The following is a 54,482-nucleotide window of genomic DNA, read 5'->3' as shown; positions in this document are numbered from 1 at the left end:
ATCTGCAACCCAGTACCGGGAAACACCCATACATACTCTCATTCACACACACACTCATACTCTATGACCTATTCACTTATACTGCATGTATTTGGACTGTGGGGGAAACCGAAGCACCCAGGGGAAACCCACAAACTCATGCAAACTCCACATAGAAATGCCAGCTGTCCCAACCGGGACTCAAACCAACGATCCTCTTGCTGTAAGGCAACAGTGCTAACCACTGAGCCACCATGCCACCCCAGGACAAAAGTGAAATGTTAATAATTAAACAGTATTAAAGACAGCAAAATATCAGAGTTGTTCATTCTTAAGTGATCACTTTGCCTGACATCTGTGTAGAGTTGATTTTAAACAAAACATCAGAGTATATAAGCATAATAACTAGAAATTTTTGGCTATTTATTTGAGTCATTAGAGAATGAAGAAAAATACTGTCATTTAGAGCATTTTTGTTTTGTTTTGTTCTTCAGAAAACGATGGTCAGAATAGTAATTTTTCAGTTGTTGTGATTAAGTATCTGGGTTATAGTGGCAATTCATACAAATTGGAGTTCAGTCGTACAAAAAATATACGATTTTAAAAGGAGGCACCAAACCCTACCCCTAAATAAAACCGTGATTGGGGGTTATAAATCGCAATAAAATGAACGAATCGGTAACACTTTACAATAACAGTACATAAATATGGATGTATTAATATGTAAACTAATCATTACTTCCTTATGAATTAATGATGAGCTAATGCCTGCGCTAATCATAACTTTAACTAGTCACTTGAGTTCATGTGTGAATAATGACTACCTTAATTACTTGTTAGTAATGTTGTTTGTTAATGAATGTATAACTTTTTGATTAATTTAACCATCATACCCACATGATGTGAATTAGCATGACTTTACTTGTAGAAGCATATCACCATTAACCCATTCTTAACTACTCATGAAGTCCTTATGCACAGTACGTTTACACTGAATAACAATGGAAATGTGTTCTGTCAACATCAACAGTTTAAACACAGGAGTTCATGAGTAGCTAAGGATGAGTTGACAGTGATGTGTCCCTCCAAGTAAAGTCATGACATAATTATACATTAACAGCTTACATTTAGCTTAAACTTAAATGTTAATACAAAAATTAACAAACAATCATAACAAGTAATTAGGCTGTTATTCACACATTACCTCATGTGACTCATGTTGTAGTTATAATAAGTTCATGATTAGCGCACACCTTAACTAATCATTAATTCATAATAAAGTAATGTTTAGTTTACATATTAATACATCATTATTCATGTACAGTTATTGTAAAGTGTTACCAATGAATCAGATCGTACAAATTCAAACGGATAAGCCACATAATCAAAAAGTTAGCATTAGGCTATACCATTAAATATTGGTTTATTTATTAAACGCTACTGAAGTAAGACAAAAACCAACAAACAAAAATTATTGCTGTTGTGTTGTGTAAAAATGAAGTAGGTTACAGAATGAAACTTTAAAATCTGAACATTTTAAATTGGCCTTTTTAGGGCTATATATAAATATGATTAAATTATATAATTGACTTTGTGATTAAAAAAGGTCCATATAATAAAAACCTTGCTCAACCTCCAGTTTATTGCATAATCAACATGTCTAGAGTGGCATTAGTTTGGCAGTAGAAGGCTTTAATCCTGCTTAATATTAGTAAATCTTTACAAATACGCAACATTCCTCTTTTTAAGTCTTTGTAACTTTGAATTGCATTATAATACCTTCCACTTATCCTCAGTATTTGCCCTAAAATTACAACTGATAATACAAATGAATCAGTGATTTATTTAGCATAAATTTACCATTTCTGTTTTGCTCCATGATTGTTTATATGCCAGCCAGACAAACATGATTGTGAAATAAATGGCCATTTTAATGTCTGGCCCATATTAACCCTAGAGAAATGGTTTTAGTCTGCGTGGAAGGCTCATTCGTTTAATTCTCTTTAATACCCCACAGTCTGAGGTCGGCAGGTCAACCTGTAATAGTGTTTGTTTACCACACTTTAGCTCTTTATTGTATTATGGCAGGATTAAAATGAAATGAGAATTCAGAACTGCTCACATGACTCTCTATAACGATGGGTTTAGAGGTCAAAAGAAGAGATTTCCAACTCCCTGCACACTATTTAAGCATGACGTTGTGATCTGGACTAGAGAACCATGAAAATAAAGAAAAAAGCACTATGTTTATATATATGTATATATATATATATATATATATAAATATATATATATATATATATATATATATATATATATATATATATATATATATATATATATATACATACATACATACATACATACATACACACACACACACAAAAAAACACTTTTTTTCAAACATTCTGTGAGTCATTTGGCTGTGTGCACACACTCCTCTCATGTGACTGGCAGCTGGTTTGATTAATAAGATAAAGAATTACTCATGAATGTGCTAGATATGTGATTTCTGAGCTTACGTAACTCACATCACACCAGGAGGCTCGGATTATGTTTCAGTGAATGTGTGGGTTGAGAGGTTGATGTTAGATCTTCTTGCACAGCTTTGCATGTACACAACATAAAAGCAACAAATCTGTCATTTTGATATATGAAGAAACCTACAGTACATGACCTACGTGACAGAGGAGAATTTTGGTTAAATACTATATGTGTTTTTATAAGTTAGAGCTGAACAATTCATTTATTTAACAAGTGTCATGTGTAATTAGCAATCAAATACATATTAAGATTATTTCTGTTCAAATATCTTTAAAAAAATCATGAACAGTTATTTATTTGTGAGTGTAAGGTGGCAATTATACATATAAATTTGCTGTCCATATATCAAAGCTTTGTTGAGATACAGCCTCAGATGCAGTTTGGCATCATGCCATAAATTTTGTTGGCATCGAGTAAAAAATAATTTCGGCAAAAAAATGGCCAGTCTAGTGGCAATAGAGCAAAAGCAAAGCAATCATTATAATTTTTGACCACAAGGTTCAATACAAGGATGCAAAACCTTTTTGAGTTAATATGATTGTATCAAAGATGTGTTTTGCAAAAATCGTTCAGAAGATATAGCATTGTAAGACAAAGTTCAATTTACGCAATGTCCAATATGTTAAAATTTGATATAATTCAATTTTCTGCCCTAAATCTAAATAGATCAGCCTTGTACAGCATGGGGGAGATAAATGAAAATAAATGCCAGAGGGCTTTATTTTAATGATCTACGTAGGTGCAAAGTCTAAGGCGCATGGCACAAAAGCATTAAGGCTGTGTCCGAATCCACTTTTGCTATTTTAGGATGGAAAAATAAGTTTTGCACCCTGGCGCATGGTCTAACAGGGTTGTCCTTATTTTCTTAATGAGTTATGGGTGTAATTTGAGCATAATGTGCATTTAACCAAGCAGAGTTTTGTCTGCCATTACCTTTAAGGGTCAGTTTTTATCACGCCATGGTGCATTTGCTATTTACATTACGGGCTTCTTAATTGGATAAACTGAATGCTTCTAGAAAACAGTTAAACAGACCATCTGCAGCGCGAGGACATTCAGCCTCTTTACTTCACACCTTTACTTTCGTGGAGTAAGGAAACGATATACACACTCCACTAAAGACATCCATTAGCCTACAAAATTAATTTAGTTTGTTAAGCACAAAGATATGTTTTAAAACTATTTCAAAATATAATTCTAATTTCCAGCAAACAGATAAATAAACAATAATCACAAACTACGGTCAAAAAACTAAGTTATATCTAAAAACAAAGTCTTATTCTTATGCCCCATATGGTGATTCATACATCTCCAAAACAAGCAAGCAAGAAAAGTTAATTAAACTGGGTGGTAAAACTGCTGTTTTGACTATGACACCAAAATGTAATTTTAGAGGAAACTTCCTGAAGCACACACTGATACTCAATTAACCAAATCAAATTAAACCCTTGTGCACTCAGCGGAGTGTCATCTCCATTTCGTGATTCCTGTTTATTTTACTAGACACAAATCTTTCAGGGGTGTAATTTTCCTCCCACTAAATTCTCAATTGATTCTGTTCGGTGGCTGTGAAGCATCAGATATACTTCAAACAACAGAATTTGTGAAAAACACAAATTGTGGACATGGCTAATGAAGCTGAACAAATGAATCCAGAAGTCTTTCCTCAATGATCAATTAGAAGATTATACTTTTTATCGGTTATTGCTCTGGGCAAGCATGATGGCCAAAGCGGCGCCACTTACAGACACCCCAAAACACAAGGGTTTGAGTGTGATTGAGAACAGAACTTACAGTGCATCCTGTGTTAAAGGATGCAGACTTTTAGTTACTGGTAATTCTAAATAATTGGTTGACATTTGCAAATAACATGATGTGACGCTGCATGTCATAAGCATTAAAAATCACATTTTTGATTAAAGGAAATGTAGTTACTGGTAATGTCCGGGATGCATTAAAGCTGTAGAAGGAAAATGAATCATAATTATATTTATATAAATAGAACGTATGACTCACAGCTAAAGCAAAAATTTTATTTTTAGACATTTACTAAATCTGACATTTTTAGCACACTCAGCTAAACGTGTATTATAACATAAAATACATTGTAAAATGAACAAATTTGATTATTTTTAAAAACTTTATTTACTGTTTCTGTTTTAATGTCAACTTTAAGCAACTGTAACCATTTACTTCAGTCAATCAGATGTCACATCCCCGGCTCATTCCTGCTCACTCAATAAACATTCTCTCTCATACCACCTCCATCCAACCCCGTGAACCTTAACCAGACTACTAATCATTTGCACCTGTTTCCCATTACCCTACACAGCAAATTCATCTGAGTTAAATTCTCGGTGTTGAAGCATTTCAGAGTAAAGTGTTGACGTTAAAGAGTTAGATTTTGATAAATGAATATAATAAGAGTTAGAATTGATTTTATTCAGTGCGAAATAAAGGAGTTAAGTTTTCAACACTTGGTGGTGTTATTTCCAACATCCGGGAATTCATGCAGCCCCAGTCACTGAAGAATTTTCCAGACGCCATTTTCCATCTGAGGTTTAGAACAGCAACTGGTGAGTCAAACTACCTAAATGTTGGTATTTTACTGACTTTCTTTAAGGAAATACAGTTGTAAACATATTGTTAAGTTAATAACTTTACAATGGAGTGACAATTTTAAACTTCTGCGGTTCATTCATGGTCGTTTGTGTATCTAGCTTAACTGCATTACTATTCACTTCTTTTCAAGAATGTTTTTATATATGCTCACGCATACATAGTGCATAAAAACATCAAATGTACATGTTCAATACATTTCTTTTACGCTTAATGCCATTTTGTGCGTTGTTACCCATTTGTAAAATAAAATCGACACTTCTCCTTTAATTCGAAGCAAACTAGCGAGGGAATCCCCGGAGCAGCCTAGCCTACTCTGCCCGGATGCTAACGGCAACACAGGACGGTTTCCATTCGCTCTGGAGAGTTTCTAAAACATATCTGGTGAGTAAATGAACATATGCTTACTTGTAAAAGGCTTCCTGACTAAAACATATGATTGTTTGTTATTCGTGTACGTTAATTTGGTTATTTTAAACACCGCGGCCCTTTTAAACTGGTTCATTCGTGGCCGTCCATATAACTTACCGTTGGTCCATATACTCGCGTGATAACGTACGCTTGAATTATATTAAGCGTTGACAACCATTAAAGTCGGAATGTTAACATTAATGTCTTTAAATGACCGCGTTTGCACTTTCTCAGACATTTAAGGTTACAGAAGTCTCCCGGAAGTTGCGGGACTAACGTTAACGTTATCCCGCAAATGCACAGAGACTCCCAGATGCCCAAGTAGATGCCCGCAAATGAATGATAATCTCCCGGAAATCGCGCGTCTCCCGGCCGGTCATTAAACACTTTGCACACCCCTCTCCACCGCATCCCTCCCAGTTCTTCAGGTACGTCGCGCGCAAGTCACCCCCACCGCTCTTTAGGTACGTCGCGCGCAACTCATCCCATTGCTCTTCAGGTTCTCATCTCTCCCGCTACCTCCCGCAAATCAACTCTGTATCCCCCGAAAATTACTTTTCCCAACTCGGGATGTCTGACGTTAGTAAGTTAGGCTATTTATGTAGTCAGGAACATCTTAGTCAAGCTTTTTCTCCCGCATGATATTGTGCTTAAAACTATAGGCTAAACTTAGCATGTACTGTACACAACATTTCCGTTTTATTAAAGACAATTTAGTGCGTTGTAAACAGCCACCTGTCTGTAAAATTAATCAACTGATTCATATTTGAGCAGCCTAATGATGATACAGGTTTGATTTGTAGATTTATTATCAATAATCAACATCTGAATCAAAAGATATCTGGAAAAGTGTGAGGCATACTTTGTGATGTTCATCTCTCTTTTTTATCTGAAGGTTATGCATATGTGTTAGATACTAATTTTTTGTTGTTTTTTTAACAGCCACAGTTCTCTATACAATAACACAAGACCCTGTGACGGTGGCTGATTAGAGACGGATGGTGTATTTCCAGAGTTGGTGAAATGACCAAGCACACCTTCTTGGTCATATGTGGTGATAATAATGAAGGTATGTTTGATAAAGTTCTGTATTTGTTTCACAATAAGCTGAGAGGGTATTAGAGCGTTAGAGAATAACAAATGACATGAAGGTGATAAGTTTTGTATTGTGGGTGAACTGTTACTTAAATAATCTTTTGCTCTTTACTTTGCACTTTTCCTCTTCTGCTTATCCTAATATTTTAGATTATATTTGGACCTGAAACATCTGCTAGACTCCAGTAAAGGTGGCTTCAATACTGGACCTGAAAGGGCCTAACAAGTTAAATCTGGTAAAGAAACATGCACGCGCGCACACATGCACGCACACGCTTACAGAAAACTGTTTATGAAGTTTATAAATATTTTTTACACTGTGGCCAATATTTTGGGGAAGTCAGCATCACTAAATGATATAAAAGATTTTAAGCTCCTCTAAAATTTGCTCCAAGTGTTGTGTTAAATTCAGGATTCTGGACAGACAGCTGCCTGTTTTTTTCAGTTCTAGTCATAGTGGTTAACCTAATTGTTTTTGGAGATCCAACAGTGATGTATGTGTTTTTTCTACTTTTCCATATCCTGTCACCTCAACCAGCTGGGAGAGTCAAGTTGTGGATCATCATGAAGATTTTCAAAAAGTGAGTTTAGATTTCTTGAATGTTTTATTTACTTTAAATGTTCTTTTAAATATATCATAGAATTTGATTGCAATTTGTTTTTAAACATTTTTCTTAGCCATGCTGGAGTCTTGAAGAGTTCTTAGAAGAGCATCACCCTATATCCGTGCATCAGGAACCACCAGACGAGTGATCAGCAGCTACTACTGTACATCGTCATGGATAAAAAGGTCATCCTGTGGCTGGGAAGCACTTCATTCACAGGACATGCTTTATGAGATTTCCTAGCTCCAGTTTGTTTTCACACAAGTTTACAGCATTTATACCTTCATCTAAACTGCTGTGTTTGATATGGAGGACCAAGGAAACACCCGAAGTGAAAGATTTGCACGCCAAGTTGTTTAAAATGTAATTTCACAAGAAAACTATGAGTTCAGAAGTAAACTATGAGTGACGCTATATTGAACTTTCAAATTGCTCAGATAACACATCAAGTTTGGACCAAGGGACTGAAAGCCTTTTTGAGCACTGGTCATACATATTTTGTTGATACTGTCTGTACTAATAAAACATTTAAAGCATATTTGACATTGTTGCATTTTAAAAACTGAATGAATTGTTGAAGTGGTGAATGTTTTCAAATAAAATGTTTTTTCGTTTGTAATTTACAGTCTATTTGACCTTTTTACCATATTTACACTCAAAAGAGTTGAATAAAATAACAATATATTACACCAGGCGGTGTTAAATATAGTTGCATTTTTTAACTCTGCCCAGAGTTAAAATTAACCCTTACTTCGGTGTCAATGTGCCAACCCTTTTGAAAGTGTTGATTTAACTCTGCTTTGAGTGGACCCCATGAGACACTTTCAAAGTGTTGAAATTAACACCCATAGAGTTGTTTTGGGTCCCCATATTTTGCTGTGTAGACACTATATATACCTTCTTAATTCGCTCATCGGCTTTTATTGAAGTCAGATGATTGTCTTCACCTTTGTGCAGGCGTCTTCTCACCTTCTTCCATGGATGTCCCTTATGAGTCTTCCAGTCCTTCATACTAATCAAGGGAAGTGATTACTCTTATTTGATGTTTACTAGAGGATCTACTATCACTCTGATGAACTGTGTGCTTGTACTCACCTACGGATTAATTATCTGCTCTCTGACACTTCTCTCCAATCTAGTGGAAGGCTTACACATGTGCAGAGTTCACTAGAGATCCACTGTCACCTTGATGAACTGTATCTAAGTATCCTCCTGTAGAGAGTAAGGAGAGCGAACAGTCTAAGATCGAATGCTTACACTGGAGTAGTGTTTGTCCGACTATTCACTGCCCATCTTGATTAACTGTGTATGTGAGTATCACCTGTAGTGAGTGATGAGAGCAAACACTTTGTGAGATAAATGCTTACACGAGTTGTTTGTCTATCCACTACCAATCTTGATGAACTATATCAGAGTATTCACCTGCAATGAGATTTAACACCCTGTGAGATCGAATTCTACATCACTGAGACTCCCATTGCTGTGTTTGAAGATCATAAAAGCAAATACACAACCCTTTAAAATCCCTTTGTAATTAGTGACCTCGTTTTGAATAAAACTTGTGAAAAGATAACCACTGTCTTGTCTATACCAGCTTGGCATCAGAATAGTTTAAACTTATAAAAATAAAATGTTAAACAAACTGTTAAATGTAAGCCTCTTTGTGTTTAGCAAAACGGCACATCATATTCCAGCAAACAGCAAAACAATTTTTTTGTATTTTCACATCATACTTTAATTGCAGCAGCCATAATACATATTATTATATAATACTTATTTTAATTGTGCAGTGGCATTATTTGTCCCTTATCCTGAATGTGTTTTGTTCCTGTTAATCATCGGCATCAGAAGATCTGGAACACTCTCAATGGTAAATTTAACTGAAGTGTACTGTTCCTCTTAAATCACATAATGAGAGTGAATGGCAACAGGAACAATTACTTGTGCCAACCATCAAAAATGAATTCTGCACTCAATTAAACCAAAGCCCCAAAATCTTCCAGGAACATGTCAGTGAACTGATCTGACAAGTCTAGTTTGCCAGCAGAGATTTGCTTTTTTTTTCCCATTACTTCAGTATCTGGCACCATTATACTTAAAACCCACACTAATCGCTAAAACTGACAGAAATGGGCTTACATTTTAATAACTTGCATATAAAATGAAATTAAAATGTCATTTCAGTCAAAGTTGTTTAAAACATTCTTTCTAATGGTCATGGCAACTGCTTTCACACTCTTTAACTCAAAACCTTTGTTTTGTTTTGTTGTAATCAGCTTTTTTTGACTCCCACACATGCCTGTTACCATCTGTTGGGAAATATCAGCATGGAAAGTGAGCAATTCTCAATTGTTTATTGTAGATTTGGCTGAGCAACCGCATGCATGTAATCCACATTTTGACCCTGTTTATACCATGCATATTACAGTAAGATGTTTTGTTAATCTGAACACAAGTAATGCAAAATACGAGTGTAATGACAATGATAAAGAAACCATGTGATTGGACGATGGTTCCCAGTGATTTGGTTTAAAAGGGTAATAGAAGGGGACCAAGAACAGATCCCTGAGGTTCCTCAGTGACCATCTGATGAGCTTTGGATGAGTATCATTCATTTATTTATTTTCTTTTAGTCCCTTTATTAATTAGGGGTTACCACAGCAGAATGAACTGCCTACTTATCCAGCATATGTTTTACACAGCAGATGCCCTTCTAGTTGCAACCCAACACAGGAAAACACCCATAAACTCTTGTATTCACACTCATACACTATGGCTGATTTAGCTTATTCAATTTACCTATAGCGCATGTATTGGACTGTGGGGGAAACCAGAGCACCCGGAGGAAACCCACGCCAACAGGGGAGAACATGCAAAATCCACACAGAAATGCCAGCTGACCCAGACAAGGTTCTAACCAGCAACCTTCTTGCTGTGAGGCGATCGTGCTACCTACTGTGCCACCATGAATCTTACTATAAATTATTTTCTGCTGTAAAAATCCTCTAAAAAATGCTCTAATTTTAATTAAGATTTTAAGAAGTTAATTTGGTGCAGGAAATAAAAAGGAACATTAATCAATAACAGTTGCAGGTTATTAATTCCACTATGATTGTTCTTTTAAAAATTAGTAGAGGAGAAAAATCTAAAAGACACAACAATGGGCAATCATTATATCTCCTTTGTGCCAGAGTGCAAAATAGAAACCCTTTGCAGACAAAGAATCTAGCCTTTCAGTATCCGCCATGCACTGGAGTGAGTTTTGTGAAGACTGAAAACCAACAAGTTATAGCATCACTGCTACTGTATACCTGATTGTCAATGCACACTCTTCAATAGGTGCAGGGTATTTTCTTGGTTGAGGAATCAATTTCAGATGCTCTTTCTGCTTGAAAAAGTGCAGCCATTCTCACAGTCTTTTTTCCTTTGTAATAATCATATTCTTGACAGGCCTTTCTAAGAAATTCAAGCAAAAGTCTCTTGCTGAACATTAAAAAGGTATTTTGAGAAATGTAGCAGTGCAATTTTTGCCCATACAATGGAGTATAGTGGACTTCATTGTGCGTGTATCTTCAATGTTGAAAAGAGTCACAAAATTGAGGCACAAAATAATTTTCCAGAAATGTCTCATCCCTGAAACTTGCTGGTGCAATGGTCTTTCTAACCTGATCCAGTATGCTGGGTCCCTAAAATATTATAGTATTTATAATATAATATTATATATAATATAATATTATAGTATTTTTTTTACTAGCACTTCTCATAACATGAAAGGATATGGAAAAATTAATTAATTCATTTTCTTGTTGGCTTAGTCCATTTATTAATCTTATTCATCTCTGGGAAACATCCACACACACATTCACACACTACAGACAATTTAGCCTATACCCAAATCACCTGTACCACGTCTTTGGAATTTGGGGGAAACTGGAGCACTCGGAGGAAACCCACGCGAATGTAGGGAGAACATGCAAACTCCACACAGAAACACCAACTGGGCCGAGGCTCGAACCAGCGACCTTCTTGCTGCGAGGAGGCAGCACTACCTACTGCTCCACTGCTTCACCCTATATGGAAAAATATGTAATATAATCTTATGACAGGACAGTGTTTGGAAATAAATAGCAAAAAAAGTCTCTGTCTGTTTAAATAAATCCCTCTGCTAAATGCATTTCGTTTCACAGTGTTTTTTTAATTAAAGCCCACAAAAGTCTGTGGATTATAGTGAATTAAGAGGCATTGTTAGACACGCCACGACAGTATATGGAAATGATTTATAACAAAAAATTGTCTTAGTCAGTTTGGATAAATGTTTCTGCTAAATGCATAAATGTAAATTTGTTTCCCAGTGTTTTTTTCATTAAAGCAATAACCCACAAAGTTGGTTAAGAAGCTGTGCATTATAGTGAATTATTAACAGATTAAGAGCAATGTTATGGTGACACAACAGTATATATATATATATATATATATATATATATATATATATATATATATATATATATATATATATATATATATATATATTTTTTTTTTTTTTTTTTTTTTTTAAAGCAACAAAAAAGGCTCTGGATTGTTGTGAATGTAACAGCTACAGTAAGGGTCGTTGCTATACATGACATGGTAGCCTTTGGATCATATCATTATCCAGGCCCATTGCCAACCTATTAAAATGGGGTGGTTCTTTTATCTCAAAAAGTGGACCTATTTGCAGTTATTCGCGGTTTGAATACTGCATTTTATTGACTAATTTGTGCTGAATTAGCTTGTCGGAGGGTTATCATTACCACACTTTTTTATTTGTCAGAGCTATCATGCTATTTTTTTATTTACAAAAATATATGTTTGTTTACAAATGTGCATTTAAACTATATGTTATTACAGTTTTATATATAATGTAATGAGATTAGAAATATGAAAAAGTTTTTTATTTAGTTATTTATTTTTAAATGCTAATTTATTATCATCCATCATAAAATACAAACAAACAACAACAAAAAATTTAGATTTGTTTTTTTTTTTAAATCTAGCCTATAGTGAAATAACAAACTGGCCAGCTCACTTCCTCAGTCAGAATTTGTCCTTTTAAATAATAAAAGCCTTCTTTTATTAGTTATTTTATTGGTTATTCTTCTTAAAGACTTCTTCCATTGGTTATTTTCACAATTTATGATGGCATACTGTCAAAAATGGGACAAATGAGCTCATATAGGGGCTAAAAAAAACATAAAAAAACATATCTTTTTCACTCTTTGATTGGAGAAATGCCTCTACTAAATGCGTAACTTTGTTTCCCAGTGTTATTTTTGAAAATTAAAGCAACACTCCACAGGAAGCTGTGGATTACAGTGAATTAATAACAGTCAAGGGGCATTGTTGGATATGACACAGATCTTTTGAAACAGTTATTCACAAATTGACCCAAATATAATGTAATGATTTAATGATAATAAAAGTTGTGGCATCAACAAAGAGTATTTCTGAGCAACACAGACTCAGGTCACAGGTGTATTTTGTAGAGCAACTTTGAATGCAGCTCAACCAATCAGAATTAAGGACTAGAATCCAATTTCAAGATTTTCTTTTACGTTCACAGAAGAACTAAATGCATGCACGTTTAGAATGTAAGTTTAAGATTACATCATACAGACCACTTTTGCTTTTGTTCAGCGGTAATCATTGCATAAATAAAATGTGCGTTGCACAATTGGATGCCAATCAAAAATTGGCTTGCTATTGCAAGTAAGTATTGCACAGATTGAGTTAAGGAAGGGTCAAACCTTCACATTCAATTGGTAGTCATTTTCTGCAAACTGCTGTGGTAGAGCTGCTCCAGGCGGAAACAGCTGTGTGATTATATCACACTAACTGAACCATGCTAGTCTTAAAAAAAGACATTGGCAAACAAAGACAAAAATTAATTTAGCATTCTTGAGTGTGGGGCAGATGATCCCAGGTTTGAGCTCTACTCTTGGTAGATCAGGAGCCTTTTTTAGTAACAAAATATGACACTGCCAGGAGGGCAAAAAAGTTGTGTTAGTATTGGGAATTAAGATATAAAGGTGTTTGGAAAGTCTTTTTATATATAATTATAATGGTAACAGGGTCATGAACACAAAATACTTGCCCTCACAGGTGCGTAGAGACGGAAATTCTGATGTAAAAATAAATCCATATTTAACTCTAGTTCCTCATCAGCATTACTCATTCATGCATGAGTGAAATATATATATTATATATGTGTGTGTAGGGGTCATTACACGTCTGGGCTTTGTACTTCTTTGACATGAAGATGGTCAATAAGCACTTTGAAATACTGTCTATTCCAGTACTGTAGAGGTATTCTAGATAACCGAAATCCAGTAATTATACAGTTGTCATTCATTTATTCATTTTCCTTCGGCTTAATCTCTTATTTATTAGCCACAGCGGAATGAACAGCCAACTATTCCAGCATATGTTTTAAGCAGCGGATGCCCTTCCAGCCACAACCCAGTACTGCGAAACACCAATACACTGGAGCACCCAGAAGAAACCCACACAAACACAGGGAGAACATGCAAACTCCACACAGAAAATGGCAACTAGCCAAGCCAAGACTCAAACCGCTGACCTCCTTGCTTCGAGGCGGCAATGCTAACCACTGAGCCACCGTGCCACCTATTATACAGTTGTCATAATTAAAAAAAATATTCTGTTTATACAGCATTATATTTATCCTCTAAGTCATATATTCAAACACAATCACTAAAAAAATACTGTTTGGTTTGTCATTTCAGCCTATTCTGAGGGATTCTATGAAGGCCATCCGAGATTTCCTTTCGTTTTCCAAAACTGCATTTGCTATCTAACACAGCAAGCGAAAGTTTAGGCAACTTGCCAGAAATTCTCACACACTGACCCCGGGCTGTAACACATGGACAGTGATTCCAGTTTGAACCCAAAAAAAAAAAAGCGTTCACCCACTCATAATTAGAAGCGGTGTGAGCGTTGCTACGTCAGAAACAAAGCAGTGTTGTCTTACAAAACACTCAGCTCGAACCACTGACTCACGGACACACCTTTTAATAGGCAGTAATTTCTGGATAATACACAGCAAAATAACCCAACCAAACTCAACAACCAACCCAACCCAAACCTAACCCAACCAAACACTTCTACTGAAAGTGATCAATTCATTAGGATGTCTTAATGAATCCAAATTCATTGTGCATCCATGCATACTGTACAACAATTGCACTTCTGAATATTCTCTACTCTAAAACTGTCTGTTCCCCACAGCTCCTCAAAATGCTTGAGAAGATATGTGCTCCTTTAGGGCCAATACATTTGCATATTCAATTTGCATTTTAAAGCTGCACTTGGTAAGTGTATTACAAACTAAACTAACTTTCACTAATTTATGAGAACATACAGTTTCAGCGGGAGAACTTTTAGAGGAGAAGTTCATTCAGGAGCTAATTTCACAAAACAACAACATAGTTTGTCATATATGGTCACAAGTTGTTAAACAATTGTGTTTTCAGAATCCATAATTTCAACAAACATTAACAAACAGAATTTATGCTAGCTGACAAAACTATAGCGTCAATCCCAGTTTTAAGAGAAACAAATAATATCTTAGTTGATCATTTGAAAAAGTGGCAGACGGTAGACTTTTCCTATGAATCATCAGTTGAATTGCATCCCAATCATCACAAATACTGCAGAAGATCCATTGGAACCCGCATGGACCCAAGATTCTCACAGAAATCAGTCAAGTTTGGTGAAGAAAAAATCATGGTTTGGGGTTACATTCAGTATGGGGTATTTCTGTAAAGTGACAAGACTTCTGTCTAAGCAAAGTCAGATCTGACTGTCCTAATTAAATGATTAAAAATCAATGCATGACCATATTTTATTTTGATAAAATAAGCATAATCTAGAGGCCTTTGCCTTTCACATATGCCACTTCTGAAACCAAACGATGAACTAGAAGTCAAGTTATTATTTGTTGTTCCTAAAACTTGTATAGGTGACGAGACTTAAGTGTAAAATACTGTATATTGCAAACTGTACTTCTTGCATCAAATAAGCAACTTCCATTAAGTTAAATTGGAATGTATTCAGAAAGAATATTTTGGAAAATCCTCTGGGATATGCTGAGATCTTAGAAAATTACAGCACTCACTTTAGTGCAGTGCATCACTTTAACAAAAACAGTCCTTTTAAAATGTTCTCCAAGCCTTTGAAGAGCACTTCAGAGCACTTGCATGATAAGCACTATTTCGATTTACTCTGCATCTATATGAAGAAATGTTGCACTCATTAATTAGTATTTACAAGATTTAAGGTCTATTTAAAAAAAAAAAAAAAAACTTAGGGTTATATCTTTTAAATGCTGAGATGTGCAGAATGGAGCCTTTTAGTAGAGTGATGGAAAAATCCATATATAAATCACAGTCTTTCTCATTCTCTTTTTGTTCACAACCCAATTAAAACTCTTTCTGCTCCATTCAACCATCCAAATGAGCATGGCCAAGAAAAAAAGAAAAAGAAAACGCTGACCTTACAGGGTGTCAAACAAAGGGCATTTGCCATCTGACATCCATACGAGAGCTCTGTTCTCTATCTTCGCCAGCCCTGAAGGATAAGACAGAAGTGAATGGAGCATAAACAAAACCTAAACATGAAGTAAACACCAGATACCAATATGCTTGAACTGGAAACCATTATGATCTTGCATAACCGCATGACCATTAAACAATCTGATTCATAAATGAGGGGTGTGATAGAGTTGCCCAAAAATGTTTTGAGAATGGGTTGGCTTAAGTCATTTCCTGATTAAATGGCAAGATGAACCAGTGAGCCTCGCTCTATGAAGAGACACTTCTGTTTCGGCCTAATGAATGGGAAAATTATAAACAAACACAAAGACTCCTGTTGAGGCCTCAATGTCAACTGAATTCACATCTCACTGATGGAATAATAAATAGATGTTCAGTGATCAGGCAAAACACAGCAGGTCAACAGGAATGAAAACCAAACGAAAGATAAGTGCAGATACAAATTGAGCTTAATATTATTTGGCAGTTATGTAGGATTGTTTACTCTTTACAAATGAATAAAAAGAGGATTGTTGTAGCTCCCCAGTTCATGCATAAATACAATTATTATAGGTCATGAACCAGATGTACCTGCATACTTTTATTTTAGTAATATGCTTATGCGGGGTAATGTAGTTTCTGGGTTGCATGTGAAAAAGGTTAATGAGCAATTCCAGCATTATGGATGTGACATTTACAGTAAAAACTCAAAACATCAATTCAAATAGAAAGTATACGTTAACATTATATTAAAACATCTCTTTATATTTTCCAAAATAACTAACTACAGAGTTATGGGATCAGAAAAATGTCAATCTGTAAACATTTTGATATTTTAAACGAGGAAAACAAACATGCTTTATGGATGTGACCAAAAAAGATAGCAAGTTTAAAGTAAACAGCATACTTTGTAGAAATGATGTTAATTAAACTGCTCAACCCAAAAGAAATAATGCTTGTCAAAAGGATAAGGTTGGCTCTCCATAAAACAAAAATGATTGATTTTATTTTATTTAACATTTTTTGCACTTATGCGGAAAAAGCTTAGATATGGATGTGATAAATGTGAAATTGGCACTTTTGGTGTGAATTTGGTGGAAATTTTGTAAATCAAATATAATTGTCTGAATACATTGTTTGAGTATTTTTTACAGTTCTGTAAAATTCAAGCTGCGATTGACACAGTGGCTTAGCACAGTTACCTAACAGCAAGAAGGTCACTGGTTTGATTCCTGGCTGGGTCAGTTGGCATTTCTGCATGGAGTTTGCGAGTTCTTCTCGTGTTCGCATAGTTTTCCTCCAGGTGCTTCGGTGTTCTGTTTATTTGTCCTACCTCTCATTCAAAAAGTAGGTATAGCACATTTTGATGATGCAATATGCAACCCATCAGATTTTGCTACCAGTGAAAATTTGAATGTGGAGTAGAGTGATATGAAGCTGTAATATCACATTAACCTAACTAATCCCTAACCCCAACCTCAGAACCATTCAAATAGAGTTGGTAGCATAATCTGATGGGTAGGATAAAATGTCAGGACACCAGTTTCCCCACACTAAGCATTTTCGTCCAAACCATCAAACAGACATCATCGAAGCACTGCCATTTTAGAGTGGAAGCAAACGGTCAGATTTTAATTAAAGATTATCAATACAAACTGTTTTTTTTTTTTTTAGTGGACTAACTTGTACAGATTACTCGTCCATTTTAAGACTAACAATGTTCACTGGCAAAATAAACATGGTAAACTAAGATTTCATGCTGGTTTGAAAGATTATGTATGACAGATACTTGCTAGATGAAGTTCATAGACATTTATTTTGTCTACACATGAAGTGTTTGAAGTTATTTTTGCTGCAGCAGTTTACATGAGACTAAAGCGAAATGGAAATCATATTTACACTGTCTGAATAATTCATCCTCATAGTGCACAATATGCCATTCAACATATAGAAAACAGTAATTGTGTGAACAGCTGACTGATTTCTGTCACAGCTATATACTACAGGGGTCTGGACACTTCAGAATCTAGAAAGCATTAGACTAGACAGAAAATCTGGTGAGAAGCTGAAGTGCAGAGGGATTTTGACATCTAAATTGATTATGTAATCAAAAAACCATATTACGGTTCACATAAATTTATTTTTTTTATTACTAAAGTGAACTTTAGACCGCTCCTCTGTCAACACAACATGCAAAGGTTAGTAGCCTTCGAATTTGTTTCTGCAATCTCAGCTTGCATCATAAAGGCTGCAACCATATGTCTTTTAGTGCAAATGCTCTTGAATGTGGAGAGACTGCATGGTGAGATCTGATAGGATGTCGTACCATCTTGTAAACGCCAACCTGATTTCCCCAAGTAGGACATGTTCTCAGATTATCATCTATGTTGATCCTGGAACAACATTACAATTAGCCAGTCTTTAATTAAGCGATACGATTTCAGTTTATGTTAAATTTAGGTTTACGGTTAGGTTTATAAACTTCTACATAATTTTGGGAATACCCCAATATTTTAGGGATTTTGGGAATTTACAGTTGTGGTTGGGTTTAGGGGTAGACAATAGGTATGGGTTAGATTTTCCAACAAAAATGATGTTCCAAATTAACATAGATGTTAATCCAGGATCCCATACTTGGCAAAACATGATGTGCATCTTGCAAGACGTGCTTTTAATAGGGTTTAAAAGATAACTAAGAAAAGTAATACCAAGTCCATCCATATTACCAGGAATCTAAAATAGTTCTCGGAAAGATATTTTTTTTATACAATAAGCAAATACACATTATATAATTACATTTTAGTTATTTTAAATGCCGAACTAGTAAAGATCATGTTCAAAGCTAATAGTTTATATGTTTCCTACAATGATAAATATATTAAAACTTTAGATATAGAAATAATAATTATTTAATATCTTAATATAATATTAATTTTTTAATATCTAATTGCCTATGGATTGCTAAGAGATTAATTCTGACAACTTTAATAGCAATTTTATCAGCATTTAGATTATTTTGAAAACAGACATTCCTGATTTTCAAATAGTTGTATCTTATAATACAACTATAACAATCCATAGTACAACCATGATACAATCCAAAAATTATCATATGTCAACAGAAACTTATTTATTCAGATGTAGGCTATAAATCTTAATAAAAAAAGACAGTTTTTTATCCCAGGGTTACATATAGCTCATGAAATATTCTTTAAAAACTAACCTTAATACAACTAACAGTGACCTCGACTTTAAGAAAATTGTTGGTTGATCTCTAATTGTAGAAACATTTAAAGCTTGATGTCGCTTTAATCAGACCTACACTGCCATCTACTGTTAAATAGCAGAACTAACAGAATCTTGACTGTCAACATTATGACAGCAGGAAATTTCCGAGATAAATATCTCTACACCTGTTACACCAGGCAACAATAATCTGTTAAGCTCCTATATGCCCGTGCAAAATACTCACATATCTTGATGTGGCCTTTGTCCTAAGGACTTGATAATTTGCCTAAGCAGTGTGTCATATCTGAATAAATATGCACATTGTGCTCATAGTAAAAGTAGCGGCGCCTCTTATTTTATTATGGGACTCAGAGAGTAACGTAAACATGCTGTCTTGTTCCCTCTGGGTAGCAGATGAGCGGTGAGGCTGTTGCTATAGAAACGCAGGCAGTACAGGTTGTCGTCGGCGGAAAGGTGTAGAAGGTTCACTCGTACTGTATGTCAGAAAAGTGGGAAGACGGATTTGAGGACAGGCGTTTTAAAATAGGGAGAAATAATAAAGGATTTGCTCAGAAGAAGGACATGTCGGAGCGAGTAGCCTCATGTGGGAACCTGTACGACACGAACACCCTTCTGCTTCGGTACTGCAACGGTAAGTTAGACAGCACATTTATATTGAATGCCGCGACATGGTTTGTTTTCGTCACGTATTACAAACGTGTACGCTATTTTTGTCTTTCATATCAGTTTTCCAGAAATTCCCTAACGTTATTTTGACGTGTCAGTGTGCGTCACTGCCTGCCAGGGCACAATAACAAAAGAAACTACTGTCTGTTGTGTTTTCTGTGAGGAAGATATTTAAATTACTCATCAGTTTTATATAGCCTGCATGCAAATTTAATTCGTCCCTGAAACATTTTCTTATCGCTAATTATATGCTGTGCGTCTGCGATCTCTGTGTTGGTGTGAGAACATACAGTAGTCTCTGGAAAGGTGTTAAAGACAATTATGTTGTTACATTTCTATTCATTTTCTTATTCATCTGTTAATATGAGCCTCTCATAAAACTGATTCAGTTTGCTTCATTGGGCCTTTGTTGTTTGATTTTCAGCCGTGCAGGTTTTAAATGGAAATAATGCACTGAGTTACTTATTTATTGTGACCTAGTAATCCAATGTATAACATTACCAAGCTATTTAGATGGGTTTATCTGGCCAACAGTGTCTCCCTAAAGTAAAAACACAACAAAAAAAACATAATATTGTCAGCAGCATTATGACAAATATTACACATCTGTATTCAAAAATGTATATATTAAATAAAAATTAAAATCTAATCAACAGAACTTAGGCAAAAAGGTAAAAAGATGTCAAAAATGTCTGCATTAAAGTTGGGGATTTTTATATATTCTACCGTGTGTCATATATATATATATATATATATGACACACGGTAGAAAATATAAAAATCCCCAACTTTAATGCAGACATTTTTGACATCTTTTTACCTTTTTGCCTAAGTTCTGTTGATTAGATCTGAAGTGAAGTTTGGAGGCAGCTGGCCTTCAGAAATTAGCATTAACCTTAATTAAACACACCTGATCAATCTAACCAAACCCTTCAGGCTTGTTTGAAATCAACAGGTAAGTGTTTGGGAGCAGGGTTGGAAGTAAACTCTGCTGGTCTTTCACCCTCCAGCAACTAAATTTTACACCCTTTTTAAAGTGTAAACAACAGCAGAAATTTAATTTAGCAGTAATAATTAGTTGGTTTGTCAAAAGACTAATGTGCATCAAATATCATTACGTGTGTTTGTTTAAACACACAGCCTTTGACCTCAACAACATTTATAAGATAAGACTCTCCCTGCTAGACATGATAAGCCTATTGATTTTGCTTTTTCTAGCTGCATGATTATATGCTTGATTGTATTTTATTATTTCTATTTATCATTTTGTTATTTTCATGGCTAGTTAAATTAATTTTATTTATTTTCACTAGTATTGCAGAACCGAATTTGTGTCAGAACCAGTGTGGTATATGTATTCAGCTCTTCCGGTGAACTGTCTTTTCATTATAAAATTGCCACGTTTAAGGTCTAATTTCTTTAAAAAACAGCTATCTTCACTGCCTGTTAGATATACAATATAAGGTGGGTCTCAGACCAAACAAGAAGCACTGCATTAAATAATATTCTTATTTAAGCACTGCATTAAATAAGAAGCACTGCATTAAAATATGTCTTTAAAATATGATAGTTTTTTTTATCTTGCGTTGTCAAAGAAGTTTCTCTGTTAACCTGCTGATCCTGATGATGCTTGTGGTTACATGATCTATCATCTTGTTTTATGGTTGAACAACTAAATGAATGCTTAAGTTTATTTAACTGAGTGTATTGTAATTACATTACAACATTGATGCTGTAAAAGGAACCTTATGAAATTGAAAATAGTCACATTAAGCTTTCACAAGAAATTTATCATTGGCTGAAAAACACTAGCTGTGCATAAAGCCTGTTGAGGCGATCATTATGAAGTATAATTTTTTTTAAAGAACAGAAAGCGCCTGCAAATGTTTAATAGAAATTTATAAATAAATGATTCTAATATACTTAATATTATTAAAATGTTCTATATTATTATACAGTATTTTTATTGCAATAAAATCAAATGTATTGATATATGATTTAATAAAATGAATGAATGAATGAATAAAATAAAATAAAACAAAACAAGCACAATTAAAATGCCTCATTAACATTATACTATTATAATGATGTGTATAACTATTATACACAATATTTCATATTATTTATTTATACTTTAGTGTAATAACAGAAATTTACATGCAGATAGAATAGCAAAGTACTTTATAGCATATATTTTAAAGTATAAGAAATGTATTATATTTAAAATCATTAAATACATATTTATTTTTTATACCATATTTATTTATAAATATTAAATATGAATTTATTTTATTATACCACATTTAATTATATTTTATTTTATATGAATGAAGAAAGAGAGAAAGAAAGAAAGAAAGAAAAAGAGAAAGCACAATAAAAAAAATTATTCAAAAACATCTACCATGTTATATCATTTATTTTCTTAAATCACTGAAAGTGTTTTGTTAGGTTACTTGATATTATAATTATATGCCATCTTCCTACAAGCAACGTCTTGTTGCTGTTGTCATTTAGAAGCAATTGTTTGACCAGTTCCTGTAAATAACAGGTTCTCTCAGTGACAGGTATCGGTGTACATCGTGACCATTGTTTGGGTTTTCCAGCAGGTCAGTTTCTGCGACAGATGGTTTGGCTGAACGACAGATGGATGGGTAGACAGTATAGGATGAGACCGGGTCAGACAGGGTGTCTTTCCACATTACAGTAACATTGAGCTGCTTTAAATACTCAATGTAAATATCTGAGGTCAAAGCACTTCAAAACCCCCCAAAGTGCCATTTATTGATAATAAAATGAGTATGCATCCTAGAGGTATAAAACAACAAGTCGTAAAAATGTCAAATGCACATACACACTTCAGTGTCCCATTGGTCAGTGCACTTCCTGGTAGTGCCTGGCCGATGCGTCTGACAGGTCTGGAATCAAGCCAAAGCTCTCTTTACAACAGCAGCACCACCAGCAGTTTTCTACCGCATAGAAACGGAGAACAGCGTCCTGTTACAAACATCACCCTTCTCCTCTTTAGCACTGAGGGTGGGGGAGGGGGAGGAAGAACGTCCAGACACGGGATCATCCGTCCAGCAAAGCCAAGAGGAAAAATCTTTGGCCAGGGAGGCGTTTGGCACCTTTAGGGAAGCCCTTAGAGACCTGTAAAGGATCAGGCTGTTCGGGCGGCTGACTGACAGGCGGACATACACAGTAGTTCTGACTGGAATGGCAGGTAGGAGGAGAATGCAAGCAGAACGGGATGATGAATATTTCAGCATGTTAGGTTAACTGCTAGCATCCGGTTTCCTCCACACTGCTTTTGTCTTCCAGCATCACTAGTAGCTTCATCCGGCGTTCTTCTCACCTTGCAAATTTTTTTTTTCACTTTTATTGTTTGATGCTTGCCACCTGCTGATGCTGCTTTTATCTGCTTGTGTATTAAATGAGGGTTTATTGAATATGCACATTTACTGATGCATTGCCCTTGAGACTGAGATAAAGTCAAGGAGCAATGTGTTTTAATGTGCAGTGTGATTTAATTGTACTTTTTTTTTTTGACCAGCTATAGTTGGAACAATGTAAATTTGTTTGAGATTTTCAATGTGGTTTTGTTTGCCGGATATATTTATAGGACGTAAATTTGAATGAAGTCATCTGATGGCCGCCACAGTGAATCAGCATTGTTAGCTTCTGAATACTGCTCATTTATTCAGTCCGGCTTTCCAATTAGTTTTGTTTTTAAGTGGTTTGAAGTTTTGTGTCAGTATATTGTTGTTGTCGTTGTTTTTGTTGTTGTTGTTTTTTTTAATGCCTTTGTAATCTCTCGATTTAATCACAGATTTTTCCACATGTTGATTCTAAGATATCCAAAATAGAAAAAAAAAGCATGAGAAGAGTTGTGGTCATCTTTCTGAATTTTATTTTTAATTGTTGGATCCAGTGCTATTTTAGTCGATGGATAAAGGGGATTATTGAGTCTGACAGAATTTTTTAAAATGTAATTGAAAACGTTTTTTGCCAAATAAATATTTTAGATTTTCTTGAATAGATACATACTGTAAATAAAATACCAAAAAAAGAGAAGATTTTATTCATAACAAAAAGTGTTCTAAAAGTGTAACCCCAGATTATCTTCATTTAGAATGATATTTCCATTGTTTCCTAATTATTTATGCTCTAATTCATCCACTGGTTTTGATATTTTATTAGGAAAAGAAATTTTAAAATGTGACTTAAGTTTTCAAATGTAAATAAAAAAAAAGAAAAAAATTAAATGTATTTTCAATTTTACGATAACAGGAGTTACTTTTTTTGTATTAATTCCTTTCCACTGTAAGCTATTATTTACAAATATTGTATCATATCTCTGAGGACCAAACCAGTGAGCAGTAAAAGGGATACAAAAAGAATGAATATTAAAATAATTATTTTTAATAAAGTCAAAAATTTTACACAAAAATCAACAAGTAATTAAATTAACCCAATTGAAAGATCAATAAAATAAAAATAAATAAATAAATAAAAAAAGTTCAACTGTGTGCAAACAAAATTCCGAATTACTGTATACTGTATGTTTATGTATCAGTCTATTAATAAAAAGTTGCATTGTCGTTACAGCTGGATTACTGATTTACTGTAGCTGTTAATGTGTGTTGTTGATCAATTTTAGATGATAACGTATCAGCCGGCAGTGGGATGGAGATGGACGACCGTCTCTCTCACCTGGAGCAGAGGGTGCAGCTGCAGGAGGATGAGATTCAGCTGCTAAAGGCGGCGCTGGCCGATGCTTTGAGACGACTGGGCTGCTGTGAGGAGATCACACAAGCCAGCAACAAGAAAAGTGGACCTACTAAAGGTCAGAGCTTCATCATGACATTATGTTGCTTTCATTACATCATTAGAGCTTATAAAAATAGTAACTGCCACTGGAATATGTTTCTATCAATAAATACTTGAACTCTAATAAAAAAAAAGAGAGTAAATATTCTTCAAGATTTCTTTGCTGAGGGTGTTATGTTGGCACAGTGGGTAGCATGATCGCCTCACAGCAAAAAGGTCTCTGGTTCGAGCCTCGACTGGGTCAGTTGTCATTTCTGTGTAATAAGTTGGCGGTTCATTCCGCTGTGGCAACCGCAGATTAAGTTTGATTTAGATTGAAATTATTTCTTTACTGATTGAAAATTGTAAATTACAGTATGTTAGCAGAGGGGTTTTCTTTTTCGTGTGAGCTAGATAAACTGATATGTCAACCAACAATGTATTTTAATACACATGTAGGGGTTGTATAAAAATTTCCATGTGGGAGGTAAAAAAACATTTGCATGTTACAGTATCTCACTGTTTTTTCCTTCCTGATTTAGTTCGGCAGATACTGCAAGCTCTGCCATCCAAGCCTCTGACAAATGGCTATGTGCAAACAAAACGCTTGAGCGGCTTTCCTTCCTCTCCCTCATCTCCAAAAAAGGAAGTGCTGATGTCTATCAAGAGGTGAGAGCTATTAACAAGATATATAATTTTTATAGGCAAAAAGTGATTATATGAAAAGAAAATTTCCAAGCCTTCTTGAAACAGATTTCACACATGTTGAAGTGCAAGGGTATTTCTTTACCTCAAGATGGCAGCATTGAGTAATAAACTATTATATGAGATATAAAGGATCTGCATAATCAAGGAGCTGTAGACATTTATGCCTGTAATGACTCACATGACCTGTACGTTCTTGTACATTGTAATAATAATCATAATATTTGATAATTAATATTAACAGCCTGTTGTTTTTTCATACTTCCAGAGTGACATAATCTGAGATAGTCTATAAAATGTGAAAATATGTCAATTCACCCAATATTTGATGTTCATGCTGTTCTTTTTGTTTGTTAGAAAGTTAAAAGTGATCTAGCAGCACTTATCAGTCTCAAAATGACTGGCCAATCTGAACTGAAAATGCAAAACAGTGTAATAAGTTCAATAATTATTATTTGATAAACATGTTTCAAATAGAAATATAATACAAGTGACAGTAATATCCTGTAATGCTAACTACTTTGCTAAAGATTAAAGGTGATTAATATAATTCTTAAACATGATAAAACTAGGCATATTGTTCTGCTTGCAATTCCAAAATATTAGTATTACAATATCAGTATACACAGTACTGCATAGTATTTGCACACCACTATATAATAGTGTAAAACAGTACTCAGTATTCAGATAAGCATACCATTAGTATGATAATCTTTTCAATAATGTAAACTACTGTTTAAATGTTTTTTTCAGCAATATTTGTTTGTTTTTGAAATGCGTTTCTCTTTTTCAGTTCTCTTAATCAGTTTATTGATATACATCATTTTACCAATAATCTAGTTAAAACCGTAAAAACTACAACTAAAATTGAATTTTTGTTATTATTAAAGGAATATTTCCCCCCCAAAAATTAAATTGCCTCATAATATACTCACCCTGAAGTCGTCCATGGTGTATAAGATGACTTTGTTCTGTCAGATGAACACAATCAGGGTAGTTTTAAATGTTATCCCGGCACTTCCACACTGTATGGTGGTTTTGGATAGTGTAAATTTGTCATAAAACTAACCCAAATGTCTCGAGGGGGTAATGTAATTTTTACTTATGTAATTCTTAAATTATGAACCCCAATCCCTAACTTCTGGTGGTGGGTGATTGCACATAATACGCGACTGATGTATGACTCATGAACATGGAAAGACACATTATGTGAGTAAACTACTGTATAACATTATACAATAACACCAAGCTAAATAGTTTTCTTGTGTGATGTTGTCTTTTGTGGTAAATATACAGTGTGATAAGTGGTTCCAGTGAGATGCATTTGTTCCCAGAGCTTCTGCAATGAGTCATGCGTCATACTGTACGTCATATTGATCAGTCACGCATAACATGAATTGCTTCTTTTATTTCATCCGAAGTCAGTTTTAAAATGTGAAATATTTTTGTTACAAAAACACATCAGTCAAATCCACTTCATAAGACATACGTTAACCCTCTGCATATGGGTTAGTTTGAAAAGCCACTATCCTTCAACATTATACATAGAGCCAGGATAAAATTTAAAACTACTCCAACTGTGTGACAGAAAAAAGTCATGGCTTATCATCATGAGTATGAGTAAATTATGGGACAATTTCTATTTTAGGGTGAACTATTGCTTTAATGTTGAAATCCGCTTGTTAGATTTTTTGTAGAGACTGTGCTACATTTCTTTTAGAATTATTTGATGAATAGAAAGTATAAAAGAACGGTATTTATTCATTTATTAAAGATGCTGTATGTAAGTTTTTGACTCTACTAAAGCATAAATTACCACAATATGTCTGCAAATATTTAAGTAACATGCTAAGTGAACAAACTTGTTTATCTGAAAAACAGTGTTGAAGTCAGATATTCTGCTTTGAAAATGCGTTTTCCGTCTTTGTTTTGGTCTGCCCAGTCCCAGTTTAGCCAATTATATTTCGGCACTCCAGGCTGCCTTGGTGGAAAACCTTGTGTTTAATTCATTCATCCATTCATTCATTCATTCACAAAGGCTCTGAAAGCATGCATCCGTGACCGAAATGTGACCTCTGGTGGACAGTAGCAGACTCCGAAATGTCAATAATATAAATTATTGACATTGATATCAATAATCTCAATAATAAGACAATAATATCCAGCTGCAGACCCGCAGATTCAGTTCCACATGAGGTTATTAATTAGCAAATTATATTAATATTACAAATGTAAACATTTGGTGAGCAGGTTACATTGTAACCGTGTGTCCGAACAACACGTTTTGTGATGAGTTACGCAACAATTTGGCTGTTTGCATCAGACGAAACATGACCAAAATTTAAATACAACCATTCAGAAGCACAGAATATGCACTCACTCACAAAATGGTAAGGTTTATAAACTAAATAATACTTATTAACCCTCTTTAACATTATTAAATATACATGTTGAATCACTCACTCTTTAGTTATTAAGTTCAGTTTCAAACGGTTTATTTTATCTTCAAGATCTGAGGTGTCAAAATTTCATACTGCACCTTTATTTTCCTTCAGCTTAGTTTCTGATTTATCTGGGGTCGCCACAGTGGAATGAACTGTGAACTACTCTGGCATATATTTTACGCAGTGGACAACCCAGTACTGGGGGAAAACAGTATTTATTTAGAATAGAAATCTTATCAATTGATCAATGTATGGATTCTTGGAAAAAACATTCATTAAAAATTAATAAAAAAAAACACATGTATGAAGTTCATAAGTTAATTGAGATTAAACATGCATTTTAAGGTGGTGTGATGTCATATTTTCTGCCTAGCCCAAGACCTGTTTTGTCCTCCTGTTTCTTTGATGTCTTTCTCACCTGCCCTCTGCATTGTGCCTCAGTCATTGTCTTCCTCAAGCTTTGGTTTCTGTGTGTCAGGAAGAGCATGTCCACTGAACGCCTGTCCACAGTGAAGAAGGAGATGGCCGATTCCCGCAGCAGAACCACCTCATCCAGCAGTTCAACATGCGGAAAGAGAGACAGGTACCTTTTTTATGAATAAAGTGCAGTTAGATTTTTCTTGTACTCTACATAGAATTGAAGTTCAGTCATTTTCCTTCGCTCTAAACCGTTAGGCTAGTACAAGACGTCAACACAGCTAAAAATAGATGCTACCTCAGTGTCTAATTAGATAACAAGTCCAGACCTTTGGTTAGCAAGCACCAGAAACAGTATAATGGGAATGAGGTGGAGTATCCATAAAACATTTTCTTCTATAATTTAAGCAAAATCAAAATGAAAGGCTGACATTTTTATTCTCATGGTATTGATATTTTAAAATATGCTATTAAGTGTACAGTTTTGACTGTTTAGTTCTAACTTACAAATAGAATGATGTTATACTTGCATGCTGATTCTGTGCAGAATGCCTGTTTTCTAGATATAAAAATACACGACTACAGAAATAGTTAAAAAGCTTTCTTAAACACATCAACATGACCAAAAGGGAGTTTTATGTTACAAACAAACTATTTTAAGTAATTGTTATTGATGTTTTCGTATATTTTTTAAGTTTAAAAAAGCACAACAACATTTTTGAAATTAGGGCTGAACAATATATCATTTGAGCATCAATATCACAATAGTTACATCGCAGGGTTAGATTATTTATTAAAGATTAAAAGATTTAAATATATTTATTTTTAGATTATTTATACAATGACCATGTTATTTTATGTTTGATTGATATGTTAGACTTTCCAGAAAACCAGAAAACACTTTTTATTTAACTTTTTGCTCATTGTATTTATATATGCTAGTAATTTATTTGAATTGATGTATATGCAATGCATAGAAAAAGACTGATCAACATCAACAAGCAAGTGTTAGTGTTATATCTGAAGGACCGTGTGGTATTCAAGATGAAATAATGATACTAAAAATTACTCTTTGCCATCACAGGAATAAATTACCCTAAATAAATTAAATTAAAACTTGAAAGAAAAGTACATTTTATTTCAAATAAAATTGAACAATGTTTATGCTTTACAACTTTAAATCAACTAAATGTAGCATTGATAAATGTTGTGATAAAATCTTATCAACTCCAACTATTTGAATGTTATTGTACTCTTTTTCATAGTAAGAAAGGTATTTCACTAGTAAATGTGTTTGTGCTCACACCAAGAAGGCTTGTGAACAATGGGATCAGATAATCAATCATTTATGATGTGCATGCATGCAGTTCCAGGAAGGGATGTAAACACTGATGCTCATGCTGGACATCTGTCAATAGAAGTATTAGTGCTATCAGTCAGAAGTGTGCTGCTATCAGATCTGTATAACAAACATTGGGAAACTCTCATTAAACTTTCATGAACAGAAATCCATTAAGCACTTTATCACTTAATGTAGTGTTCAATTAAAACTATTTTTTTATTTTCACTGAGGAAATGAGGATAACAAGTACATTCGAGAGGAAATTAGACATTAAAGAAGATTTTCTTTTCCGCTGAAACTGTGGTTCTTAGTGATTCATCAATAGCAAGTCAATGGATATTAGTTTTTTTTTTATTTTTTTTTTGCTACATTAGACATTAATTATTTTGTTGTGTATGTTTTGGTGTATGTTGTGTAGTGCCAGTAGCAATTGACTTGCATTTTATAAATCACCAAGGGTCAGAGTTTCAGCTAAAAATCCTTTTTAATGCTCTACTGAAGAAAAACAACAAAAATAAATATGGTGATGGCCTGAGGGGGACAGTCACAAACTACTACACAATGAAAACTTCATTCAGCTAAAAGATTAATGAACTGTTCTAAGAAGTTCCCCACCAAGTTCCCTCAGGATGTTTCTACATCAGATAATCCTCCACCTTATAGGATTATATTTATGGCGTTATGATTGTTTAAGACTTGACTTTGTGAGGCGCATGGCAACTCCACACAGTCACTTAGTTCACCACTGAAACAGCCTGCTGACCACACAGACTGTTTCATATTACTGCAATGAAGCACCAGGAGGTGTGGTCACCCAAAAGGGGCTGTCATGCACGTTGAGGAAGTGTCCTGCCATTGGTTAGCGAGGTCCATGTTCCTGCAGAGCTGAAGTTTACTCAAACAAGGAACTCAGTCTTCTGCTTGACGCCTCTGCAAATTCCAGCTAGTAGTTAAAGGAAATAACAGGAAAAGCAACATGAAGAAGTCAACCAGGTAACGTTCACGCTCTTGTTAGGCTCTTCAAATCACAAACTGTGGGTTGGGTGAGGCTGAGAATGGAACTAGTTTCAACTTCCAATAACAAAGCAAACATAGGTAGACAAGCAGCATCATGGCTTCTATAGATAAGCAAAGCGAACACACCTGGGTTGAGTTAGTGATGTAATTTTACAAATGGGAATAAAAGAAAAAGAAGCAAACTTTACAAGTAGAGATGAATCAGATGACTGTTTAAGGATGATTTTTAATTTGAGGTGAAAGCCTTTGGTTTTGTTTGTTTGTTTGTAGGGGCAGTTTATGCAACGTCATTTAGCAAAAATGTGCATGTTTCCAACTGCCTTGGAGCCGTTATTTCTTTTAAACTCATTAGCATGACAGATGATTATCTTTTCAACTTCCATTCAAGTTGAAGGCATGCTGTATATAATGCATGTTTTACTAATTGCTTTAGTGCATTACTAAATGCTTATCTAGCAATCTGAGTCAGATATTGATTTTTGTTGCTTTTCAGCTGTATGTATTAAACATGGAACACACACACATACGCACAAACAATGCAGTCAAATTAGAGTAATTTCTACAATAGGAAATAAAATGCTATGAAGGACATCACATACGACTTTAACGGTAGCTTTTAGAGATTCAGTTTATTTTGTATTGAATTGCATGTATTTATGGCATCTTTTTATGAATCCATGAATTGTCAAATTGTAGCTTGTCAACTGTACCAAGTGTTCTAAGGATGGGTGTGTACTGTACATAGTCGGTGCATTAGTATAGAGCTTCTTTTAGGTCAAGCACATTAGTGCTTCATACTCACAGCAGTATATTGAGTTTGGATGCTACACAGCCTAAAGTCTTAAGCTTGTTAAATGGATTTTTCCAGGATGTGCTTATGAAAAAATGTTTGCATGGACAGCTGCCATATTGTGTGCCATTAGATAAAACTAATTATTGTAAATGAAAGATGTTGTCTTGGTTTACATTTAACAGTATGCCTGTGTATAGAAATCCATGTAAATATCACACTACAAGTTATAAAACAAATACCAAAATATAATTTGTGGTGTACACTGTATACATAAAGAACATATATATTTTATATATACTGCCTTTATAATACATTGCATGCTTTTGATCACTCTGTAAAACGGTTATTAGATGTGATGCTTGTTTTGGTGTGGCCCACTTTCAAGCTTTAATGACTGTGTGTACAGTACGCAAACAGAAAAGTGTAGATCGTTTCTGTTCAGTATCACCCAATTTTTTCCCCTTTACACATCAACTGTTTATTATGCCCTCTAACTACTGTACAGAAATGTCCAGTTTTCCAGCCAGAAACAGTGTGCCGTCCATCCTGATTCCCATGTGGATAACTGGAGTGACACAAACCTATTCCAGCAAATACTGCTGGATTGATGGGTCTAATTTACCACGTTTAGCTTGTCTGAGACAGCCTGTCAGCCATGACAGTCATGCATCAGCATATGGGAAGTGGGAAACTGTGTGGTTTGGTAAAGCAATTGCTTAAACGCGCGCACAAACAGACATTATTTTCAATGCCTGCATGTTTAAAGCTATTTTGTGGAAATGTTTTCAAAGCAAAATCCACGCCAATTCTGGCTCCCCACCAAATGTTTGCTCATGTAAACAGACTCTGTAACTAAAGTTGAAAGCAGTTTTGGCCTCCTGTCGCTTTAGCTCAGTGTTCTCTTCATTGCACACAGTGCTATCAAAGGCCACATGAAAGCTGGGTCAGAATCAATGGATGAGCTCAATGAATTAGTCATCCTCTCACAAAAACACTAGTCCAAGACGGCAAACAAACTTTTTACAAATGTTTTCTAAAAATTTTTGTTTACTATTGGTGCGGTTTCTGACTGTTTTTTTTTTTTTTTTTTTTTTGTGATGATAAAAATAAATGATGTGTTTCTCTCTCTTTTGTTTTGTTTTTCAGCAAAACCAAAGAGTGCTCCTTCAATGCTGGTAAGTTTAAATTTTTTGATTGATTAGTTTATTCTTAAAACAAAAAGACATAGTAGGGCTCTGTGGGTGATTTTTAAAATTTTATTTTATTTTTTGCATGTTTTTTATCTAAATGCATGTGATATTTGACTACAGCAGAAGCTGGTTTTATGGTAAGAAACTGAGCCGTGTGTTATGGGAAATTACTGTTATATATGAGCCTTTACCGATCCCATTATCTTCTGCATTAAACATAGAAACCATTATGGATTGGCGTAATGCCTCCATTCAGTCTCATTCTGTAATGGGCAAGACAGTTGGTTTCTAGGCTCTGTCAGTAGGGTCAGGATAATTTGACAAATCATCCTTAACAAAGCATGTTTTTCTGTGGCCGCTCATGTTTGTCTTGAACAGATGAGGGTTACGTTCGGATGTTTTTACGTGGACGTCCGATCACCATGCATATTCCAGACCAGCTGAGGTACAGCTACAGTCTTGAAAGCAAGGTGGCGCTGCCGGAGCGCAAGCTGAAACTTCAATGGGTGTATCCTTGCCATTTACATAGCAATATTTATAAAAATAAATGTGTATATATTAAAAAAAATATATATATATATATATATATATATATATATATATATATATATATATATATATATATATATATATATATATATATATATATATATATATATATTTTTTTTTTTTTTTTTTTTTTTAATTAAATAAGTCAAATAAGTCAAAAAGAAAAAGGAGATTATTTGCCTACCTTATTGGCAGATGATTTTGCTTGTTTTAAGTAAAAACTCACTTAATATTGGCATACTATTTCTTAAAACAAGATACTTTTTTTTTTTGCTTGTTTAGACAATGCTTCTTGATTTTAAAAGTTTTTAAATATTTGAACTATAAATAAGACAAAAAAATACATGTAAGAAAAGCATTTTTTACAGTGTTTGGTCTGCAGTTCAACCTTTTTGTTTCTTAACACACTCCATTAGTTATGGCTATAGGGGAAGAGACTGTCGCTCTAACCTCTACCTGCTGCCGACTGGAGAGATTGTGTACTTTAATGCTTCCGTAGTGGTGCTTTACAACGTTGAAGAGCAGCAACAAAGGCACTATCTGGGCCACAACGATGATGTCAAGTGGTAAATATATTGTTTTCATTAAGTTCATGCAATACTCATTTAAGAGAGCCCTTTGTGTTTTTGACCAAATAGTTAAACAACAGCAGAAGAGAAATCAATCCAATGTTGAAGCACAAAAAAACACTTCCGATTTCATATGCAGATTATTCTCAAACTAGGTCATTGTTCAGGAGATGTTATCAATGTGATCATCTACATGAACAAATATATTGTGCCAGTCTTTAAGCAAAAAGAGGCATTGTATTGGGGAAGTGTTGCTGGTTTCTGAGCAAATTTGCATTGTTAGGGACAGCTCTAACCCCCCTTAACAGGCTCTTATCTGCAAGATAAGCGAATCCTGCAGTTTATTCAAATAAACATGCAATCAAACTAGATCTCGTCTGCCTTGTTTTTTCTTTGCTTTATAGCCTGATATCAAATGCTTGTACTATTAACAGTTGCTAGGTTATTTGTTGTAGTTCTCTGAGAGGTGAGTGGGCTTGACAAAACACCTGTAGGGTACTTGTAAGATCTAATTCGTACAATTTAGTCAATTTGCTCATCACCCACTGACAGTTGTGGTTAGGGATGGGGTTGGGTGCCACGCCTCCTCGTACATTTTTGTGCGACTGAACTCGTACGAATTCTTACGCATTAGCCACTAATCTGACAAAACGTAAAATAGTTATGTTTCCTCGTGAGATCAGGCTAGACCCACTGGCTAGCCAGATACCAGGTTTTATCTTCTTTCCCCTTCTTCAAGGCCCACTTCGTCACAGTTGACAATCAGTTCTCTTTAGAGCATTAGATTTTAGAGCCAGGATTTACACTTTTTGAATGCATAAACATAAGCAGATGACCACCTTCTGATTGACCCTTCTAGTAATATATATATTTTTTATATATAATCTTTAGGAAGGCATATGTTTCTTAATAAATGAGAAGCTATTCTTTATGTTTTTTAGTAAGAAAGAGAAGTTTTATAGAAATCAAAGTCTTCGTATTAATTAAATGAATTTGTCCACCACATTATCTAAAGTATATAGTTTAAATGTTATATTTGTTTTTATTTTTTATTGCTATAACTATCTATTTCTATATCTAAAATTGTCTGTTTTTAAACTACTTATTAAAGTCCAGAATTTAGATTTTTTATTGCTATTATGTTCGTTGGCGATGTGGTGGCGCAGTAGGTAGTGCTGTCGCCTCACAGCAAGTTAGTCGCTGGTTTGAGCCTCGGCTGGGTCAGTTGGCGTTTCTATGTGTAGTTTGCATGTTCTCCCTGTGATCGTGTGGGTTTCCCCCACGATCCAAAGACGTGCGTTAAAGGTGAATTGTGTAGGCTAAATTGTCCCTGTATGAGTGTGTATGGATGTTTCCCAGAGATGGGTTGCGGCTGGAAGGTAAGGCCGCTGCGTAAAACCATTTGCTGAATAAGTTGGTGGATCATTTCGTTGTGGCAACCCCAGAATAATAAAAGGACTAAGCCGAAAAGTGAATGAATGAATGAATGAATTATATTCTTTTTATAAGGTCACAGGCAGTTGTACAGTATAAGCATTTCATTGCACATTTTACAGTGTATGGCTGTGTATTTGAGAAATAAATTTTTATTTTAAATAAAATTCTGCTGCAACAGAATGTGAACATGGTATTTGTATATATAAAATATTAGCTAATTATCATTTGTTGCTAATTAAAATAACACTGGAATGCTCTTTCTCCCTTTGACTGTAAGAGTCCGTGCTGGTTTGCAAAACTGTCTGTTTACTGCTTTTTTTGGGGGACTGAACTGCATTCATTTGCTGTTCCCTGAGAGCGAGAGAGTGGAATGGGAAATCTTTTCTGACAAGCTCTGATCCTGTCAATGTTCTCTTTGCAGTTTGGCCATCCATCCAGACATGGTCACTATAGCAACAGGACAAGTTGCCGGAACATCCAAAGATGGCAAAGTTTGTTCACATTTGCATTCTGTGGCATGTGTGCTGAATTTTTTATTTTTTTGGATGCATTGAATTGATCAAAAGTGACAGAAATATGATGATAATGTTATTAAACACTAAATTTTATTATTTGGGCTTTCTGTTTTTCATCAAAGGCTCTTAAACTGATAATAATACAGGAATATTAAATTTCATTAAACAATTATGCTTTTAATTTATTAAACATTCAATAAATAAAATATTTGTTAAAATGTTTATAAAATAATTATTAATAAATATAATATAATTTCTTAAATCTTTATATATATAAGTATATTAATCATATTTAGTTTTATTAAATTAATTAAATTTATTTTTTTCAATTAATAAAATGAAATGTGCACAAAACAAAGTATATTAGAATGATTTTTGAAGGATAAGGTGACAATGAAATATTGGCTGTTAATAATTCTGCTTTACCACATAAGTAAAGTACATATTACAATACATTTAATTATATAAAACATCAACATTTTACATGGTAAATTAATATTACTTTCATAATATTACTAATCATTTGGTTTAATAAGATATAGTAAATAACTCAAATAAAAAAACTTCTAGCTATTAATAAAATCCAAAATTCCATCCCAGATATAAAACAATATTTGTACACATACACACACATACAGTTGAAGTCAGAATTATTAGCCATCCTTTAATAATTTTGACCCTAAAATGGCTGTTAGATGAAATAAAACAAATAAGACTTTCTCTAGAAGAAAAAATATTTTCATGACATAAAAAAACGTGAAAATTTTCTTGCTCTGTTAAACATTATTTGAGAAATAGTTTAAAAAGAAATTGGGATGGGGGGTAGGGGTCTTCAATTCTGTCTTCAATTGTATATACATATATATTTTTAAACATTTACAAAATCATTAGTCGCATAAACATTAGTCTATTCTGGCAAAAAAATGCAAGACTATAACCATTCACACATGGTGTAAATATGAATTTACTACTTTCTTTTGTGGAATTACATAAATGATTCATTCAGTGTTTCAATTCCATTTTAAAAATACATAAATCCTTAACAGTACACACAACTCAATCGTTGTTTTCCCATCAGGCTCTGCCACCTCATGTCCGTGTCTGGGACTCTGTCAGTCTGAACACTCTTCATGTGATTGGAGCAGGTGTGTTCGACCGAGCTGTCACCTGTGTTGCCTTCTCAAAGTCGGTAAGCTAACTTTTATATAGTGGTTTTTTAATAAATCATCCGTGTGGTTTGCTGCCATGCTGCATATGGGGAATAGTGCACAATGGGTATAACATAATGAACATGTGATGAATGGCTGAATTAACAATGGTGTTTTACATGGAAATAATACCACTCCTCTTCACAGAATGGTGGAGCTCATTTGTGTGCGGTTGACGATGCAAATGATCACATTTTGTCAGTTTGGGACTGGCAGAAAGAAAAGCAGCTTGCCGAGGTTAAGGTGAGGTGACATATAGTTGAAGAACAAATTATTAGCCTTCCTTTAAAATTGATTCTTTTTCAAATATTTACAAAGTGATGTTTAACAGGCCCAGGAAGGAAATCTATATTTTTTCCACAGTATTTAGTTTCTTTTAATTTGGTGTGTGTGTGTGTGTGTGTGTGTGTGTGTGTGTGTGTGTGTGTGTGTGTGTGTGTGTGTGTGTGTGTGTGTGCGTGTGTGCGTGTGTGCGTGTGTGCGTGTGTGCGTGTGTGTGTGTGTAATATAATTTATTATTTTATTAGATTTAAAAAATATATTATTAGCTTAAATACTGTCACTTAAATTACTGTAGTTTTGCTGAAATAAAAACAATTATTAAAAATTGTTTTAAATAATGTTAAGGTTAATTTGACAACACTACCATAATATACAGTACACTTCTAAAAAAATTAAGGGTACACTTTATTATTTTGTTACAACAAAACAATGTAATTTTAAGTGTTCCCTTTATATTTTTTAACAGTATATATATTATTTGTTTGGCTACAGATCAAACCACTGTCTAATTTACCTATCTTGCCTAGTTAATCTAATTGGCCTAATTAAGCCTTTAAATTGCACTTGAAGCTGAAAACTAGTATTTTGTAAAATAACTCGTACAATATTATGCACCGTCATCATGGCAAAACAACAGAAATTGATTATTAGAAATAAGTTATGCAAACTATTACATTTAAAATGTGTTGGGGAAAAATCTCTTCTAAACATTACTTGGGAAATATTAAAATAAAACAAAGTAAATTTCACAGGACTAATAATTCTATCTTTAACAGTAATAGTTTGAAAGCAGTTAACACAAAACATTAGGCTTACTTTGCAATTTTGCAATATGTTTTGCAATTTCTTTGCACAGTGTGGTTATGGCTTTATATGTAGTCAGTCTAGGGCCATATACAGTATACTTGCAAAATAAAAGTTTTGCAAATATAAAATAAAGTATTGAGCAAAAATAAATAAATAAATAAATAAATGCAAATCTCCAAAAATATATTTGAGAAAAATATATTTTCCTAAAAAAAAAAAAAAAAAAAGAACTGCAAAAGGAAAATTAAGTTAAAAAATAAAAAATGATATTTACAAACAAAAGCAGTGCCAAAAAAAACTAAAATATTTGCAATAACAAAACTATATAAATTTGCAAAACATTTTTATAGCATTGCCTTTACAAAACCTCTCCAGTCGATTTCAATGCTCATTTTAATTGGCTTTTTAGTCAACTGTGTGTGTGTGTGTGTGTGTGTGTGTGTGTGTGTGTGTGTGTGTGTGTGTGTGTGTGTGTGTGTGTGTGTGTGTGTGTGTGTGTGTGTGTGTGTGTGTGTGTGTGTGTGTGTGTGTGTGTGTGTATATACATACATGCATACATACACACACACATACATACATACATATATTATTTTATTTTATTTTTTGTGCACTGCTTGATTTTTATTTGCAGTTCTTTTTTTTTTCTTTTTTTTTTTTTTTGCTAATTTCACTTTCATTACTTAAAACTTAATTCTTCCTTTGCAGTTTTGTTTTTGTTAGCAAAATTTTATTTTTATTCCTCAAAAAATAGTTTTTGCTTTTGCATTTTTGGAGATTTGCATTTTATTTATCTTTACTCAGTACTTTATTTTTTGTTTGCAAAACTTTTTTTTTATTTTGCAAGTATATACCTGTATGGTCCTAGATTGACTCCATACTTTAATAACAGAGACCTGTACAGTATGTAAAACCCTGGCCACTAGTGTACACCACCATGATGCTTTTTGGTCATTTTCATTGGGAAGATGCCGTGTTTGTCTACTTAATCTTGAAATGACTTGTTATTGAGATTATGAAATTACATTCCTAATGTCACTAATAGCCATGGGAAGATAACCGGTTTCAAGATTTACTGTGGTTTGTAAAAGTCAAGGATTAAGAACTGCTAAAATGTTCTTTTATCCCATTACTAAAGTTTTTTATTATTTAAAATTTTTTTTTTTTTTTTTTTTTTTTTTTTAAGGTAAACAGTATCTCCAGCAGAAAGGGACATCAAAAGTTACTGGTCAGCTCTTGATTCAGCAAACATCTTAAAAACAAATCGCTTCTAATATAACATCCAAGCATGCTATAGAGCTGCTTTGTATCCATAGAAAAGAAAGATCTCAAAGATTCCTTATCAAGTTGTAAAGAAGTGTGTTTTTGAAACTAATGAAGACAGCAGAAGTCAATGATTTATTTTTATATTTTACCCTGACATGTTTACTGCTTTAAAATATTATAAATGTTTCTTAAACTAAAACATATTATGTTCAATGTGGGGGAAAAGTTGTTGTTATTCACCCTGAGATTAAAAAATAACTTATTTTAGAGCAGAAATTTGTCAGAATCTTACAGTATTTCAACCAATGCCTCGTCACCAATCTGTCTTCTTTTTAAAATCCATTTCTTTTTTACGACCAAGCTTAATTTTATTATTTAACAAACCCTTTTTTTAGGTTTACAATCGAATACATTTCTAAAATCTAAACATGTGTATGACCATTGTAATAATGTGCTATGGTAATAATGGGACATAGTAAGAAATTTGCAACTATTCATGACAAAGTAAGAATGCCTCTTATTTAGTGTCTTTTGTGTTATTTTGCAGTGCTCTAATGACTCTGTTTTGGGTGCTGTCTTCCACCCTATGGAGGCAAATCTTATTGTCACCTGCGGGAAGTCTCACATCAACTTTTGGACAGTGGAAGGAAGTACTCTCACTAAACGCCAAGGACTGTTTGAGGTTTGCGAGATTTACTTTTTCATTTTTCCAACTGAAATACAAAGTCAGCATAGTGATAGCATCGAGTTTATTGCCTGTGGATAAAGTGTTGTATAGTATTAGTGTTATATTTTATCATTTGTTTAGAGCTGGATTGTACATTTCTAATTATTTCAATACAAAGACAGCATAGGATGATATATTTGAGTTTATTACCTTACCGTGACTTAATTTGGTTTTATTGATTTGTGGTTATGTTTGTGCTGCTTTCAGAAACATGAAAAACCCAAGTATGTACTCTGCATTGCTTTTGCTGAGAATGGAGATGCAATTACAGGAGATTCAAGCGGGAACATCTACATCTGGGCTAAAGGTCAGGAAATAATTATGCTATTATATATTTATATTTAAATTTAATATATTTTTTTATGAATGCGTTTCCAAATGCTATATTTTAGCTCTAAATAGTTTAATCAGTTTAGTTAAAGGAAAAAAAACATGCACATTCATCAGTTTGACTGCTGTTGGTGAATATTTTCCGTTATAGTGTGCCAGTGTTTTGATAGTAAACTCTTATTAAAAGGTGGAAACCGGATCAGCAAGGTGGTTTCAGGAGCTCATGAGGGTGGCATCTTCTCTCTATGTGTGCTGAAGGATGGGACACTAGTTTCTGGAGGAGGGAAAGACCGCAAGGTTCTGCTGTGGGACCATGATTACCGCAAGAAGAGCGAGATGGAGGTAAGGCTGATTTTTGTTTCTTTACCTTAGTAAAAATTTATAACTTTTCTAATAAAATTCAGTAAAAATTAAATAGATTTAGATTTTATTTTTATTTTTTTGCAGATTGCCATATACACTAAAATACAGCTTTTATTGTTTTGATTTTATGAAATGTAATCCAGGCGTTGTGTTTGTCATATTTATTAGATCCTACTACATCAGCACTCACTTCATTAAATTGAAAACGATTTATACAAATCATGTTTTAGCTCAGATGTACAGATTACATGTTCTTCAGCATATTTTCTCTATAATCAGGTTCCTGAGGCGTTTGGCCCTGTCCGCACTCTTGCTGAAGGAAAACAGGATGAATTGTTTGTAGGAACAACTAAAAATGCTGTTCTACGGGGATCTTTCTCTGGTTCTCTCACCCCTATTGTTCAGGTACAGGTTGTCAATTGATAGTATTTTGTGTTTAGGTATCCTGTTTTTAGATGACTATACTGCCAAAAAACACAGATTCAAACAGTAGGGGATCATGCTTAAACAAGGCTACTAGCTGTTATGCGAGTTATTAGTTATTAGGGTTAACCCTAACATGTCTAAAATAGATTATACATCAATACTGCGTGACAGAATTATTCATGTGCAACCTGACATTAAGTATTTCAATCATTTTGCAAAAAATACAAACAAAAATAATACAGTACATCTCAAGTCCAAAGGTGTTTACTGCATAGAGCCTTATATAATGCAGCAATAATAACCTATCATCATCATCACCATTATAAAAGCAAAAATATCCATTTATGTAATTTTCTTTTTGTATATTTTTAACACAATATAGTTAAGTAATATCGCACATGCAAGAGTACACATTTTTGGTCCACATTTTTGGCAAAAGTACAAATTTAATATTTCGTTTTGTCTTTTTTTCTGTTTTTGACAATTAAATTAATTCCAAGTAAACCTGGAGAAGAACATTTGTGCATCTCAAAGCAGCATCCTATATTGTTCCTGAATAAATCTACTTTTGAACAAATCAAGGGGTCAAAATCATCTGGGATTCAATGGTCCATTCAAAAAGACAGCCACACATTTTCTGAAAGAATCATTTATTATCGGTTCAGACAGGGACTTGTGCCACCTGCTGGCTGGTTTGGTCAAGTTGCCAACACAAAAACACACTTAGCAAAATATTAATGTTTTTATTTGTTTATTTAAAAAAAGACATCAAGACATTTTTACAGTATTGTACTATTCTAAAAAAACTACTGTATTTATTTAGAATTAAAGTGATTCTTACTCTGCTTTCTCTGTAAAGGGTCACACTGATGAGCTGTGGGGTTTAGATGTTCATCCCAGCACTGAGCAGTTTGTGACATGTGGTCAAGACAAGCAGGTCTGTCTGTGGGACACCTGCTCCCATCTGCCTCTGTGGACCAAGGCCATTGAGGTCTGTCTGAACTGTCTGTTCACATTTTCATTACAGTAATGAGTAAACATAATCAATGATCCCATTGTTAAGTTTGTACTTTTAAGGGCAAATAATAGCTTTAAAAATTTTTGCAATGTTTTTTGTGCATATTTGTTACAAATTATAATATTTTAAAATTAATTAAGTAAAGTTATTTTTACAGCTTAAAAATATATATTTGTTGATTCATATTTATTAAAATATATAGCATATGTTTAAAACGTTTAGTTATATTTATTTTAAAAATGTAATAATTGTTTTAAAAATGTGCTTATTGATTGATTTATTTTTAAAAATATGTTTACAATTATTTTAGGACCCTGCACGTTCTGTTGGATTTCATCCCAGTGGCACAGTGGTTGCTGTGGGAACCATGACAGCAAAGTATGTTTGACATAAAAATTTCATCATGCATTCATGCTTTATATCTCATTTCAAGTATTTATCACCTCTAAACCATAGACCACGCATTAGATATGTTCAAGTAAAAGCTATTTTTTTAATCAAACTTGTCTATTTTGCCATCTTGCAGGTGGTTGGTGCTGGACACTGACACACGTGATCTCGTCTCTATGCATACAGATGGCAATGAAATCATCTCTGTTGTCAAATATTCTCCAGGTGTGTCATTTTCTCATTTTTAGTTGATCTTTTTCTTGTCATAAAAGTCTCAGAAAGATGGATCTCTGGTGTGCTTTGATTGAAAAATGAACATCACAAACCAAATACATCTTAATTAACCCACAACAGCATGTTACAAAATCTGACCATAATTTATTTGTGATTTAAACATCAACCGTTTTTCTTCTCTTAGCTGCAGTTTTGCACATTACAGTTCAATACATGCCAACCTGATTTAACCATGGAGGACATGTTCCTGGTTTAACATTTATGTTGATCCTGGAACAACATTCCTATCAGCCGATCAGAATTAAAAGATACGTTTACCTTTTTCTGTATGTTAAGTTTAGGCTTACGGTTAGGTTTATGCATTTCTTCATGAGTGTTTTTTAACTATTCCCCTTTGATTTTGGGAAGATTTTACAGTTGTGCTTGGGTTTAGGGGTGGACTACATTTTTAGGATTTACATGTTCCAGAATCAACATAGATGTTAATCCAGGATTGTATCGTACTTCACAAAATCATAACGTGTGTTCTGTACAAGTGTCAGAAACATGTCTCCTTCCAGCAGATCTTTGTTACCCCAGTGTTTAATGTAATTAAATATGTCCATAATCCTCACTCACATCCTATCTGTCCACAGATGGGGCGTACCTGGCTGTAGGATCCCACGATAACTTTGTTTACATCTACTCTGTTACTGAAAATGGCAAGAAATACAGCCGTGTTGGCAAATGCACTGTGAGTTCTGTTCATTTATCAACCCTTCATAAATCTGTTTTTTAAACTGTAAATAGTTAGCCATCAAAAAGTTGTTTAATACCATGACCTGTATCTGCAGGGACACTCCAGCTTTGTCACTCATCTCGACTGGTCCACCGACAGCCAGTTTATTGTAACCAACTCAGGCGACTATGAGATCTTATACTGTGAGTAGTTTTGTCAGCTCTGCAATGCTGTTAGTGAATGGAGCTCCGATGTCATTGTTTTGCTCATCCCATTTTTCCTGTTCAAAAGGGGAGGCATCCAGTGGGAAGCATATTACTAATAATGATATAGTACGTAATCTGGAGTGGGCCACCTCAACCTGTGTGCTGGGTTTCAGTGTGTTTGGTAAGTCATATTGAATGTGTATTGTATACATACTGTAGGTATCACTTTATTGATAGTACACTTTAAATTGTATAACTGCAGGTTAACTGTGTACATTTTTGTTCACTGTACTGCCCACCATATACTGTACTCAACAACTTGACTCCTGGTTTGGATTGTAATAAAATAATGTTAACATTTTGTAAAGCTGCTTTTAAATAATTATTGTAAAAAGGTTTATACAAATGAACTTGAATAGCCTTTGTGCACATCAAGTTTTTTTCAGCCACTGATAAACATCCGGTGAAGGTGAATGTGACTATTTTCAATTTCATAAGGTTCCTTTTACAGCAGCGGTGTTCAAACTCGGTCCTGGAGGGCCGGTATCCTGCTGAGTTTAGCTCCAACTTGCTTCGACACACCTGCCAGGAAGTTTTTAGTATATCTAGTAGGAGCTTGATTAGCTGGTTCAGACGTGATTGATTGGGGTTGGAGCTAAACTCTCCAGGACACCGCCCCTCCAGGACCGAGTTTGGACACACCTGTTTTACAGCAGCGATAATGTCATTTAATTAAAATATAATCAGTTTAATAGACTTCAGCATTCATTTAGTTGTTAAAGCGTAAAACAAGATCAAAAGACCATTTAAACACAAGCGTCATCAGGAAAAGCAGGCGAGCTGTGATTCTCTAAAAATACTGTGAATAAAATTAAAATAAAAAATGGCCCATTAAATTGAACTGAATATTATTTAAAATTAAAATGATTATTTTTTGCTTATTTCAGTGAAAATGACTATGAAATGCTGAATTAATGTTTTCAAAATGTTATTAAATTATTGGTTTGTTTGTACTAGTCTTTGTTGTTGTTTGATTTCTATTGTTATATATGTAAAAATAAATATTTAATTCAATTAATAACTTTGATGTTTGTTTTATTTTGTTTGAAGGAATCTGGCCAGACGGTGCTGATGGAACAGATATTAATGCTGTATGCAGGTCACATGACAAAAACCTCCTTGCCTCCGCTGATGATTTTGGCAAAGTGCACTTGTTTTCTAACCCCTGTTCTCAACCAAGGGTAAGTTGTTTTGCTTTAGTATCATAACTATTGTACTTTAAATATTGTTGTGGTATAAATAATACTTTTTTATGTAGATTTTCAGATTTCTTTTGGGTTTTAGTTAAAGATTTCTAGTTCAACTAAAATAAGTTCCATTTATTTGTTTTACTAAAACAATTAGTCAGAAAATCCTTACAACACCTGACCCTGACCCCAACAGCCTTGCAACCAACCAGAATAATGGTAACTGCATAGTAACACTTTCAAGCAACAGCTCAGAGACCACTAGTAACCAACTAGAATCTGTCCTTCCATAGTGGTTGCTGCTATATCAGATATAGTTGCGGCAGGAAGTTATCAAAAATGATTTGTATTATTTAGTAAATGTCCCATTAATTGTATTATTTAACGTCTAACCCCATTTCAACTCTAAACCCAACTGTCACAGTAGTGTAAAAACAGTAGTTGTACCGAGTATTATTTATGTTATCTATTAAATTACCCAATAAAATGTATTTTTTAACGTCTCCCCCCTTTCCAACCATCACAGTACTGTAAAAATATGAATTATTTTTATACAGTGTCATAAAAATGCTTCTATATTGATGTGCATATCACACTTCCGACCAGCCATGCATCCTATCTAGATTTTAACCAAGCGATTAAAACTTCAGGCTTTTAGACCTACTTGAAACTTTTAGACTAGGCTTTAGCAACAAACCTTTTTTTATCTATATTTGTAAAAATAGCTAATGTTTATTTCATTTGAAGTAACACACTTTAGTCTCATGCTTTTGGTTTTATTGACCTGTATTGACCATTGTTATATTTGCCATTTAAATTAAAAATTAATAATTCTATATATTTTTATCTGCAGGCTCCCAGCCACATCTATGGTGGGCACAGCAGCCATGTGACCAATGTTGCCTTTCTGCATGACGACAGTCATCTTATTTCTACCGGTGGGAAGGACACCAGCATTCTTCAATGGGTGCTGGCTTAGTCTGATCTGAGCCCTCACTGTAAACTCCTGCCCACTAGAGGGCAGCACTGCTGTGCCTAATTCTCTGCTGTCTGTTTGCCTGTATTGTGTACTGTATCATTAGGTTTTCCATTACGTGCTGGTCCAGAGTCAGTTTTGCCTCTTGCCCGGGTGTAATTATGGGGATTGTCTGAGGGTTAGAGGCTGAGCTTGCAATCAGAGTTGAATGACCACTAGAAGGAGCTCTGGTGCAGGAGAAGAAGCATGTTGTCTACTGTTGACTATTTATGCCTATTTAAAGAGTTTTAGCTGCTATTTGTGTTGCCGAAGCCTATAGAAATACATAATGCTGTCACTTAGTGGAGGCTGTATTTTAATATTAAAAGTACATGATAATGTTGTGGCACTTAGCTTTTGATGCATATCTAGGGGTGAACTTAAGCTGTGCTTTGCCTTTTATTTGTTAATAAAGTTTCTCATAATGAATTTACTCCAATAACATCTGTTGTATATTGATCATTTTAGATGGGAGTAAGTCAAACATGTACGAGGCGAGTCTCAAGTCATAACTCAAGTCAATTTTTGTTGCACTCAAGTCAAGTCAAGTCACTGCTTCTTTCATGTCTAGTCGTAGCTTGGTCTAGCAAGTCACTTTCAAGTCAATCAATTTTTTGTTGATTTTTCAATATTCTGCAAATTTTTTTGCAATGGTGTATATATATATATATATATATATATATATATATGTATATATATATATATATATATATATATATATATATATATATATATATATATATATATATATATATATATACTGTAATTTGAATTTACACTTTCATCATTAGTGAATCATGTAGCTTTCTGCTCTGGGGAATGTGTGTGCTTACTTCAAAGCCATTAAAAAATCATACTATTAATTAAACAAGACCATAATCTTATAGTGCACAATATGGGGGTGGGTGGGGGTTGGGGTGATTTTGTATTCAACAAAAGCAAGTTATTTCGGGTAATTTAACAGTCAAGTCGAGTCTTTTTTTGGGTGTTTGTCAAGCAAGTCCTAAATTTTGCGACTTAAGTCTGACTCGAGTCAAGTCATGTGACTCGAGTCCCCCATCTCTGGTGTATATATACAGTTGAAGACTAGTAGCCCTTTAGTAGCCCTTCTGTCAAATTGTAATTATTTTACAAATATTTCTCAAGTGCTATTTAATGGAGTTTTTGTCAACATAACAGTTCACTTCTAAATAAAAAATATATTTTTTATTTTGGCATGATGACAGTACACAATATTTATTTAGTAATTTTGCAAGGTACTACTCATCAGCTTAAAGTGCATTTTAAAGGCATGACTAGGTTAACCAGGCAATCTTGGTTAAATAGGTAGATTATTGGATAACATAATTTAAGGGGGCTAACAATATTGATCTTAAAAATTGTTTAAAAAAATAAAATCTGCATTCCAGCCAAACTAAAAGAAACACAGTTTCTCCAGAAGAAATCAATAGAATAGGAAATACTGTGAAACTTTCCTTGCTTCATTAAACACTGGAAAATGGTTTTAAAAGAATACAAATTTCACTGGAGGGCTAATAATTTTTTTACTTTTAACTGTACAAACAAACAAATATTAAACTATAGTACTACAGTTTATATAGATAATATTAAAACTCATGTGACCCTAAAGCTCTGTTGCTGTTTTTTGGTCACGGTCTTGCTCTTTACTCTCCTACCCGAGGCTTATTCAGGAGTACGTACTGTATTTACAGCCAACATTTGCATGGAGACTGTCTGAAAGGTCATCGGTTAAAACCTTACAACATAAACAAGCACCTTTGCCATCGAACATTGCAAGTGCTGACATCCAGTTCAGAACAAATCCCCCGCGCCGTGTGCATCTGGCCCTATTTTGGGCCAAATAACTATTATTTGGTGTTCATTTCAGTACTGTTTCCTCACACCAAGTCTTATTCAATAATATATGTGGGCACATAAACAGACTGTCCTAGTAGTTCCCAGAGGCATGAATTGCTTTCCGCAGTAGCAGATGATGAGACCGCAGAATATCTTGCCTTCTTTTTCTTCTCTCTAATCAAAACTTAAGTGTCTTTGAATGGAGAAAGTGTCAGCAATGTTCTTTACACCCATTCGCCTTTTTCTGTGTTGTTCCAGCTGAGCACAGCATGGAGGCAGAGCGAGGTCTAGCATCAGTTTACACCAACAAAATGCCTGTCTTTTAATTTCTGACTTTATCAGACGGTTGATAATTAATTCGGCTTTGCAGCATTCAAATTCTCTGATGTCAATGGCGCAAATGCCTTCAACATGACATACTTCAGCTCTAGAATAAAAAATATATTCATAACATTTATTAGCAAACAGCGTTCAAAGAGGAAGTGCACATCTTGGATAATTGGTTGCTCAGCAACGACACAGCAGATATTGGCTTTTAAAGCCCTTGTGTGTGGGAGCGTTCATCTACAGCTCTCTAGCTCCTGAATGCAAGAGAAATAATATCTGCTTCTTAGCGAAATGAAAAGCTTTTCCCTCTTTTTAGGCAAACACGTCTTGAGAAGAATTAGCCGGATGCCGCTCTCTGATGAACAGCGACTTCAAGTGCTTTCAGTCCAAGATCAAAACCAGCAGAAGCTCAGAATAGACCTGCTTTTAGGACGTAAAAGTGGAGGTATCTCTTCAGTAATTGTGTTCCTCCTGATTCAGTCCACTGTTCCAACATGTCAAACATTAATACTCAGAAATATCAAACCCGTCTCTTGAATACTTGATTGTGATTAGTCTGTCACAGCATCCTCTTCGCATGTTGCAATGCTGTGTGTCAAGAAGCTCTTTCAACCAGGTAAAGTCCAGTTCATGTCAAGACTGATGATCATCTGCCTTACTTTTAATGGAAGAGCGAGGGAAACCATTTGTGACCATTTGTCCGATGTCTGTTATCCCAAAAAATTTTATGTTCTGATGTTCTTCTAACACTTTACTTTGGAAAAGGTGATTTTCTTTTCCAACAGCTTTGTTTAACAATTTTTTTTACATATATTTTGTTTAAAATACAACATTCTAGAAACATTGATTTGGAAAATTAAAGGTGCATTATGCAAGTTTGACACCCAGTGGTTGAACTAGGTATTGCATGAATCCAAACAAACGCAAGACGAGGTTGCCAGATTGAGGACCAACACTAGTGAGTCTGACTATCTAGCCTAAAGGCTGATTTTAATCGTGTTCTATATGAAAGCAACGCCATGCGATAGAAGGAATGTTATTAAACCATATTAAAATTAGTTTTTGTTCTTACCAACACCTTGAATTGATATATTAGAAAATGCTTCTAGTTCTTGCAGCTGAACATCAGGATGCAATGACTACGATCACCTCAGATAAACCTCATGTGCTTTATTCAGTGTTAAATGCTAACAATGTGAGTTTGAATGCCATTTTACATGACATTTATTGCCACACTACTAAAAGCAGCAGCAGCTAGTTCACTTCAGATCTTGAAAATAAAATCGATCATCAAAATAAAACACAAATGATTGATTCAGCATGTACATTTAATAATGGTAAAGAGGTATAATATGCATTACTTATATTATAAATACCTTACCATTTTGTGACTGAGTGCATATTCTGTGCTTCTGAATGGCTGTATTTAAATTTCTGATTGTTATATCAGGTGCAAACAGCCAAATTGCCTATCACTGCATATCTCGTCATCATAAAGCGTGTTGTTAGGACATAAGATTAAAATGTAACCTGCTCTCCTAATGTTTACCTTCGTAAAATTTATATTATTTGCTAATTAATATCCACCTCATCTGCGTCTTATTTCGGAGTTTGCTACTGTACACCAGAGGTCGCATTTCGGTCACGGACGCATGCTTTGAGAACCTTTCTGAATGAATGATTGAATGAAATACGGTTTCCACCAAGGCAACCCGGGGTGTTGAAATATAATTGGCTAAACTGGCATTGGGTGGGTTAAATGACCAAAACAAAGACAGACCTTCCGGCATATAACAGACATTTTCAAAGCAGAAAAATTGACTTCAGCATTATTTTTTGACATGTTTCTTTAATATTTGCAAACATATTGTATTTTTATGCTTTAGAAGAGTCAAAAACTTACACACAGCACCCCTAGGGAAAATATACATGTTAAAGTTCTCTCAATGTCACAAAATGTTATTTTGAGCTTAGGATTCATGTTTCTTCTTGATACCTACTTTTAATAAGGCAAAATTTTAGGAATGTTTTTTATTGTTGTTGTAATAACATTTTATGGATGATACATGAATATTGTTTCATTAATGTAATATTCCACTAGACATTAGCTTGAATTCTGCTTGACATTAGGCCCTTTTAGACATAAGCCTACTGTATCTTTCTAGAAAAATTACTGGTCCGTGTGATCAGACCCTTAAAATACAGGAAAATTAATTCTGTCAATTTTCTGGAATGAGAGGTTCAGAAAATCAGTTAGCATAATAAGCATAATTCTACTGTGTGTGAAGAACAGCACATTTTTGAATTTGCCAGTAAAACTTGTGGCAAATTCACAGCAATTAAACAATATTACTGTGTCAAAGTGGTTACTACAGTCAATTATAAAATTTGACATTGCGAAATTGTGCCAAATCTATTTTTGAAAATCATCTTTATTGAATTTTTTTAAATAATAACAAAAATAATGATTGTGAACACTGCAAAATTTAGAGACCATTCCAACATTGAAACGCTCACATTTCTAACTTAGCTTTAATAGCAAAGTGTTCTAGCAAGTTTAACTAATGCACACCTTTTGCAATTTTGATATGTATTAAAATAATCTGTGAATCCTACAGTATGTACAATATAATATAATAGCTGAATTTATAATTTTAAAAAAATCACTTGTGTTGTTTCCTGAATGATCCACAGCTTTTTTTTTTGTTAAGTAATAAGTTGTTCAAAAGTACCTTGTTTGTCAGGCACAGTTAAACCATTGTTCCTTCAGAAAACTCTTTTTCAAGTTCTTTGGTTTGTGCACCTGAGTGAAGCGTATTATCTACATTATTATTTAATGCAATAACGATAATGGACTCCCTGCATTTGGGACCCGCAGTAATTTGACACTCTTTCTTTATAGACCACTAAATGTCCATTAGAATTTTTATGACTATTGACTCAAAAAATGTTTCCTGGCTGTTCGTGCTGTTCACATCATTGAGCTGAAACAAAGCAACATTAAATTTCGTCTTTCAAAAGAGAGGAAAATTGGGTAGAAGGATATAATTTTCTTTGAATGTTCATATGTTAATATCAACACTGCTTTACCGATATACCAGAAGCATTTCGATTGTTATGCGATAGTTGGATATACAGTACAATTTAAGTCAAAATTATTAGCCCTCCAGTAATTTTTTTTTCTTTTTCCCAAATAATGTTTAACAGAGCAAGGATTTTTTTTCACAGTATTTCCTATAATATATTTCTTTTCAGCTAGAGTAAAAGTATTTTTTAATTATTAAAAACAAATTTAAGATCAATGTTCTTAGCCCCTTTAAGCAATTTTTATTCAATTGTCTGTAGAACAAACTGTGAAACTGTGTCAGTCCAGTTTTCAGAGTTCAAGTTCAGTTAAGTTCAGTTCAAGTCCAAACACTGAAGAGAAAATCCATCGATCCGCAGCTCCACAAGTCCATAAGTGGCGACAGTGGCACAAACTTCACCAATTGATAAAAGTGAAGAAAAAGAAACGACCACAGGCACTACCATTTCTCCTGTCATTTGATTTGGGCCTTACAGGAATCATGCTCTCCACTCCTCCTTGACCACCTCAGCAGCTGCTCAGGATACGGCCTGGTCCAGGATTATGGGAAACTCTTTTGTTAATTAGGCCAACCGCCTAGTAGCACATTACAATAGTCTAACCAAGAGGTCATGAAAGCATGAATTAGCTTTTCCGCATCTGACATTGATAGCATATGTCGAAGTTTGCCAACATTTTTAAGATGAAAAAATGCAGTTTTACAAATACTTGAAATCTGGCCTTCAAACAACAGTTTGCTATCAAAAATCACCCCCAGATTTTTGACTGAGGATGAGGACTAAACTGAGAAACCATCAGTGGTTAGACAGTGTTTAGAAATGTGTTGGAAAAAAAAAATCTGCTTTACGTTCAAAAGAAAGAGGGGAAAATATACATACAAGCGGCTAATAAAAATGACTTTGTATCAGAACTAATTTAAATATTTCTAATTATATGTTTTATTAAAAGTCTATTTTCCAGCATACCATCCTCTGCGCTGGAATTTTGAGACATTTGCAGCCACCCAGACTCCAGTGTGTGACCTGACATTCCGGCCTTGTCTCGTTCTGAACCCACAGTTTTCAGTCTGCTCCTTGGAGACGAGGTGACAGAACAGAAAATAAGCAATGCTGTCATCCGGGATTGCGAGTCAGCGTCAGGGAGGAAGGGAATCCGTCCAAGATGTCCCTAAACGGCATGCAGAACAGCGTCCTAATGCAAGGGCGTAATGGTTTCTGACCACTTCACAGATATGAATTCCCCTTCCCCACAGCCTATTCCCAATGCACAGGCAAACTGATTTATGCGAACTGCGAAAGATATGCTGACACTGCAGTTATGTTTTCTTTTTTTTCCCTGACTTGAAGAATGCATCAACTACAGTGGCTGAAAATGCAAATGCAGTCCATGCTGTTTTTTGACCACACTTTCACACTTCCACAGATACTTTATGGATGTGACACTGGAGGTTGATAATGGTGTAATTGGATTTCTCCAGAGCACGCCCTGGGACAGAACATCTGCGCTGATTGATGTTACGCTAGATTCGTGTCAGACAGGTGAGAATGCTGCTGAGAATTCAGAAATATTGATGGATTGGGGGATAATATGTGAAAATGATATATTGTGGCTTACAATGGAACGTGACATTTGGGGTCTGCATGTCCACTTGCTTTCTCCATAGGGATGTACATTTTTAACAGTAATTGATTTGAACAGTAATGAGGTTGTTTATCGGTGTGTGCTTTTGTTGAACCCTTCTGTGTGTATTTTTTTGTGCTAGCAGGAATTTGTGTAGAAAAACTGCATTGCAATTGCTCATGGAGCTGTACAGAAAATTCCACCAATCAGAGAGTCAGAATGAGCCATGATAACCAGTTTCTAGGTAAACCACACTACATTTTTGGATGGTTGGTATAAAAATGTATTGTTGTTTTTTTGATTGTATTAAATATCATTCATTCATTCATTCATTTTTCTTCAGCTTAATTAATCAGGGGTCGCCACAGCGGAATGAACTTATCCAGCATATGTTATACATAGCAGATGCCCTTCCAGCTGCAACCCAGTACTACACACACACTACCGCCAATTCAATTCACCTCTTTCGCATGTTTTTGGAGCACAGAGGAAACCCATGCCAACACGGGGACATGCAAAATTCATACAGAAATGCCAACTGGCCCAGCCGGGACTCGAACCAGCGACTTTCTTGCTAGGAGAGGACGGTGCTAACCACTGCTCCACCATGCCACCCCTGTAATAAATATTGTGAAATGGCCATAGTGTATGAGTGTGTGTGTGTGTGTGAATGCGAGAGTATATTGGTGTTTTCCAGTGCTGGGTTGCGGCTGGAAGGCCATCTGCTGTGTAAAACAGATTTCGGAATAGTTGACAGTTCATTTCGCTGGGGCGGCCTTTAATAAATTCTAGACTAAGCTGAAGGAAAATAAATGAATGTGTGAATGAATGAATAAACATTGTTTGAAAAATAAGATTTTTGGTAAATCCTGTGTCATTGCGATTAGCTAATTGTGAAAGGCTGCAATGTAAACACGTTCATACAGACATTTAATAACAGTTTATTAATACACACCTATATATTTATTTCTATAAGTTAAGTCTAAAATCAAAGCGCAATAAAAATCACAATTTGATATTTTCATCAAATCGCACAACCCTTTTTGGCTTTTATAAAGTAGCTTTTAGAAGTTCATTCATTTATTCATTGTCTTGTCGGCTTAGTCCCTTTATTATTCCGGGGTCGCCACAGCGGAATGAACCGCCAACTTATCCAGCACGTTTTTACGCAGCGGATACCCTTCCAGCCGCAACCCATCTCTGGGAAACATCCACACACACATTCACACACACACACACACTCATACACTACGGACAATTTAGCCTACCCAATTCACCTGTACCACATGTCTTTGGACTGTGGGGGAAACCGGAGCACCCGGAGGAAACCCACACAAAGGCAGGGAGAACATGCAAACTCCACACAGAAACGCCAACTGAGCCGAGTCTCGACCCAGAGACCTTCTTGCTGTAAGGCGACAGCACTAACTACTGCACCTCTGCTTTGCCCGCTTTTATAAGTTTTGTAAAATAAAAAGGTAAACATGGATCCCCTGTGAGTTCGTTTTTCAAATGCAGGTTAAACACAAATTGCTTTTAAAATATCTTGAATAAGAAAATCAATTTGTACTGATAAACTGAAAAAAAATGCTGTGTTCCACACAATTACTTCATGTTGTCTCAACACAAGTCGATTAAATTAGCTTAATTGTTTTTACAAATTTAAGTGAACTGAACATAAAACAATTGTCCCCCCCCCCAAAAAAAAAAAAAACATTTATGTTAATTCAGGCAATTAAATGAGTAGATTGGATTAGCAACAACTAAACGTTGTATTTCAAAGCAGATCTTTATGTTATCACAAAGTTGCATAAAGCTGC

The 54,482-nt window shown here is 34.5% G+C and overlaps 1 protein-coding gene and 2 long non-coding RNA genes across 5 annotated transcripts; all 3 read left to right on the top strand.

Moving 5' to 3' along the window:
• The first annotated feature begins 5,036 nt into the window (after nucleotides 1-5,036).
• Nucleotides 5,037-7,872, top strand: LOC137487761 (uncharacterized). The gene is made up of 6 exons (XR_011006478.2): nucleotides 5,037-5,099; nucleotides 5,420-5,526; nucleotides 6,496-6,622; nucleotides 6,799-6,884; nucleotides 7,187-7,229; nucleotides 7,327-7,872. It is a non-coding gene; the product is annotated as an uncharacterized lncRNA (long non-coding RNA).
• An 11,702-nt stretch (nucleotides 7,873-19,574) lies between these two features.
• Nucleotides 19,575-46,212, top strand: eml2 (EMAP like 2). 3 transcript variants are annotated; one of them, NM_001030235.1, is given in 22 exon segments: nucleotides 19,575-19,721; nucleotides 24,413-24,598; nucleotides 25,104-25,230; nucleotides 28,189-28,293; nucleotides 32,426-32,454; nucleotides 32,848-32,977; nucleotides 33,435-33,584; nucleotides 35,446-35,515; nucleotides 36,618-36,728; nucleotides 36,895-36,990; nucleotides 39,647-39,781; nucleotides 40,034-40,133; nucleotides 40,344-40,498; nucleotides 40,799-40,924; nucleotides 41,805-41,936; nucleotides 42,274-42,341; nucleotides 42,490-42,578; nucleotides 43,223-43,320; nucleotides 43,421-43,508; nucleotides 43,597-43,692; nucleotides 44,622-44,752; nucleotides 45,612-46,202. In NM_001030235.1, coding segments are annotated over 22 exon segments (2,418 nt in total). In that variant the 5' UTR covers nucleotides 19,575-19,651; the 3' UTR covers nucleotides 45,738-46,202.
• Nucleotides 46,213-50,677: 4,465 nt separating this feature from the next.
• On the top strand, nucleotides 50,678-54,149 carry LOC141377861 (uncharacterized). The gene is made up of 3 exons (XR_012390900.1): nucleotides 50,678-52,580; nucleotides 52,808-52,906; nucleotides 53,006-54,149. It is a non-coding gene; the product is annotated as an uncharacterized lncRNA (long non-coding RNA).
• Nucleotides 54,150-54,482: the final 333 nt, after the last annotated feature.

The sequence above is a fragment of the Danio rerio genome, chromosome 15 (genome assembly GCF_049306965.1).
Source record: "Danio rerio strain Tuebingen ecotype United States chromosome 15, GRCz12tu, whole genome shotgun sequence".
Lineage (NCBI taxonomy): Eukaryota > Metazoa > Chordata > Actinopteri > Cypriniformes > Danionidae > Danio > Danio rerio.
Note: the sequence above shows the minus strand (reverse complement) of the source record. Positions and strands in the feature narration are given on the sequence as shown.

What these genes read in the sequence shown, in the direction of transcription:
- eml2 (XM_073923194.1), top strand. Translation starts at nt 24,439, where the DNA reads ATGGAGATGGACGACCGTCTCTCTCACCTGGAGCAGAGGGTGCAGCTG. An exon ending in CATCTACATCTGGGCTAAAG is followed by an intron (nt 40,134 to 40,343) that starts GTCAGGAAATAA and finishes TCTTATTAAAAG; the next exon opens with GTGGAAACCGGATCAGCAAG. An exon ending in ACCCCTGTTCTCAACCAAGG is followed by an intron (nt 44,753 to 45,611) that starts GTAAGTTGTTTT and finishes TTTTATCTGCAG; the next exon opens with GCTCCCAGCCACATCTATGG.